Source organism: Ranitomeya imitator, chromosome 3 (genome assembly GCF_032444005.1).
Source record: "Ranitomeya imitator isolate aRanImi1 chromosome 3, aRanImi1.pri, whole genome shotgun sequence".
Lineage (NCBI taxonomy): Eukaryota > Metazoa > Chordata > Amphibia > Anura > Dendrobatidae > Ranitomeya > Ranitomeya imitator.
In genome coordinates, this window is record NC_091284.1 from 73,384,713 (window position 1) to 73,445,660 (window position 60,948).

Genomic DNA, 60,948 nt, shown 5'->3' on the forward strand with positions numbered 1-60,948 from the left:
GGATGGCATTTGGATATGGGAGTGCAGAATTTGCAGGATTTCTTTTTGGGGGTTAGAAACCATAGCACTTTTCCAGAGCCTCTGTTCTAGCAGTAACATCGAAGCCCCCTATATTTTCATTAACAGATGACAAACATGAGTGGAGACTTGCTTTTTTTGTGGATTGAGTTAAAGCTTTTATTGGTAACATTTTACATAATGTTTGGGATCACATTTATCCGGCGCTCTACGCTAAGCACTAATATCAAAGTTTCCATCTTAATCTTCGAATGACATGGTTCAGATGAAACCTCTGAGGGATCCGTTCACTATAATGAGGCAGCAGTTACTCAGCACTCCATCTGGCCTCTGATCAGAGTTGTCCTTTTCAGAGGCGCATAAAACTGCACTTTTATGCTTGCCTAAAAAGACAGAAACCGCTGGATCATATGCCAGACAATGTCCAAAGTGCCTCCCTCTGCGTCATTATAGGGAATCTTCCGCTGGGGTTTCTGTCTGAATCACATATTTTAGAGATTTCCACGGAAACCCTGATGTAAGGGGTCATCGTAGAGCGCAGGGTAAATGTGAGCCGATCCTTAGGCTGGCCTCACACTAGCATAAAATACGGCACAATTATTCTCTATGCCCCTGCTCCTATCTGCCGTAATTTCCTGATCAGTATTATACGGCTTTCTACGGCCGTAGAAAATCGCAGCATGCTGCGTTTGTCACCGTATTGCGCAAATAAAACATCAATGAAAGTCTATGGAAGCCCCAAAAATACGGATTACACACGGACCAGCAGTGTGACTTGCGAGGAATACGCAGCGGTGTTAGAGAGAAAAGCCGGCAATTCAGTGCGGTGTACAGTAAAATCACACTGACAGCTTACAGTAGAATAGGTAGAATAAATGTGTACACATAGAATAGGTATATATATATATATATGTCATTGAGACACATATATGTATATATATTATTACTTCATCCAGCGCGATATAGCAGAAAGCCGGTAATTCAATTACCGGCTTTTGCTTTCTCCTTCCTAAACCCGACATGATATGAGACATGGTTTACATACAGTAAATCATCTCATATCCCCATTTTTTTGCATATTCCACACTACTAATGTTAGTAGTGTGTCTATGCAGAATTTGGCCGTTCTAACTATTAAATTAAAGGGTTAAATGGCGGAAAAAATTGGCGTGGGCTCCCGCACAATTTTCTCAGCCAGAGTAGTAAAGCCAGTGACTGAGGGCAGATATTAATAGCCTGGAGAGGGTCCATGGTTATTGGCCCCCCCTGGCTAAAAACACCTGCCCCCAGCCACCCCAGAAAAGGCACATCTGGAAGATGCGCCTATTCTGGCACTTGGCCACTCTCTTCCCATTCCCATGTAGCGGTGGGATATGGGGCAATGAAGGGTTAATGCCACCTTGCTATTGTAAGGTGACATTAAGCCAGATTAATAATGGAGAGGCGTCAATTATGACACCTATCCATTATTAATCCAATACTAGTAAAGGGTTTAAAAAAAACACACACACATTATTAAAAATTAATTTAATGAAAAAATCACAAAGGTTGTTGTATTAATTTATTCTACTCTCAATCCACTCACTGAAGACCCTCGATCTGTAAAAAAAAAAATAATAATAACCCAACAATATACATACCTTCCGAGGATCTGTCACGTCCAACGATGTAAATCCATCTGAAGGGGTTAAAATATTTTGCAGCCACGAGCTTTGCTAATGCAACGTTGCTCATGACTGCAAAACCACGGAGAATGTAGGTAAAGTAGGTCATTGACCTGTTATATATATAACAGCCTCTGCTGGCTGTTCCTAGATCATATAAATATATGTGTCTACTGACATATACAGTGGGGCAAAAAAGTATTTAGTCAGTCAGCAATAGTGCAAGTTCCACCACTTAAAAAGATGAGAGGCGTCAGTAATTTACATCATAGGTAGACCTCAACTATGGGAGACAAACTGAGAAAAAAAAATCCAGAAAATCACATTGTCTGTTTTTTTAACATTTTATTTGCATATTATGGTGGAAAATAAGTATTTGGTCAGAAACAAAATTTCATCTCAATACTTTGTAATATATCCTTTGTTGGCAATGACAGAGGTCAAACGTTTTCTGTAAGTCTTCACAAGGTTGCCACACACTGTTGTTGGTATGTTGGCCCATTCCTCCATGCAGATCTCCTCTAGAGCAGTGATGTTTTTGGCTTTTCGCTTGGCAACACGGACTTTCAACTCCCTCCAAAGGTTTTCTATAGGGTTGAGATCTGGAGACTGGCTAGGCCACTCCAGGACCTTGAAATGCTTCTTACGAAGCCACTCCTTCGTTGCCCTGGCGGTGTGCTTTGGATCATTGTCATGTTGAAAGACCCAGCCACGTTTCATCTTCAATGCCCTTGTTGATGGAAGGAGGTTTGCACTCAAAATCTCACGATACATAGCCCCATTCATTCTTTCATGTACCCGGATCAGTCGTCCTGGCCCCTTTGCAGAGAAACAGCCCCAAAGCATGATGTTTCCACCACCATGCTTTACAGTAGGTATGGTGTTTGATGGATGCAACTCAGTATTCTTTTTCCTCCAAACACGACAAGTTGTGTTTCTACCAAACAGTTCCAGTTTGGTTTCATCAGACCATAGCACATTCTCCCAAAACTCCTCTGGATCATCCAAATGCTCTCTAGCAAACTTCAGACGGGCCCGGACATGTACTGGCTTAAGCAGTGGGACACGTCTGGCACTGCAGGATCTGAGTCCATGGTGGCGTAGTGTGTTACTTATGGTAGGCCTTGTTACATTGGTCCCAGCTCTCTGCAGTTCATTCACTAGGTCCCCCCGCGTGTTTCTGGGATTTTTGCTCACCGTTCTTGTGATCATTCTGACCCCACGGGGTGGGATTTTGCGTGGAGCCCCAGATCGAGGGAGATTATCAGTGGTCTTGTATGTCTTCCATTTTCTAATTATTGCTCCCACTGTTGATTTCTTCACTCCAAGCTGGTTGGCTATTGCAGATTCAGTCTTCCCAGCCTGGTGCAGGGCTACAATTTTGTTTCTGGTGTCCTTTGACAGCTCTTTGGTCTTCACCATAGTGGAGTTTGGAGTCAGACTGTTTGAGGGTGTGCACAGGTGTCTTTTTATACTGATAACAAGTTGAAACAGGTGCCATTACTACAGGTAATGAGTGGAGAAAAGAGGAGACTCTTAAAGAAGAAGTTACAGGTCTGTGAGAGCCAGAAATCTTGATTGTTTGTTTCTGACCAAATACTTATTTTCCACCATAATATGCAAATAAAATGTTAAAAAAACAGACAATGTGATTTTCTGGATTTTTTTTTCTCAGTTTGTCTCCCATAGTTGAGGTCTACCTATGATGTAAATTACAGACGCCTCTCATCTTTTTAAGTGGTGGAACTTGCACTATTGCTGACTGACTAAATACTTTTTTGCCCCACTGTATATATATATAGACAGTATATATGTTTTTTTTTTTTTTTACACATGGATCCCTTGTATAGCCGTATGTCGGTTTTGCAAGCCTGCGATAAAAACACGCAGTACGGATTACATGCGGATTACATACGGAGGATGCCATGCGCAAAAAACGCTGAAACACCCTGCCTACGGAGGAGCTACGGACCACTATTTTGGGGACTTTTCAGCGTATTACGGCCGTAAAAAAACGGACCGTATTTTCATACGCTGAGTGTGAAGCCGGCCTTACTGTGATCCTCGGGAGACAGAATTAACAAATCAACAGCAGGTCAATAAATGGTTTATTTAATGTTTACGCCATTCTCATGCAGTATAAGGGATTAGATGACTTTATTTTTCAGGTCGTTTGCGATTTCTAATGGATTTTTAGGCTGGAACACACTAAGGAACACCTTTTTTAAAGTTTTTGCATTAACATATTTTGAAAGCTATCATTTCTCTTTATTTCTGCGGACAGAGAATTGCTTTTATTTATCACGCCATTCCTCATGCGGTATAAGTGATTAGATTATTTTATTCTTAGGGTCAGTACGATTACAAAATTTATATTGTTTATGTTTGGCTGCTGTAAAACACTAAAAGACACTTTTTTTAAGAGCTAGAATTTTAATATAATTCTGCCAACAAAGTCATGTGTTGCCCTTGTTTTTTGCAGATCAATTTGACGATTTTACTAGTACCATTTTTGGGCAAATGACATTTTTTGATCGCTTTCTATTCCAATTTTTGGGAGGCAGAATGAACAAAAACCAGCAACTCAAGAATAAGGCGGCTTCATTCTTCGGGTCAGTATGCTTACAATGATACCACATTTATAATATTTTTTATGTACTGTGCATGATTTAACAAGCTTGATAGCCCTGGTGACCTGGATGTTGTCATAACGATGTTGGGTTACCATGGTAACAATTGGCCCCTTGTGATTCGCAGGGGCACTGATCGGAGGGGAGAACGAGCCCTCTTCATGCTTTCTTAATGCTGTGAATGATATAGTTTAAACTATTTAGGGGTAAACTGCTGGGAGAGGTGCGGGTACTGCTCATGGCAGTGAGATCCGGGTGTCAGGTTTGCTGAACACCTTGCAACAATCGCGCATGAACAGATATGGTGCACGCAAAATTGCCATGTCCTATCCATATGTCCAAGGTCGGAAAGTCCTTCCTAACCTGGACGTTACGATATGGATAAGGTCTAAGGTCGTGAAGATGGAAGATCGTGAATGACGCAGTAAAGAACGAGGACACAGGTTTGCAGTCTCTTTACCTGGCTTACTGAAGACTTCAGGCAGCCACAGTCCAGGGTACCACATCACAGGTACAGGCAGGGTCCAGCCGGCTTGGAAGCGAATCCAGAGTCCCCTTTACCGGGTGGAGTTAAAAGCCTTCCTCTAGCGCGGTGGTGTTGTAGTCCCTTACTACCTATCGCTTCTGATAAGGTCCTCACAGTTCTTCTCTCTGTCCCCCTTATAGGATAGGACAATACCTGCATGACAGGTAGTTCGAGCCTTTTTACAGGAACTCTAGCACGCCACGGGCTCTATGTGATACTGTGTCTCAGGTATGTGTGGCGGACAGGTAACTTGCAGGTCAGCTGTCCTGCTGGTTTCTGATGTAAGTCGTAGAGTCCCTTACGATCTCGGTGGTCCGGCTATCGGTTATCTGCGCCTCAGAGGAAGGCAGCCTTCTCTTAGCTGGTCTTCCCCTGATATTACTCTCCTGTGCTTCACTCTCCTTCACGCTCACTGAACAATGTTCATCTTTTTGTATGTCTCTTTCCAGGAGCTGTGGTACTTCAGACCACACAGCCCCTTCAGACCATCTAACCCTCTAGGTCGGTCTGCTCCCTTCTGTCTCTCTGACAATCTCATCTCTCTTTCCCTCCAAACCATAATATATATAGGGAGTCACCTAGTAAATAGGATCAAAAGCTCACCCTTGTGGCCTGGAGTGTGAACATGTTGTGTGTATGGTGGTTACCTGAGAAGAGTTATCCTTCATCGTTTCCAAACACAAAATCACTCTCCCCGTGAGGAAAGCAATGCTACTGTGACGACCAGGACCCTGGGGTGCCACACATGCGCAGATTGAGATCTCAGCACCGAGATCTCAATCTGCACATGCGCCGCCTCCGGCAACCATTTTTCCAGAGGATACCGCATTGCAGCAATGGAAGTGCAGAGGGTCTGAAAAATTGTCGGCGGAGCCCCTGCACCACCGAGCACTGCCGAACCTGCTACATCAGCCTGAGATAGGAGTCAGATCATCGCCCTGCAGTGGCGGACCATCAACACGCCCTCTTCCCAGGCCAGGGCCGGCAGAATCGCCGACTCTTGCTGCCGCCACACTTCTGGTAAATACATTTGGACTATAAGATGCACCCCCATATTCCCCCAAAATTTGTTTGGAAAAAGTGCGTCTGAGAAATATGGTATATACACTGTAAATATACATATAAGTTAAATAAAAAACTGTCAAAAGTTTAGCCAGAAGAATGCCGACCTCATTTGATTTGCAAGGAATTAAAAGTGTCTCAAAATATAGAAAATATAGAAAATAAATGGTGAGGGGCAATAGTATAGATTTTGCACTCTCTGTAGGTTAGTGTTCTAAAGGGCAAAACCTACAAGAAACAAAATGATCATATTCATATATCCTAATGCAACTGAATAAGTAAAGAAGCAAAACTGAATGTAAATAACATAGGGTTCATAGTTAACATTGTTTTTAATAAAAAAAAAAGGATAAAAACCATCCCACCTGTGGTAAGATGACCTTATTTGCGACGGTCCTACACGGTCTAATATTAAAATCTTACCATGTGTCAGAATTGACCTCAGTGTGAATAAGGGCAGACAAAGGACTGGGTTCCAAACGCTGGACACTTCAGCCTTGGGAAGCTATTTAAAGGGACTCTGTCACCTGAATTTGGAGGGAACAATTTTCAGCCATAGAGGCGGGGTTTTCAGGTGTTTGATTCACCCTTTCCTTACCCGCTGGCTGCATGCTGGCTGCAATATTGTTTTGAAGTTCATTCTCTGTCCTCCGTAGTACACGCTTGTGCAAGGCAAGATTGCCTTATGCAGGCGTGTACTACGGAGGACAGAGAATGAACTTCAATCCAACATTGCAGCCAGCATGCAGCCAGCGGGTAAGGAAAGGGTGAATCAAACACCCGAAAACCCCGCCTCTATGGCTGAAAATTGTTCCCTCCAAATTCAGGTGACAGAGTCCCTTTAAATGTACATGCCGCTTGAACACCAAATTACATCCCAGTTCATTGCTTTTGCTTTCTGTTTGTCTATGCACCCAGTGCAGATAGGGGAAAGGCCTGCCTTTTTCTTTCAGATGGACATTACGTTTAGAAAACTCCCCAATGTTGGATATCCATTAGACGGGGCCTCGGTCATTCTAATTAGTCATTAGTGAGCAAGCTCGGCACTGATCGTAACTCGCTCGAGCATCAGCATAATTTTTCAAAATGCTTGTTATTCGGCAAGGATTTTTGAATGCTTGCGTGCAAGCTCGAGTCCCCACCCCGCAAGTGTGATGCTCGTTAGAAAGCCAATAACCATGCGAGGATTGCCTGTAATTCCATAGTCATGTAGGTAGTGGCATTACTGTGATTGGCTGGCCACATCGAACATATAGAACAGGGGTCCCCAACTCCAGTCCTCAAGGCCCACCAACATGTCATGTTTTCAGGATTTCCTTAGTCTTGCCCAGGTAATAATTGCATCACCTGTGCAATGCAAAGGAAATCCTGAAAACATGACCTGTTGGTGGGCCTTGAGGACTGGAGTTTGGGACCCCTGATATAGAAGACCCAGGACGCCATGCTCAACACAGTGTACCAACGGAAACAGGCAGGGCAGGGAGAGGTGCTGCTGAACTAGAGACAGAGTTTTAGTTGGGTAGAGGCATTAGGGATTAGACACAATTAACCCCTACATGTCGCAGCCCTTTTTCATTTTTGCGTTTCTGTTTTTCGCTCCCCTTCTTCCCAAAGCCATAACTTTTTATTTTTCTATCAATATGAAATTGTGAGGGTTGTTTTTTTGCGGGACAAGTTGTATTTTTGAACGTCATCATTTGTTTTACCATATCGTGTACTGGAAATTAGGAAAAAAATTCCAAGGGCAGTGAAATTGCAAAATAAGTGCAATTCCACAATTGTTTTTTGGATTTTTTTTTATCGCGTTCACCAAATGCTAAAACTGACCTGCCATTATGATTCTCCAGGTCATTACGAGTTCATAGACACCAAAAATGTCTAGACTCTTTTATTTAAGTGGTGAAAAAAAATCCAAACTTTGTTAAAAAAAAAATTGCATCATTTTCCGAAACCCATAGCGTCTCCTTTTTTTTGTGATCTGGGGCTCGGTGAGGGCTTATTTTTTGCATGCTGAGCTTGCGTTTTTAATTATGCCATTTTGTTGTGGATACGATCTTTTGATCGCCGTTATTGCACTATAATGCAATGTTGTGGCGACCAAATAAATGTAATTCTGACTTTTTGACTTTTTTTCTCGCTACGCCATTTACAGATCCGATTAATACTTTCTATATATCGTTAGATCAGGCAATTCTGAAGGCGGCAATACCAAATATATGTATTTTTTAATTGTTTTATTTTGAATGGGGCAAAAGGGGGGTGATTTAAACTTTTATATTTTTTACTTTTTTAATATTTTTAAAAACATTTATTTTTTACTTTTCACTTGCTTCAGTAGTCTCCATGGGAGACTAGAAGCTGTGATAATCTGATTGCCTGCATTACACACAGTCGATGATCAGATCGCCTGTGTGTAGCAGAAATACTTGCTGTGAGCACCGACCACCGGGTGGCGCTCATAGCAATCCAGCAATGACAACTATAGATGGAGACCACTGGTTGTCATGCCGACCTATCGGTGACCCACGATCACGTGACAAGGTCACCGATTTGAAGGATTTCTGACGCTCTTCTAATAAGCACAAGTTAAATGCCGCTGTCAGAGATTAACAGCCGCGGGTGGATCGCGATTCCACCCGTGGCTGTACGAGGCACATGTCAGCTGTTCAAAACAGCTGACATGTTCAGAGAAAGATGTGAGCTCACCGCCAGAGCCCACATCAAAGGGAGGGACACGACATGAGCAGTACATGTACAGCGCATGTTGTGAAGGGGTTAATATTTATTTCAATTGCAACAACAGCCCTTATCAGGGCTAATAATAAATATTAATTCTAGTGTTAGCAGCACTTAGGGAGAGATTGCGCTGAAGGTAAAGTGTTGAACAGGATAGGGTTAATTGCACATCCTTTCTGCTGCCACTCAGGCCAAATGCCCTTCTCAGGGATAATATTCCTTTTGCTCTTAATCCTGCAAATTGTTCTGAACAGGGAAATATTATACACCATTTATACCGTGTCTCAAAATCTTACAGCCAGACATGGTTAGTTGCAATAGCATCACTATATATTGCAAGCAGTGAAACAAGTCCATATGAGGTGTGCAAATTTTCCTGCGATACTAATCCTGCAAAGTTTTTTCAGCAGGGAAATATTATATGAAATGTATAGGTGTGCGTCAAAAGCATACAACCAGATTTTGTTGGTTGCAATAGCATCATTATTCTGCCACTGCAGTGTAACAAGTCCATCCGAAGTTGGCACATTTTCCTAACATACTAATTCTGCAAATTTTCTTTAGCAGGGAAATATTATACCCAATTTATACTGCGTTAGTTGTGCATCAAAAGCAGACAGCTAATCTTGGTTGGTTGCAATAGCATCGCTATATCTCTCCTGTACTGTAAGATGTTCATCTGAGGTGTGCAAATTTTCCTGCGATACTAATCCTGCAAAGTTTTTTCAGCAGGGAAATATTATAAGGCTTTTACAACTCAGGCACCTAGTCAGGGATTGTCTTATAAATTATAATCCTTGCTGCTGCAACCTAAAAAAATATATCAAGGTAACAGCTATTCTATTCCCTATTAAAGGGAACTTGTCACCCCCAAAATCAACGAGGAGCTAAGCCCACCAGCATCAGGGGCTTATCTACAGCATTCTGTAATGCTGTAGATAAGCCCCCGATGTGTCCTGAAAGATGAGAAAAAAAGTTTAGATTATACTCACCCAGGGGCGGTCCCGGTGCGGTCGGGTCCGATGGGCGTCGCGATCCGGTCCGGGGCCTGCCATCTTCTTATGATGACGTCCTCTTCTTGTATTTATGCTGCGGCTCCGGTACAGGCATACTTTGTATGCCCTCTTGAGTGCAGAGCAAAGTACTGCTGTGCGCAGGTGCCGGGAAAGGTCAGAGTGGCTTATACTCAAGTCATTGTCCCAGGTGGTCGGCAGGGGAGGGGGAGCGGCAGGAGTGGCGGCTGTCACATCATACTCACCTCCTCCCGGCGCGGTCTCTGCACTTACCTGCTTTTCTGATGGTCTCTGGCGCCTGGAGTTCATCCTGTGTTCAGCGGTCACGTGGTACCGCTCATTAAAGTAATGAATACGGACGTGACCCCACTCCCATAGGCGTGGAGCGTGTATTCATTACTTTAATGAGCGGTACCATGTGACCGCTGAACACAGGAACAAGCTGCCGGTGCACGCCGGAGACCATCGGAGAAGCAGGGACATACAGCGAGACTATGCCATAAGGGGGTGAGTATGACGGGGGAGCGTTAGCCCTGCGATATTCACCTGTCCGCCTTCCATCACTGCACTGTGTCTTCCGCATCCTCTGGCTGTGATGTCCAGGTCAGAGGGAGCGATGATGTGGTTAGTGCGCGCCCTCTGCCTGAACAGTCACTGCAGATACCCGGAAGACACAGCGGTGTGTGGCGGTGGAACGGGGACAGGTGAATATCGCAAGTGCCGGTGTCCTGAGCCAGCGGTGACTCCGGCACCTGACCCCATAGCGCATCGGTGTCCCCGCCTGCTCAGGCCCCCGGCACGCGGTGCCCAGCGATGGGAGGTGAGTATGTCATTTTTTTTAAATGGCAGCAGCAGCATATGGTGCATATTATTCTATGGAGCATCTTATGGGGCCATCAACCTTTATGGTGCAGCATATGGGGCATATTATGCTATGGAGCATCTTATGGGGCCATCAACTTTTGTGCAGCATTATATGGGGCATAATATTCTATGGAGCATCTTATGGGGCCATCAACCTTTATGGTGCAGCATATGGGGCATATTATGCTATGGAGCATCTTATGGGGCCATCAACCTTTATGGTGCAGCATATGGGGCATAAGATTCTATGGAGCATCTTATGGGGCCATCAACCTTTGTGCACATTTTGGGGGGAAAAAAGTGTGTCTTATAATCCGAAAAATACGGTATATATTTTTTTGCCTAAATACAAATTAAATGTGTCATCTTCAACTTTAGGCCTTTTGGAGATTATTTCATTTTCAACTTGCTTAAGGCCAGCGTCACACTTGAGAGTTTTACGGACGTACACTATAAGAGGCACAAAAACAACGCATTGCACACGGACCAATGATTCTCTATGGGGCAGCTCCTATCTGCCGTATATTTCTCGGCCGTATTTTATGGGCTGAGAAAATCGTAGCATGATGCGTTTGTCAGCGTATTGTGCAAAAAATTTGCCAATGAAAGTCTATGGGGTTGAGAAAAATACGGATTACACAACTATCAGTGTGACTTGTGAGAAATACGCAGCGGTGTTCTATAATAAAGCCGGTAATTCAGCGCGGTGTACAGTAAAATCAAGCTTGAGAAAGGTCCACATCCTTGACAGAAACGTCGCACATGGGCCAATAAACCACATTTATTTTTTCTATTGGAGTGTTGCCTTCATTTTTCTGGATAATAGTATGAGGTTTGGTACATACCTAGGAGGATTTTTTGCACCCTTTGTTTTCATTTGGTGCTGCTTTTTGTTTTTTTTTTGTTTTTTTTCTATATAAAGACTGTATATATGTTTTCACTAATATTTGAGCCCATGGATCCATTCTATATCCATTTTGCAAGCCGGCGAGAAAATCTCGCTGTTCGGATGCCATACGGAGGTTTCCATGCTCAAAATACGCAGCCACACCTTGCCTACGGATGACATACGGATCACTGTTCAGGGAATATTTCTGCGTATTTGGTCTGTAAAATACGGACCGTATTTTTATAAGTTGTGCATGACTCCAGCCTAACTGTTCACAATAATGGTAATCTTGACCAGGGGTGCCCAAACTTTTACATGCCACTGTATATACGGGAACATTTATAAGAATGTGAGAAGGAGCAATGACCTACGGCTGAATTACTGTCATTTCATGTATTTGCAGCTGAGTAAACAGGCTCGATGGGACTTCTGCCCTGATTTATGTCTTAGCCAGAAATCACTCCAAACGATACGGAATATTTTGTCTGCTTAAGATTTACATTAATTGGTTTTCTTGTTTTTGTTGTGCAATTTATAAAGCTCACAGGAAGAAAATCCTGCGCATAAAACCTATTGTTCATTGGTGACAAGTAACACGCTGTTTTTATGACATTTCTCTCAAATCACGAGTCTGTCGTATAACATGCATCATCGGCGGGTTTACATTCTTTATTTCATACTCAGAGGCAAAACATTCATTCCTGCATAAATCCAATAAATAAAGAGAGGAGCGATGAATGCTGATTGTACGACATCCAGAGAAACCGAGAGCTCAGTGATAAAGGACCAGTCTATAGAAAATATGAGTAGAATTATATTTCCAGTGTCAATATATTCCGCTGAACTTTACACATAGCGTATGGGTAGAATATTTGGGGCTGGTTTGTGGTCAAGAAAATAATTCTACAAATTTGGATTCCTTCATGTCTCCTTACCTCTATATACCGACAGATGACATGGCTCCCCAAACCATCACTGATTGTGGAAACTTCACACTAGACCTCAAGCAGCTTGGATTGTGGTCTCTCCACTCTTCCTCCAGACTCCGAGACCTTGACTTCCAAGGTCTAGTGTGAAGTATCTGTGACGCCCCAGTGTCCTGGTTGTCACAGTGGCGTTGCTTTCCTCACGGGGAGAGTGATGTCACGCTTGGAAGCGATGAAAGATCTCTTTTATCAGGTAACCACATACGCACAACACGTTCATTCTCCAGGTCAGAAGGGGGAGCTCTGAACCCGGACTAAGGGGAACTTCCCTATATTCTGGCTGGAGGGGAAGTGAGTGAGCAGTCTGTCAGAGGACAGAGGAGAGTGCAGTCGGACAGTGAGTGTCAGAAAGACTGAAGGGGCGGTGAAGCCAGAGTCGCTACAGCTCCTGTAGAAGGGAAACAGAGAAGGAAAGGACAGCTTGTGGAAAGTGTGCAGGAGAGATAAGGTACAGGAGAGTGACACCAGGGGAGCAGAGCAGTGATTTGGCTACCTCCCTGGCTAGCACAGACTCTGGTAGCCAGAAGACCGAGGCCGTGTCGAAATCTAAGAGGCATAGCTGAAACCGGCAGGACAGCTGGATTATAAATCACCTCTCCGTCTTAATACCCAGGAGGCACATAGAGCCCGGGTCATGATAGAGACCCTATAAAAAGGCTCCAGCCACCTGTCATACGGGTTTGTGTCCCACTTTTATGGAGAACAGAGAGAGGCACTGTGAGGACTTTATCAGAAGCCATAGGCAGTTAGGGACTACAACACCACCACGCTTTGAGGAAGGCTTTCATCTCCACCTGGTAAAAGGGGACTCTGGATTTGTTTCCAAGTCGGCCAGACCCTGCCTGTACCTGCAATCTGGTACCCTGGACTGCGGTTGCCTGAAGCTACAGTAAACTAGTTAAAGAGACTGCAAACCTGTGTCCTTGTTCTTTACTACACCACTCACTATCTTCATCTATAGACGGGAGCCCTGGGGACCTACTTCACCTGTGGGAAGTTATACCATCTAGCTAGCATACTATCACCCCAGAGGACCCCCTTAAGCAGCGTCGGTCCCTACTGACTGAATACCACAGGTGGCGTCACGAACAAACTTTATTCTCTAACCCCCTTTGAAGACCGTTCCTTTAACATGGGCGCTCAGGGCCGCGGACCGGGTCGCCGCCACCATGACATCCCCCTGTGAGACCGGACCCGGTACTGAGTACCCCACAGCCCAGGCGGGTGACACATATCCACAATCAGTGATGGTTTGGGGAGCCATGTCATCTGCTGTGTAGGTCCAGTCTGTTTTATCAAGACCAAAGTCAGCGCAGCCGTCTACCAGGAAATTCTAGAGCACTTCATGCTTCCCCCTCCCAGCAAGCTTTTTGGAGATGGAAATTTCAATCTCCAGCAGGACTTGGCACCTGTCCACACTGCCAAAAGTACCAATACCTGGTTTACCAACAACAGTATCACTGTGCTTGATTGGCCAGCAAATTCACCTGACCTTAACCCCATAATCTATGGAGTATTGTGAAGAGTAAGATGAGAGACACCAGACCCAACAATGCAGATGAGCTGAAGGCTGCTATCAAAGCAACCTGGGCTTCCATAACACCTCAGCAGTGCCACAGGCTGTTCGCCTCCATGCCATGACACATTGATGCAGTAATTGATTCAAAAGGAGCCCCAACCAAGTATTCAGCGCATTTACTGAACATACATTTCAGTAGGCCAATCATTTTTTCAAGCTGGTGTTATAAAGTATTCTAATTTACTGAGATAATGACTTTTGGCTTTTCATTGGCTGCAAGCCATAATCATCAACGTTAACAGAAATAAACACTTGAAATAGATCACTCTGTTTGCAATGACTCTATTTAATGTATGAGTTTCACTTTTTGTATTGAAGAACTGCAATATATTAACTTTTTGATGATATTCTAATTTTGTGGGATGCACCTACATATATACAGTGGGGCAAAAAAGTATTTAGTCAGTCAGCAATAGTGCAAGTTCCACCACTTAAAAAGATGAGAGGCGTCTGTAATTTACATCATAGGTAGACCTCAACTATGGGAGACAAACTGAGAAAAAAAAATCCAGAAAATCACATTGTCTGTTTTTTTATCATTTTTTTTTGCATTTTATGGTGGAAAATAAGTATTTGGTCAGAAACAAACTATCAAGATTTCTGGCTCTCACAGACCTGTAACTTCTTCTTTAAGAGTCTCCTCTTTCCTCCACTCATTACCTGTAGTAATGGCACCTGTTTCAACTTGTTATCAGTATAAAAAGACACCTGTGCACACCCTCAAACAGTCTGACTCCAAACTCCACTATGGTGAAGACCAAAGAGCTGTCAAAGGACACCAGAAACAAAATTGTAGCCCAGCACCAGGCTGGGAAGACTGAATCTGCAATAGCCAACCAGCTTGGAGTGAAGAAATCAATAGTGGGAGCAATAATTAGAAAATGGAAGACATACAAGACCACTGATAATCTCCCTCGATCTGGGGCTCCACGCAAAATCCCACCCCGTGGGGTCAGAATGATCACAAGAACGGTGAGCAAAAATCCCAGAACCACGCGGGGGGACCTAGTGAATGAACTGCAGAGAGCTGGGACCAATGTAACAAGGCCTACCATAAGTAACACACTACACCACCATGGACTCAGATCCTGCAGTGCCAGACGTGTCCCACTGCTTAAGCCAGTACATGTCCGGGCCCGTCTGAAGTTTGCTAGAGAGCATTTGGATGATCCAGAGGAGTTTTGGGAGAATGTCCTATGGTCTGATGAAACCAAACTGGAACTGTTTGGTAGAAACACAACTTGTCGTGTTTGGAGGAAAAAGAATACTGAGTTGCATCCATCAAACACCATACCTACTGTAAAGCATGGTGGTGGAAACATCATGCTTTGGGGCTGTTTCTCTGCAAAGGGGCCAGGACGACTGATCCGGGTACATGAAAGAATGAATGGGGCCATGTATCGTGAGATTTTGAGTGCAAACCTCCTTCCATCAGCAAGGGCATTGAAGATGAAACGTGGCTGGGTCTTTCAACATGACAATGATCCAAAGCACACCGCCAGGGCAACGAAGGAGTGGCTTCGTAAGAAGCATTTCAAGGTCCTGGAGTGGCCTAGCCAGTCTCCAGATCTCAACCCTATAGAAAACCTTTGGAGGGAGTTGGAAGTCCGTGTTGCCAAGCGAAAAGCCAAAAACATCACTGCTCTAGAGGAGATCTGCATGGAGGAATGGGCCAACATACCAACAACAGTGTGTGGCAACCTTGTGAAGACTTACAGAAAACGTTTGACCTCCTTCATTGCCAACAAAGGATATATTACAAAGTATTGAGATGAAATTTTGTTTCTGACCAAATACTTATTTTCCACCATAATATGCAAATAAAATGTTAAAAAAACAGACAATGTGATTTTCTGGATTTTATTTTCTCAGTTTGTCTCCCATAGTTGAGGTCTACCTATGATGTAAATTACAGACGCCTCTCATCTTTTTAAGTGGTGGAACTTGCACTATTGCTGACTGACTAAATACTTTTTTGCCCCACTGTATATGTATATATATATATATATATATATATATATATATATATATATATATATATATATATATATATACAGCTCTGGCAAAAATTAAGAGACAACCACAAAAAGTTTGTCTGATTTTTCTCTTTATAGATATATTTTTGAGTAAAATGTAAATTGTTCTTTTATTCTATAAACTACTGACAACATGTCTTCGAAGTTCCAAGCAATAAATTTTGTATTTATTTTCTGAAAATGAGAAATGGTCAAAATAACAAAAAATGTATTGCTTGCAGACCTCAAATAATGCAAAAAACAAGTTCATAATCATTTAGAAACAACAATACTAATGTTTTAACTCAGGAAAAGTTCAGAAATCAATATTTTGTGGAATAACCCTGATGTTTAATCACAGCTTTCATGCGTCTTGGCATGTTTTCCACCAGTTTTTCACACTGCTTTTGCGTGACCTTTCGACACTCCTGGTACAAAAATTTAAGCAGTTCTTTGTTTGATGGCTTGTGACTATCCATCTTCCTCTTGATTACATTCCAGAGGTTTTCAATGGGGTTCAGGTCTGGAGATTGGGCTGCCCATGACAGGAATTTGATGTGGTGGTCCTTCATCCACACCTTTATTGACCTGGCTGTGTGGCATGGCGCATTGTCCTGCTGTAAAACCAGTCCTTAGAGTTGGGGAACACTGCCTTTCAACTGTTTTTCCAGGATAACCTAATATGCGGCTTGATTCATAAGTCCTTTGCTAAGAACAACCTGCCCAATTCCAGTCTTGCTGAAGCATGCCCAGATCATCACCGATCCTCCACCAAATTTCACAGTGGGTGCAAGACACTGTGGCTTGTACGCCTCTCCAGGTCTCCGTCTAACCATTAGACGACCAGGTGTTGATCTGGGGATGCTTCAGCAAGGCTGGAATTGGCCAGGTTAATCTTTGCGAAGGACGTATGAATCAAGCCACATACAAGGTTATCCTGGAAAAACGTTGATTCCTTCTGCTCAGGCTATGTTCCCCAACTCTGAGGACTGGTTTTTCCAGCGATGAGCTTCTTTATTCTCAGGATGGTTGAGGATCTTGGAGATCGGACACATACTGATCATAAACCATATCCTAGAAATGCAAGGTGGAAATACCTCTTTTTGCAGCAAATGTTTATCAGAGAAAATTACTTGACCTGTGTGCAAAGGATCAGATGTAGAAGTGACAGATTAATGAGCAGTGTCATGAAAAACAAATGATGTCCCCTCACCCAAATGTTAATGGTCCCTCAGTCCAATCAGGCGACTCAAGTCCAAAGGATGCCATTAATTAGTCAAACTGGAGAGGGTATAACGGAGCTAAAAGCAGGCGTTCATCTCCATCATAAACCAGGATGGATTCCACTTTCTTTGTGAAAAGTATTAATGAAATACATTATTCAGCACTTGTAAACCTTCCATTTTACGTCTCTACAGGATCATCACGACATTAGCCAAAGCTTGGCCCTTATGACAAATCCATTAATCTCCAGATCTCCTGCAGAGACGTGTAGACCACCCAGCAGCAGCCATTCATTTACCTTCAACTTTGTTCAAGATTTTACGCCAAGGTTTTTACAAATTAATGAACCCAGTAATCAGCGTGTCACATGGAGATATACGGTATATGGAAAGTGAGAAATGCCAGAGAAAAGACTGAGCAGGAGCAGAATGGAAACCGGTGCAAGAAAATACAACTTCCCATATCACAAATTACCAGTGCGCTGCAGATAAATTGTCACATCTGTCATTAGTCGGTATTGGCCTCAGCGTTATGTTTCCTGTAGTTTTTGTAAGTGACATTGCCACATGCTCATTGGCAGAAACACCAACTTCATTTGCACAAATAATATGCCAAATAATGGTACAAAACTTAAACCTCCTCTTACTACAAACTTCTGACCGACTTTTGTTTTTCTTGAGATAAGCAACTAAATATGTGTCTGGCAACTCCTTATCTCCACCACCATCACAGTGAAGAACATTCTGCCGAATGTCCATGTTAATAGGATAGTTGTGGCAAATATCGGTCATCCATGGACAGCTGTGAGACTTGGGCTGTGCGCGACATTGAGATCTTATGTGATATAGTCACATCACAACCCACATTCACTATTATTGTCTGCCATTAACATAGCGAGATATTGTGAACTCATGTCAGGCAACCACAGGTCATCATGTAAACCTGGCCTTATCGCAAGGTGTTGTACATCACACCAACTTTGTAAAAGAAGTTGCAAGCACGGTGGTCACTACCATTGATGAATCCTGTACAGACACATAGCTAGGTCGGTTCTGCCGGGCATAGTTCACCACTACTTTTTTGTGTCTAAAAGTTGCAGAAAAGTTTTGTACGATGTCCCAAGGTATGCAACCAGATGGTCAATGGTCCTTCTTTTAACAAAACTGTTGTAGGTGACAGAAAAAGTGACAGGAGGCCACATCACTTTTTTGCAATACAATACATACTTTTAAAACAGGAGTAATTGCCTTACGAAGCAGGAAATTGTAGGATAAAGGGAACTTGTCAGGTCCTCAATGTCGCTTAAGCCACCATGATAACACTACATCAGCCTATTCCTAACTACAGCAAAGTGCTCGATGTTGTACACAAATGTTTCCATCTGTCAAATATGAATTTTAATGCATTGTTGGAATATGCTAATTAGCCAGGACTGGTCCTTGGTAGCATCATTTTCCCCAGTCATACCTCAGATCCTGGAAACATGCCTCCACCACAAGCCACATCATCTTCAGACCATTGGAAATCACATGCATGTGCCTACACAATGAAGCAAAGGACATTCTTCCTGGCTTCATCTGGACATTGTGCATGAGCAGACGGCCATGGTGTGAAGTGCAAACAGAACTTTTCTGATTCACCAAAGATGACATACAGTAGTTTATGGTGAAAAACTCAAATTCCACTGGATGACACGAGCTAAGACCAGACTAGTCTGGGTGAGGCAATGTCCCATTGGATTTTTCCTGGCTAATTAGCCTATTTCCAGCAGAACATTAAAAGATTTTTTTAGAAGATGGGAAAAATTTGTGTAGGACATTTGTGTTTACATCATGCACTTTGCTTATTTAGCACTGTGGTGGCGGGTTGGCAGGTGTAGGTTTTCCTTGGGAGGTTGCGTGTAGGATCTGATAGGTTCTGCTTCAATGGGGAAAGTTACAAAAACATGACAGTCTGTAAGTGTCATCATGTCTCCTGTATAGCCTCTAACAGTAATCATAGAGGGACTTTTCCTCATGTTATCACCCCGCTTGGCATATTTTTTTCTACTTGTTTGGGAATTATCCCCTATTCATTGGATAGGGGATAACTTTCCGATCACAGGGGGATAGCTGCTGGAACCCCACAGATCCACAGAACCCACTCCCTGAAAGCCACATATGGTTGGAGTATATGTGCACATACTCAACCGCAGCTCTATTCATGCAGGCTGTTCAGAGCCACATTTCTTGGAATTAGTGGAAGTCCCAGGGGTCGGACATCAAGCGATCAGGAAGTTGTCCCCTATGATATGGATAGTGGATAACGTGTAAACTTTAGATAACCCATTTAAATAGGTTGTCTAGTATTCATTTTCACTTGATTACAGATATAGAAAATAACACACCAATACCTACACAGATCAGAGAAGGTACTGTGCAGGACATATTAAGACTACTGAATACATTACACAGGATGCACTGAGGCTGTAGTATACCACATATGATACACTGAGACTACTGTATACATCACATACGATACACTGAGACTACTGTATACATCACATATGATACACTGAGACTACTGAAAACATCACATAGGATACACTCAGACTACTGTATACATCACATATGATACAGTGAGACAACTGTATACATCACATACGATACACTGAGACTACTGTATACATCACATACGATACACTAAGACTACTGTATATATCACATAGGACACACTCAGACTACTGAAAACATCACATAGGATACACTCAGACTACCGTATACATCCCATAGGATACACTAAGACTATTGCATACATCACATACGATACACTGAGACTACTGTATACATCACATATGATACACTGAGACTACTGAATAGATCACATAGGATACAGTCAGACTACTGAATACATCAAATATGATACACTGAGACTACTGTATACATCACATATGATACACTGAGACTACTGTATACATCACATACGATACAAAGACTACTGTATACATCACATATGATACACTGAGACTACTGTATACATCACATACGATACACTGAGACTACTGTATACATCAAATATGATACACTGAGACTACTGAATAGATCACATAGGATACACTTAGACTACTGAATATATCACATAAGATACACTGAGACTACTGTATACATCACGTACGATACACTGAGACTACTGTATACATCACATATGATACACTGAAACTACTTAAAACATCACATAGGATACAATCAGACTACTGTATACATCCCATAGGATACACTAAGACTATTGTATACATCTCATATGATACAGTGAGACAACTGTATACATCACATATGATACACTGAGACTACTGTATACATCACATATGATACACTGAGACTACTGTATACATCACATATGGTACACTGAGACTACTGAAAACATCCCATAGGATACACTCAGACTACCGTATACATCCCATAGGATACACTAAGACTATTGCATACATCACATAAGATACACTGAGACTACTGTATACATCACATATGATACACTGAGACTACTGAATAGATCACATAGGATACAGTCAGACTACTGAATACATCACATATGATACACTGAGACTACTGTATACATCACATACGATACACTGAGACTACTGTATACATCACATATGATACACTGAGACTACTGTATACATCACATACGATACACTGAGACTACTGTATACATCACATGATACACTGAGACTACTGAATAGATCAAATAGGATACACTTAGACTACTGAATATATAACATATGATACACTGAGACTACTGTATACATCACATACGATACACTGAGACTACTGTATACATCACATATGATACACTAAGACTATTGTATACATCACATATGATAGTGAGACAACTGTATACATCACATGTGATACACTGAGACTACTGTATACATCACATATGATACACTGAGACTACTGTATACATCACATGATACACTGAGACTACTGAAAACATCACATAGGATACACTCAGACTACTGTATACATCTCATAGGATACACTAAGACTATTGTATACATCACATATGATACAGTGAGACAACTGTATACATCACATACGATACACTGAGACTACTGTATACATCACATACGATATACACTAAGACTACTCTATATATCACATAGGACACACTCAGACTACTGAAAACATCACATAGGATACACTCAGACTACCGTATGCATTCCATAAGATACACTAAGACTATTGCATTCATCACATACGATACAGAGACTACTGTATACATCACATATGATACACTGAGACTACTGAATAGATCACATAGGATATAGTCAGACTACTGAATACATCACATATGATACACTGAGACTACTGTATACATCACATACGATACACTGAGACTACTCAGTTAGGGCAGTGAGAATCTGGAATTGCTTGCCTGAGGAGGTGGTGATGGCGAACTCAGTCGACTGGTTCAAGAGAGGCCTGGATGTCTTCCTGGAGCAGAACAATATTGTATCATACAATTATTAGGTTCTGTAGAAGGACGTAGATCTGGGGATTTATTATGATGGAATATAGGCTGAACTGAATGGACAAATGTCTTTTTTCGGCCTTACTAACTATGTTACTATGTTACTATGTTACTATGTTACTGTATACATCACATATGATACACTGAGACTACTGAATAGATCACATAGGATACAGTCAGACTACTGAATACATCAAATATGATACACTGAGACTACTGTATACATCACATATGATACACTGAGACTACTGTATACATCACATACGATACAGAGACTACTGTATACATCACATATGATACACTGAGACTACTGTATACATCACATACGATACACTGAGACTACTGTATACATCAAATATGATACACTGAGACTACTGAATAGATCACATAGGATACACTTAGACTACTGAATATATCACATAAGATACACTGAGACTACTGTATACATCACGTACGATACACTGAGACTACTGTATACATCACATATGATACACTGAGACTACTTAAAACATCACATAGGATACAATCAGACTACTGTATACATCCCATAGGATACACTAAGACTATTGTATACATCTCATATGATACAGTGAGACAACTGTATACATCACATATGATACACTGAGACTACTGTATACATCACATATGATACACTGAGACTACTGTATACATCACATATGGTACACTGAGACTACTGAAAACATCCCATAGGATACACTCAGACTACCGTATACATCCCATAGGATACACTAAGACTATTGCATACATCACATATGATACACTGAGACTACTGAATAGATCACATAGGATACAGTCAGACTACTGAATACATCACATATGATACACTGAGACTACTGTATACATCACATACGATACACTGAGACTACTGTATACATCACATATGATACACTGAGACTACTGTATTCATCACATACGATACACTGAGACTACTGTATACATCACATGATACACTGAGACTACTGAATAGATCAAATAGGATACACTTAGACTACTGAATATATAACATATGATACACTGAGACTACTGTATACATCACATACGATACACTGAGACTACTGTATACATCACATATGATACACTAAGACTATTGTATACATCACATATGATAGTGAGACAACTGTATACATCACATGTGATACACTGAGACTACTGTATACATCACATATGATACACTGAGACTACTGTATACATCACATGATACACTGAGACTACTGAAAACATCACATAGGATACACTCAGACTACTGTATACATCTCATAGGATACACTAAGACTATTGTATACATCACATATGATACAGTGAGACAACTGTATACATCACATACGATACACTGAGACTACTGTATACATCACATACGATATACACTAAGACTACTCTATATATCACATAGGACACACTCAGACTACTGAAAACATCACATAGGATACACTCAGACTACCGTATGCATTCCATAAGATACACTAAGACTATTGCATTCATCACATACGATACAGAGACTACTGTATACATCACATATGATACACTGAGACTACTGAATAGATCACATAGGATATAGTCAGACTACTGAATACATCACATATGATACACTGAGACTACTGTATACATCACATACGATACACTGAGACTACTCAGTTAGGGCAGTGAGAATCTGGAATTGCTTGCCTGAGGAGGTGGTGATGGCGAACTCAGTCGACTGGTTCAAGAGAGGCCTGGATGTCTTCCTGGAGCAGAACAATATTGTATCATACAATTATTAGGTTCTGTAGAAGGACGTAGATCTGGGGATTTATTATGATGGAATATAGGCTGAACTGAATGGACAAATGTCTTTTTTCGGCCTTACTAACTATGTTACTATGTTACTATGTTACTGTATACATCACATATGATACACTGAGATTACTGTATACATCACATACGATACACTGAGACTACTGTATACATCACATATGATACACTGAGACTGCTGAATAGATCACATAAGATACACTCAGACTACTGAATATATCACATATGATACACTGAGACTACTGTATACATCACATACGATACACTGAGACTACTGTATACATCACATATGATACACTGAGACTACTGTATACATTACATACGATACACTGAGACTACTGTATACATCACATATGATACACTGAGACTACCGTATACATCACATACGATACACTGAGACTACTGTATACATCACATGATACAGAGACTACTGTACATCACATATAATACACTGAGACTACTGAAAACATCACATAGGATACACTCAGACTACTGTATACATCCCATAGGATACACTAAGACTATTGTATACATCACATATGATACAGTGAGACAACTGTATACATCACATACGATACACTGAGACTACTGTATACATCACATACGATACACTAAGACTACTGTTGTGAATTCAGCTTTTGGGCTCCCTCCGGTGGTTGTAGAGGGTAATGCAGTTGTGCCTGGATTGCAGGAGTGGACATGTGTATCTACTAATTGCAGGACTGACTGGGGTATATAGCTTTGCAGGATCCTTTAGTCAGTGCCAGTTGTCCATTGTTCTGGAAGGATTCACTTCCCTGCTGGTCTCTCCTGTTTGCTGTGCTTTTCTACAAAGATAAGTCCTGCTTGGTTTTTGCTGTCCACCTGCAGTGGACTTTATAGTTCTGTGCATTTTCATGTTTTTGTTTTGTCCAGCTTAGTCTGTGAAGGATTTTTTGCAGCCTAGATATTTCTCTGGAGATGCAGATATACCCCCCATGTCTTTAGTCAGATGTGGTGATCCGTATTTTCTGCAGTGGATATTTTCTAGTGTTTTTGTACTGACCGCATAGTACTCTGTTCTATTCTTTCTTTTTAGCTAGTATGGCCTCCTATGCTAAAATCTGATTTCATATCTGCGCATGTTATTTCCCTCTCCTCTCACAGTCAATATTTGTGGGGGGCTATCTATCCTTTGGGGATTTTCTCTGAGGCAAGATAGGTTTCCTGTTTCTGTCTTTAGGGTAGTTAGATCTTAGGCTGTGCCAAGGGGTCTAGGGAGTGTTAGGTACCCCCCACGGCTACTTTTAGTTGCGCTGCTAGTTCAGGGTTTGCGGTCAGTACAGGGACCACCTTCTCCAGAGTTCGTCTCATGCTGCTCCTAGGCCACCAGATCATAACAGACTACTGTATATATCACATAGGATAGACTCAGACTACTGAAAACATCCCATAGGATACACTCAGATTACTGTATACATCCCATAGGCTACAATGAGGCTGTTTACATAACATAGGATATACTGAGACTACTGTATACATCCCATAGGATACACTGAGGCTGTTTACATAACATAGGTTACACTGAGACTGTTGTGTACATGACATGGGATACACTGAGACGGCTGTATATACAGTACATCACGAGAAACATCAAGACTGCTGTACACAATACATAGGAGACGCTGAAACTGATGTATATACATCACATAAGACACACTGAGACTGCTGTATATGCACCTAGGATACACCGATAGAAAATAAGAGGTTTTCTTTGTATTAACAGCGCTGCCAAAAACAGAGAGGAATAAACTTGAATAAAACTTCTTTGAGATAAGCGTTACGGAGCCGATCGAGCTCGTTCCTCAGGCTCATCTGATGATGAGCCTTTTCTATTATTTTGACCGTATTCTCGTCCTCTGGGATCCAGAAGAGGTAGCTGCAGGCATTAGAGAGCGTTTCACTGCAATCATCAGTGTTGTTCACTCACTACTGTAGTATTGTTTTACCTCATTGATCCACAGAACGAGCGCTCTCTATTGTCCTTCACATAGGATACAATGAGACTGCTATATATCACATGAGACACACTGAGACTAGTGTATATTTATCACTTGGGATACACTGAGACTGCTGTAATGTTTTCTACGGTCGTACTCGTGCATCAATGTTTTCTATGGTCATACTCGTGCATCAATGTTTTCTACGGTCATACTTGTGCCTCAATGTTATGTATGGTCGTACTCACGCACCAATGTTTTCTTTAGTTGTACTCGTGCACCAATGTTTTCTAGTCTTACTCGTGCACCAATGTTTTCTACGGTCGTACTCGTGCATCAATGTTTTCTATGGTTGTACTCGTGCACCAATGTTTTCTATGGTCGTACTCGTGCATCAATGTTTTCTATGGTTGTACTCGTGCACCAATGTTTTCCACGGTCGTACTCGTGCACCAATGTTTTTTACGGTCGTACTTGTGCATCAATGTTTTCTACGGTTATACTCATGCATCAATGTTTTCTATGGTTGTACTCGTGCACCAATGTTTTTTACGGTCGTACTCGTGCATCAATGTTTTCTACGGTTGTACTCGTGCACCAATGTTTTCTGTGGTCGTACTCGTGCACCAATGTTTTCTACAGTCGTACTCGTGCATCAATGTTTTTTACGGTTGCACTCGTGCATCAATGTTTTCTATGGTTGTACTCGTGCACCAATATTTTCTATGGTCGTACTCGTGCACTAATGGTTTCTATGGTTGTACTCGTGCACCAATGTTTTCTAGTCGTACTCGTGCACCAATGTTTTCTATGGTTGTACTCGTGCACCAATGTCTTTTACGGTCGTACTCATGCACCAATGTTTTTTACGGTCGTACTCGTGCATCAATGTTTTCTACGGTTGTAAGAGCAACAAGAAAAAGAAGCCACTATATAAACTGCACACCACCAATCAATAGCGTGAAAAAAGGAACAACATTATTGGTAACAACATATTAAAAACAATTAAAACCATCATAAGAAAAACCTCCCCCATAGGCCGTGTTCATGATCCATACAATATAAATGACACAAATAGCACATATGGCACTGCGTGTAGATACTATCAAAGGTACAGTACACTGTCATGCAATATAAAGCACACATGCAGTATGCAAAAAGTATATTGAGCCTAAGGATAGAAAGAGGACAAAGGCAAAACCCTTAATAGGGTGCTAGTGCATAAAAAATAATGCCATCTGCAAAAATACCATCCTGAATATAGTGAGGCAACAACCACAATACTGAAGATACAACCTGGCACAAGTGGCCAAAAGTGCTCCACAAACAGAGTACCTGAAATAAACCCAATAGTTACCTATAATAGGAAAGGTAACACACGCTGCCAAAATAGAGAGCAGGACCAGATGGTGGGAGAACCCAACGCGTATCGCGGTCTAAGAACAGTGTACTGTACCTTTTGATACTATCTACACGCAGTGCCATATGTGCTATTTGTGTCATTTATATTGTATGGATCATGAACAGGGCCTATGGGGGAGGTTTTTCTTATGATGGTTTTAATTGTTTTTAATATGTTGTTACCAATAAAGTTGTTCCTTTTTTCACGCTATTGATTGGTGGTGTGCAGTTTATATAGTGGCTTCTTTTTCTTGTTGCTCTTACCATTGTTGTTAGCCACTTTCTTGCACCCCCCCCCCTTTTTGGACCAGTGAGCTTATACATTGTGGTGCGCCAGCAATACTGTTCAGTTCTACGGTTGTACTCGTGCACCAATGTTTTTTACGGTCGTACTCGTGCACCAATGTTTTCTATGGTTGTACTCGTGCATCAATGTTTTCTATGGTTGTACTCGTGCACCAATGTTTTTTATGGTCGTACTCGTGCACCAATGTTTTCTACAGTCGTACTCGTGCACCAATGTTTTCTACAGTCGTACTCGTGCATCAATGTTTTCTACGGTTGTACTCGTGCACCAATGTTTTCTACAGTCGTACTCGTGCACCAATGTTTTCTACAGTCGTACTCGTGCATCAATGTTTTCTACGGTTGTACTCGTGCACCAATGTTTTCTACAGTCGTACTCGTGCACCAATGTTTTCTACAGTCGTACTCGTGCACCAATGTTTTCTACAGTCGTACTCGTGCACCAATGTTTTCTACAGTCGTACTCGTGCACCAATGTTTTCTACGGTTGTACTCGTGCACCAATGTTTTTTACGTTCGTACTCGTGCACCAATGTTTTCTATGGTCGTATTCACACATCAATGTTTTCTTCGGTCATATTCGGGCACCAATGTTTTCTATGGTCGTATTCACACATCAATGTTTTTTACGGTCGTACTCGTGCATCAAATTTTTCTACGGTAGTACTCGTGCATCAATGTTTTTTACGGTCGTACTCGTGCATCAATGTTTTTTACGGTCGTACTCGTGCACCAATGTTTTTTACGGTCATACTCGTGCATCAATGTTTTCTATGGTCGTACTCGTGCATCAATGTTTTCTATGGTCGTATTCACACACCAATGTTTTTTACGGTCGTACTCGTGCACCAATGTTTTTTTACGGTCGTACTCGTGCACCCATGTTTTTTACGGTCGTACTCGTGCACCAATGTTTTTTACGGTCATACTCGTGCACCAATGTTTTTTACGGTCGTACTCGTGCATCAATGTTTTCTATGGTCGTATTCACACACCAATGTTTTCTATGGTCGTATTCGTGCACCCATGTTTTTTACGGTCATACTCGTGCATTAATGGTTTCTATGGTCGTACTCGTGCATCAATGGTTTCTATGGTCGTACTCGGGCACCAATGTTTTTTTACGGTCGTACTCGTGCACCAATGTTTTCTATGGTTGTACTCGTGCACCAATGTTTTTTACGGTCGTACTCGTGCATCAATGTTTTCTACGGTTGTACTCGTGCACCAATGTTTTCTATGGTTGTACTCATGCATCAATGTTTTCTACGGTTGTACTCGTGCATCAATGTTTTCTATGGTTGTACTCGTGCACCAATGATTTCTATGATCGTACTCGTGCAGCAATGGTTTCTATGGTCGTACTCGTGCACCAATGTTTTCTACAGTCGTACTCGTGCACCAATGTTTTCTACAGTCGTACTCGTGCACTAATGTTTTCTACAGTCGTACTCGTGCACCAATGTTTTCTACAGTAGTACTCGTGCACCAATGTTTTCTACGGTCGTACTTGTGCACCAATGTTTTCTACGGTCGTACTCGGGCACCAAAGTTTTCTATGGTCGTATTCACACATCAATGTTTTCTTCGGTTGTACTCGTGCATCAAAGTTTTCTACGGTCGTACTCGTGCACCAATGTTTTTTACGGTCGTACTCGTGCATCAATGTTTTTTACGGTCGTACTCGTGCACCAATGTTTTTTACGGTCGTACTCGTGCACCAATGTTTTTTACAGTCGTACTCGTGCACCAATGTTTTTTACGGTCATACTCGTGCATCAATGTTTTCTATGGTCGTACTCGTGCATCAATGTTTTCTATGGTCGTATTCACACACCAATGCTTTTTACGGTCGTACTCGTGCATCAATGTTTTCTACGGTCATACTCGTGCACCAATTTTTTTTTTTTACGGTCGTACTCGTGCACCAATGTTTTTTACGGTCATACTCGTGCACCAATGTTTTTTACGGTCGTACTCGTGCATCAATGTTTTCTATGGTCGTATTCACACACCAATGTTTTCTATGGTCGTACTCGTGCACCGTTTTTTATGGTCTTACTCGTGCATCAATGGTTTCTATGGTCGTACTCGTGCATCAATGGTTTCTATGGTCGTACTCGGGCACCAATGTTTTTTTACGGTCGTACTCGTGCACCAATGTTTTCTATGGTCGTATTTGTGCACCACTGCATTCTACGGTCGTACTTGCGCACCAGTATTTTCTATGGCCGTGACCAGCACATAACCCGTTCTGGCCGTAGACTGGTGTCACTATTGGGAATGATCCTCGCTCAGCCTTTGTCTCGGTGCCGGTCAGTATATTTCATATTGGTTTACTTTTAATAGTAACCAATAAAATGGCTGATACGTGGTTTGGTTGTTCTTACGATACACAAAAGACGCTTTAGGAGAAAAGCCCTGTGAAGAGTCTGCTGCATGAACACCTCGGCGGTACCGCACGTCTGTGTGTCAGTGTGCACAGGGCCTCAGAGAGGAGCCACTGGGCGGTACCGCACGTCTGTGTGTCAGTGTGCACAGCGCCTCAGAGAGGAGCCACTTGGCGGTACCGCACGTCTGTGTGTCAGTGTGCACAGCGCCTGAGTGGAGCCACTGGACGGTACCGCACGTCTATGTGTCAGTGTGCACGGCGCCTGAGAGGAGCCACTGGACGGTACCGCACGTCTGTTTGTCAGTGTGCACGCCGCCTGAGAGGAGCCCCTGGGCGGTACCGTACGTCTGTGTGTCAGTGTGCACAGCGCCTGAGAGGAGCCACTGGACGGTACCGCACGTCTGTGTGTCAGTGTGCACAGCGCCTGAGGAGCCACTGGACAGTACCGCACGTCTGTGTGTAAGTGTGCACAGCGCCTCAGAGAGGAGCCACTGGGCGGTACCGCACGTCTATGTGTCAGTGTGCACGCCGCCTGAGAGGAGCCACTGGGCGGTACCGCACGTCTGTGTGTCAGTGTGCACGGCGCCTGAGAGGAGCCACTGGGCGGTACCGCACGTCTATGTGTCAGTGTGCACAGGGCCTGAGAAGAGCCACTGGACGATACCGCACGTCTATGTGTCAGTGTGCACAGCGCCTGAGAGGAGCCACTGGACGGTACCGCACGTTTGTGTGTCAGTGTGCACAGCGCCTCAGCGAGGAGCCACTGGACGGTACCGCACGTCTGTGTGTAAGTGTGCACAGCGCCTCAGAGAGGAGCCACTGGGCGGTACCGCACGTCTGTGTGTCAGTGTGCACGGCGCCTGAGAGGAGCCACTGGACGGTACCGCACGTCTATGTGTCAGTGTGCACGGCGCCTCAGAGAGGAGCCACTGGACGGTACTGCACGTCTATGTGTCAGTGTGCACGCGCCTGGGGGGAGCCACTGGGCGGTACCGCACGTCTATGTGTCAGTGTGCACGGCGCCTGAGAGGAGCCACTGGACGGTACCGCACGTCTATGTGTCAGTGTGCACGGCGCCTGAGAGGAGCCACTGGACGGTACCGCACGTCTATGTGTCAGTGTGCACAGCGTCTCAGAGAGGAGCCACTGGACGGTACCGCACGTCTATGTGTCAGTGTGCACAGCGCCTCAGAGAGGAGCCACTGGACGGTACCGCACGTCTATGTGTCAGTGTGCACGGCCCCTGAGAGGAGCCACTGGGCGGTACCGCACGTCTATGTGTCAGTGTGCACAGCGCCTGAGAGGAGCCACTGGGCGGTACCGCACGTCTATGTGTCAGTGTGCACAGCGCCTGAGAGGAGCCACTGGACGGTACCGCACGTTTATGTGTCAGTGTGCACAGCGCCTGAGAGGAGCCACTGGACGGTACCGCACGTCTGTGTGTCAGTGTGCACAGCGCCTGAGAGGAGCCACTGGACGGTACAGCACGTCTATGTGTCAGTGTGCACAGCGCCTGAGAGGAGCCACTGGGCGGTACCGCACGTCTATGTGTCAGTGTGCACAGCGCCTGAGAGGAGCCACTGTGCGGTACCGCATGTCTATGTGTCAGTGTGCACAGGGCCTGAGAGGAGCCACTGGGCGGTACCGCACGTCTATGTGTCAGTGTGCACAGCGCCTGAGAGGAGCCACTGGGCGGTACCGCATGTCTGTGTCAGTGTGCACAGCGCCTGAGAGGAGCCACTGGGCGGTACCGCACGTCTATGTGTCAGTGTGCACAGCGCCTGAGAGGAGCCACTGGGCGGTACCGCACGTCTGTGTGTCAGTGTGCACAGCGCCTGAGAGGAGCCACTGGGCGGTACCGCACGTCTGTGTCTCAGTGTGCACTGCGCCTGAGAGGAGCCACTGGACGGTACCGCACGTCTGTGTGTCAGTGTGCACAGCGCCTGAGAGGAGCCACTGGGTGGTACCACACGTCTGTGTGTCAGTGTGCACGGCGCCTGAGAGGAGCCACTGGACGGTACAACACGTCTGTGTGTCAGTGTGCACAGCGCCTGAGAGGAGCCACTGGGCGGTACCGCACGTCTATGTGTCAGCGTGCACAGCGCCTGAGAGGAGCCACTGGGCGGTACCGCACGTCTATGTGTCAGTGTGCACAGCGCCTGAGAGGAGCCACTGGGCGGTACCGCATGTCTATGTGTCAGTGTGCACAGCGCCTGAGAGGAGCCACTGGGCGGTACCGCATGTCTATGTGTCAGTGTGCACAGCGCCTGAGAGGAGCCACTGGGCGGTACCGCACGTCTATGTGTCAGTGTGCACAGCGCCTGAGAGGAGCCACTGGGCGGTACCGCACGTCTGTGTCAGTGTGCACAGCGCCTGAGAGGAGCCACTGGGCGGTACCGCACGTCTGTGTGTCAGTGTGCACAGCGCCTGAGAGGAGCCACTGGGCGGTACCGCATGTCTATGTGTCAGTGTGCACAGCGCCTGAGAGGAGCCACTGGGCGGTACCGCACGTCTATGTGTCAGTGTGCACAGCGCCTGAGAGGAGCCACTGGGCGGTACCGCACGTCTGTGTGTCAGTGTGCACAGCGCCTGAGAGGAGCCACTGGGCGGTACCGCACGTCTGTGTGTCAGTGTGCACTGCGCCTGAGAGGAGCCACTGGACGGTACCGCACGTCTGTGTGTCAGTGTGCACAGCGCCTGAGAGGAGCCACTGGGTGGTACCACACGTCTGTGTGTCAGTGTGCACGGCGCCTGAGAGGAGCCACTGGACGGTACAACACGTCTGTGTGTCAGTGTGCACAGCGCCTGAGAGGAGCCACTGGGCGGTACCGCACGTCTATGTGTCAGTGTGCACAGCGACTGAGAGGAGCCACTGGGCGGTACCGCATGTCTATGTGTCAGTGTGCACAGCGCCTGAGAGGAGCCACTGGGCGGTACCGCACGTCTATGTGTCAGTGTGCACAGCGACTGAGAGGAGCCACTGGGCGGTACCGCATGTCTATGTGTCAGTGTGCACAGCGCCTGAGAGGAGCCACTGGGCGGTACCGCACGTCTATGTGTCAGTGTGCACAGCGCCTGAGAGGAGCCACTGGGCGGTACCGCACGTCTATGTGTCAGTGTGCACAGCGCCTGAGAGGAGCCACTGGGCGGTACCGCACGTCTGTGTCAGTGTGCACAGCGCCTGAGAGGAGCCACTGGGCGGTACCGCACGTCTGTGTGTCAGTGTGCACAGCGCCTGAGAGGAGCCACTGGGCGGTACCGCACGTCTGTGTCAGTGTGCACAGCGCCTGAGAGGAGCCACTGGACGGTATCGCACGTCTGTGTGTCAGTGTGCACAGCGCCTGAGAGGAGCCACTGGGTGGTACCACACGTCTGTGTGTCAGTGTGCACGGCGCCTGAGAGGAGCCACTGGACGGTACCGCACGTCTGTGTGTCAGTGTGCACGGCGCCTGAGAGGAGCCACTGGGCGGTACCGCACGTCTATGTGTCAGTGTGCACAGGGCCTGAGAAGAGCCACTGGACGATACCGCACGTCTATGTGTCAGTGTGCACAGCGCCTGAGAGGAGCCACTGGACGGTACCGCACGTTTGTGTGTCAGTGTGCACAGCGCCTCAGCGAGGAGCCACTGGACGGTACCGCACGTCTGTGTGTAAGTGTGCACAGCGCCTCAGAGAGGAGCCACTGGGCGGTACCGCACGTCTGTGTGTCAGTGTGCACGGCGCCTGAGAGGAGCCACTGGACGGTACCGCACGTCTATGTGTCAGTGTGCACGGCGCCTCAGAGAGGAGCCACTGGACGGTACTGCACGTCTATGTGTCAGTGTGCACAGCGCCTGAGAGGAGCCACTGGGCGGTACCGCACGTCTATGTGTCAGTGTGCACGGCGCCTGAGAGGAGCCACTGGACGGTACCGCACGTCTATGTGTCAGTGTGCACGGCGCCTGAGAGGAGCCACTGGACGGTACCGCACGTCTATGTGTCAGTGTGCACAGCGTCTCAGAGAGGAGCCACTGGACGGTACCGCACGTCTATGTGTCAGTGTGCACAGCGCCTCAGAGAGGAGCCACTGGACGGTACCGCACGTCTATGTGTCAGTGTGCACGGCCCCTGAGAGGAGCCACTGGGCGGTACCGCACGTCTATGTGTCAGTGTGCACAGCGCCTGAGAGGAGCCACTGGGCGGTACCGCACGTCTATGTGTCAGTGTGCACAGCGCCTGAGAGGAGCCACTGGACGGTACCGCACGTTTATGTGTCAGTGTGCACAGCGCCTGAGAGGAGCCACTGGACGGTACCGCACGTCTGTGTGTCAGTGTGCACAGCGCCTGAGAGGAGCCACTGGACGGTACAGCACGTCTATGTGTCAGTGTGCACAGCGCCTGAGAGGAGCCACTGGGCGGTACCGCACGTCTATGTGTCAGTGTGCACAGCGCCTGAGAGGAGCCACTCTGCGGTACCGCATGTCTATGTGTCAGTGTGCACAGGGCCTGAGAGGAGCCACTGGGCGGTACCGCACGTCTATGTGTCAGTGTGCACAGCGCCTGAGAGGAGCCACTGGGCGGTACCGCATGTCTGTGTCAGTGTGCACAGCGCCTGAGAGGAGCCACTGGGCGGTACCGCACGTCTATGTGTCAGTGTGCACAGCGCCTGAGAGGAGCCACTGGGCGGTACCGCACGTCTGTGTGTCAGTGTGCACAGCGCCTGAGAGGAACCACTGGGCGGTACCGCACGTCTGTGTGTCAGTGTGCACTGCGCCTGAGAGGAGCCACTGGACGGTACCGCACGTCTGTGTGTCAGTGTGCACAGCGCCTGAGAGGAGCCACTGGGTGGTACCACACGTCTGTGTGTCAGTGTGCACGGCGCCTGAGAGGAGCCACTGGACGGTACAACACGTCTGTGTGTCAGTGTGCACAGCGCCTGAGAGGAGCCACTGGGCGGTACCGCACGTCTATGTGTCAGTGTGCACAGCGCCTGAGAGGAGCCACTGGGCGGTACCGCATGTCTATGTGTCAGTGTGCACAGCGCCTGAGAGGAGCCACTGGGCGGTACCGCACGTCTATGTGTCAGTGTGCACAGCGCCTGAGAGGAGCCACTGGGCGGTACCGCACGTCTGTGTGTCAGTGTGCACTGCGCCTGAGAGGAGCCACTGGACGGTACCGCACGTCTGTGTGTCAGTGTGCACAGCGCCTGAGAGGAGCCACTGGGTGGTACCACACGTCTGTGTGTCAGTGTGCACGGCGCATGAGAGGAGCCACTGGACGGTACAACACGTCTGTGTGTCAGTGTGCACAGCGCCTGAGAGGAGCCACTGGGCGGTACCGCACGTCTATGTGTCAGTGTGCACAGCGCCTGAGAGGAGCCACTGGGCGGTACCGCATGTCTATGTGTCAGTGTGCACAGCGCCTGAGAGGAGCCACTGGGCGGTACCGCACGTCTATGTGTCAGTATGCACAGCGACTGAGAGGAGCCACTGGGCGGTACCGCATGTCTATGTGTCAGTGTGCACAGCGCCTGAGAGGAGCCACTGGGCGGTACCGCACGTCTATGTGTCAGTGTGCACAGCGCCTGAGAGGAGCCACTGGGCGGTACCGCACATCTATGTGTCAGTGTGCACAGCGGCTGAGAGGAGCCACTGGGCGGTACCGCACGTCTGTGTCAGTGTGCACAGCGCCTGAGAGGAGCCACTGGGCGGTACCGCACGTCTGTGTGTCAGTGTGCACAGCGCCTGAGAGGAGCCACTGGGCGGTACCGCACGTCTGTGTCAGTGTGCACAGCGCCTGAGAGGAGCCACTGGACGGTATCGCACGTCTGTGTGTCAGTGTGCACAGCGCCTGAGAGGAGCCACTGGGTGGTACCACACGTCTGTGTGTCAGTGTGCACGGCGCCTGAGAGGAGCCACTGGACGGTACCGCACGTCTGTGTGTCAGTGTGCACGGCGCCTGAGAGGAGCCACTGGGCGGTACCGCACGTCTATGTGTCAGTGTGCACAGGGCCTGAGAAGAGCCACTGGACGATACCGCACGTCTATGTGTCAGTGTGCACAGCGCCTGAGAGGAGCCACTGGACGGTACCGCACGTCTATGTGTCAGTGTGCACAGCGCCTGAGAGGAGCCACTGGGCGGTACCGCACGTCTGTGTGTCAGTGTGCACAGCGCCTGAGAGGAGCCACTGGGCGGTACCGCACGTCTGTGTCAGTGTGCACAGCGCCTGAGAGGAGCCACTGGACGGTATCGCACGTCTGTGTGTCAGTGTGCACAGCGCCTGAGAGGAGCCACTGGGTGGTACCACACGTCTGTGTGTCAGTGTGCACGGCGCCTGAGAGGAGCCACTGGACGGTACCGCACGTCTGTGTGTCAGTGTGCACGGCGCCTGAGAGGAGCCACTGGGCGGTACCGCACGTCTATGTGTCAGTGTGCACAGGGCCTGAGAAGAGCCACTGGACGATACCGCACGTCTATGTGTCAGTGTGCACAGCGCCTGAGAGGAGCCACTGGACGGTACCGCACGTTTGTGTGTCAGTGTGCACAGCGCCTCAGCGAGGAGCCACTGGACGGTACCGCACGTCTGTGTGTAAGTGTGCACAGCGCCTCAGAGAGGAGCCACTGGGCGGTACCGCACGTCTGTGTGTCAGTGTGCACGGCGCCTGAGAGGAGCCACTGGACGGTACCGCACGTCTATGTGTCAGTGTGCACGGCGCCTCAGAGAGGAGCCACTGGACGGTACTGCACGTCTATGTGTCAGTGTGCACAGCGCCTGAGAGGAGCCACTGGGCGGTACCGCACGTCTATGTGTCAGTGTGCACGGCGCCTGAGAGGAGCCACTGGACGGTACCGCACGTCTATGTGTCAGTGTGCACGGCGCCTGAGAGGAGCCACTGGACGGTACCGCACGTCTATGTGTCAGTGTGCACAGCGTCTCAGAGAGGAGCCACTGGACGGTACCGCACGTCTATGTGTCAGTGTGCACAGCGCCTCAGAGAGGAGCCACTGGACGGTACCGCACGTCTATGTGTCAGTGTGCACGGCCCCTGAGAGGAGCCACTGGGCGGTACCGCACGTCTATGTGTCAGTGTGCACAGCGCCTGAGAGGAGCCACTGGGCGGTACCGCACGTCTATGTGTCAGTGTGCACAGCGCCTGAGAGGAGCCACTGGACGGTACCGCACGTTTATGTGTCAGTGTGCACAGCGCCTGAGAGGAGCCACTGGACGGTACCGCACGTCTGTGTGTCAGTGTGCACAGCGCCTGAGAGGAGCCACTGGACGGTACAGCACGTCTATGTGTCAGTGTGCACAGCGCCTGAGAGGAGCCACTGGGCGGTACCGCACGTCTATGTGTCAGTGTGCACAGCGCCTGAGAGGAGCCACTGTGCGGTACCGCATGTCTATGTGTCAGTGTGCACAGGGCCTGAGAGGAGCCACTGGGCGGTACTGCACGTCTATGTGTCAGTGTGCACAGCGCCTGAGAGGAGCCACTGGGCGGTACCGCATGTCTGTGTCAGTGTGCACAGCGCCTGAGAGGAGCCACTGGGCGGTACCGCACGTCTATGTGTCAGTGTGCACAGCGCCTGAGAGGAGCCACTGGACGGTACCGCACGTCTGTGTGTCAGTGTGCACAGCGCCTGAGAGGAGCCACTGGGTGGTACCGCACGTCTGTGTGTCAGTGTGCACAGCGCCTGAGAGGAACCACTGGGCGGTACCGCACGTCTGTGTGTCAGTGTGCACGGCGCCTGAGAGGAGCCACTGGACGGTACAACACGTCTGTGTGTCAGTGTGCACAGCGCCTGAGAGGAGCCACTGGGCGGTACCGCACGTCTATGTGTCAGTGTGCACAGCGCCTGAGAGGAGCCACTGGGCGGTACCGCATGTCTATGTGTCAGTGTGCACAGCGCCTGAGAGGAGCCACTGGGCGGTACCGCACGTCTATGTGTCAGTGTGCACAGCGCCTGAGAGGAGCCACTGGGCGGTACCGCACGTCTGTGTCAGTGTGCACAGCGCCTGAGAGGAGCCACTGGGCGGTACCGCACGTCTGTGTGTCAGTGTGCACAGCGCCTGAGAGGAGCCACTGGGCGGTACCGCACGTCTGTGTGTCAGTGTGCACAGCGCCTGAGAGGAGCCACTGGGCGGTACCGCACGTCTATGTGTCAGTGTGCACAGCGCCTGAGAGGAGCCACTGGACGATACCGCACGTTTGTGTGTCAGTGTGCACAGCGCCTGAGAGGAGCCACTGGACGGTACCGCACGTCTATGTGTCAGTGTGCACAGCGCCTGAGAGGAGCCACTGGGCGGTACCGCACGTCTGTGTGTCAGTGTGCACAGCGCCTGAGAGGAGCCACTGGGCGGTACCGCACGTCTGTGTCAGTGTGCACAGCGCCTGAGAGGAGCCACTGGACGGTATCGCACGTCTGTGTGTCAGTGTGCACAGCGCCTGAGAGGAGCCACTGGGTGGTACCACACGTCTGTGTGTCAGTGTGCACGGCGCCTGAGAGGAGCCACTGGACGGTACCGCACGTCTGTGTGTCAGTGTGCACGGCGCCTGAGAGGAGCCACTGGGCGGTACCGCACGTCTATGTGTCAGTGTGCACAGGGCCTGAGAAGAGCCACTGGACGATACCGCACGTCTATGTGTCAGTGTGCACAGCGCCTGAGAGGAGCCACTGGACGGTACCGCACGTTTGTGTGTCAGTGTGCACAGCGCCTCAGCGAGGAGCCACTGGGCGGTACCGCACGTCTGTGTGTCAGTGTGCACAGCGCCTGAGAGGAGCCACTGGACGGTACAGCACGTCTATGTGTCAGTGTGCACAGCGCCTGAGAGGAGCCACTGGGCGGTACCGCACGTCTATGTGTCAGTGTGCACAGCGCCTGAGAGGAGCCACTGTGCGGTACCGCATGTCTATGTGTCAGTGTGCACAGGGCCTGAGAGGAGCCACTGGGCGGTACTGCACGTCTATGTGTCAGTGTGCACAGCGCCTGAGAGGAGCCACTGGGCGGTACCGCATGTCTGTGTCAGTGTGCACAGCGCCTGAGAGGAGCCACTGGGCGGTACCGCACGTCTATGTGTCAGTGTGCACAGCGCCTGAGAGGAGCCACTGGACGGTACCGCACGTCTGTGTGTCAGTGTGCACAGCGCCTGAGAGGAGCCACTGGGTGGTACCGCACGTCTGTGTGTCAGTGTGCACAGCGCCTGAGAGGAACCACTGGGCGGTACCGCACGTCTGTGTGTCAGTGTGCACGGCGCCTGAGAGGAGCCACTGGACGGTACAACACGTCTGTGTGTCAGTGTGCACAGCGCCTGAGAGGAGCCACTGGGCGGTACCGCACGTCTATGTGTCAGTGTGCACAGCGCCTGAGAGGAGCCACTGGGCGGTACCGCATGTCTATGTGTCAGTGTGCACAGCGCCTGAGAGGAGCCACTGGGCGGTACCGCACGTCTATGTGTCAGTGTGCACAGCGCCTGAGAGGAGCCACTGGGCGGTACCGCACGTCTGTGTCAGTGTGCACAGCGCCTGAGAGGAGCCACTGGGCGGTACCGCACGTCTGTGTGTCAGTGTGCACAGCGCCTGAGAGGAGCCACTGGGCGGTACCGCACGTCTGTGTGTCAGTGTGCACAGCGCCTGAGAGGAGCCACTGGGCGGTACCGCACGTCTATGTGTCAGTGTGCACAGCGCCTGAGAGGAGCCACTGGACGATACCGCACGTTTGTGTGTCAGTGTGCACAGCGCCTGAGAGGAGCCACTGGACGGTACCGCACGTCTATGTGTCAGTGTGCACAGCGCCTGAGAGGAGCCACTGGGCGGTACCGCACGTCTGTGTGTCAGTGTGCACAGCGCCTGAGAGGAGCCACTGGGCGGTACCGCACGTCTGTGTCAGTGTGCACAGCGCCTGAGAGGAGCCACTGGACGGTATCGCACGTCTGTGTGTCAGTGTGCACAGCGCCTGAGAGGAGCCACTGGGTGGTACCACACGTCTGTGTGTCAGTGTGCACGGCGCCTGAGAGGAGCCACTGGACGGTACCGCACGTCTGTGTGTCAGTGTGCACGGCGCCTGAGAGGAGCCACTGGGCGGTACCGCACGTCTATGTGTCAGTGTGCACAGGGCCTGAGAAGAGCCACTGGACGATACCGCACGTCTATGTGTCAGTGTGCACAGCGCCTGAGAGGAGCCACTGGACGGTACCGCACGTTTGTGTGTCAGTGTGCACAGCGCCTCAGCGAGGAGCCACTGGGCGGTACCGCACGTCTGTGTGTCAGTGTGCACAGCGCCTCAGAGAGGAGCCACTGGGCGGTACCGCACGTCTGTGTCAGTGTGCACAGCGCCTGAGAGGAGCCACTGGGCGGTACCGCACGTCTATGTGTCAGTGTGCACAGCGCCTGAGAGGAGCCACTGGACGGTACCGCACGTCTGTGTGTCAGTGTGCACAGCGCCTGAGAGGAGCCACTGGGTGGTACCGCACGTCTGTGTGTCAGTGTGCACAGCGCCTGAGAGGAACCACTGGGCGGTACCGCACGTCTGTGTGTCAGTGTGCACGGCGCCTGAGAGGAGCCACTGGGCGGTACCGCACGTCTATGTGTCAGTGTGCACAGGGCCTGAGAAGAGCCACTGGACGATACCGCACGTCTATGTGTCAGTGTGCACAGCGCCTGAGAGGAGCCACTGGACGGTACCGCACGTTTGTGTGTCAGTGTGCACAGCGCCTCAGCGAGGAGCCACTGGACGGTACCGCACGTCTGTGTGTAAGTGTGCACAGCGCCTCAGAGAGGAGCCACTGGGCGGTACCGCACGTCTGTGTGTCAGTGTGCACGGCGCCTGAGAGGAGCCACTGGACGGTACCGCACGTCTATGTGTCAGTGTGCACGGCGCCTCAGAGAGGAGCCACTGGACGGTACTGCACGTCTATGTGTCAGTGTGCACAGCGCCTGAGAGGAGCCACTGGGCGGTACCGCACGTCTATGTGTCAGTGTGCACGGCGCCTGAGAGGAGCCACTGGACGGTACCGCACGTCTATGTGTCAGTGTGCACGGCGCCTGAGAGGAGCCACTGGACGGTACCGCACGTCTATGTGTCAGTGTGCACAGCGTCTCAGAGAGGAGCCACTGGACGGTACCGCACGTCTATGTGTCAGTGTGCACAGCGCCTCAGAGAGGAGCCACTGGACGGTACCGCACGTCTATGTGTCAGTGTGCACGGCCCCTGAGAGGAGCCACTGGGCGGTACCGCACGTCTATGTGTCAGTGTGCACAGCGCCTGAGAGGAGCCACTGGGCGGTACCGCACGTCTATGTGTCAGTGTGCACAGCGCCTGAGAGGAGCCACTGGACGGTACCGCACGTTTATGTGTCAGTGTGCACAGCGCCTGAGAGGAGCCACTGGACGGTACCGCACGTCTGTGTGTCAGTGTGCACAGCGCCTGAGAGGAGCCACTGGACGGTACAGCACGTCTATGTGTCAGTGTGCACAGCGCCTGAGAGGAGCCACTGGGCGGTACCGCACGTCTATGTGTCAGTGTGCACAGCGCCTGAGAGGAGCCACTGTGCGGTACCGCATGTCTATGTGTCAGTGTGCACAGGGCCTGAGAGGAGCCACTGGGCGGTACTGCACGTCTATGTGTCAGTGTGCACAGCGCCTGAGAGGAGCCACTGGGCGGTACCGCATGTCTGTGTCAGTGTGCACAGCGCCTGAGAGGAGCCACTGGGCGGTACCGCACGTCTATGTGTCAGTGTGCACAGCGCCTGAGAGGAGCCACTGGACGGTACCGCACGTCTGTGTGTCAGTGTGCACAGCGCCTGAGAGGAGCCACTGGGTGGTACCGCACGTCTGTGTGTCAGTGTGCACAGCGCCTGAGAGGAACCACTGGGCGGTACCGCACGTCTGTGTGTCAGTGTGCACGGCGCCTGAGAGGAGCCACTGGACGGTACAACACGTCTGTGTGTCAGTGTGCACAGCGCCTGAGAGGAGCCACTGGGCGGTACCGCACGTCTATGTGTCAGTGTGCACAGCGCCTGAGAGGAGCCACTGGGCGGTACCGCATGTCTATGTGTCAGTGTGCACAGCGCCTGAGAGGAGCCACTGGGCGGTACCGCACGTCTATGTGTCAGTGTGCACAGCGCCTGAGAGGAGCCACTGGGCGGTACCGCACGTCTGTGTCAGTGTGCACAGCGCCTGAGAGGAGCCACTGGGCGGTACCGCACGTCTGTGTGTCAGTGTGCACAGCGCCTGAGAGGAGCCACTGGGCGGTACCGCACGTCTGTGTGTCAGTGTGCACAGCGCCTGAGAGGAGCCACTGGGCGGTACCGCACGTCTATGTGTCAGTGTGCACAGCGCCTGAGAGGAGCCACTGGACGATACCGCACGTTTGTGTGTCAGTGTGCACAGCGCCTGAGAGGAGCCACTGGACGGTACCGCACGTCTATGTGTCAGTGTGCACAGCGCCTGAGAGGAGCCACTGGGCGGTACCGCACGTCTGTGTGTCAGTGTGCACAGCGCCTGAGAGGAGCCACTGGGCGGTACCGCACGTCTGTGTCAGTGTGCACAGCGCCTGAGAGGAGCCACTGGACGGTATCGCACGTCTGTGTGTCAGTGTGCACAGCGCCTGAGAGGAGCCACTGGGTGGTACCACACGTCTGTGTGTCAGTGTGCACGGCGCCTGAGAGGAGCCACTGGACGGTACCGCACGTCTGTGTGTCAGTGTGCACGGCGCCTGAGAGGAGCCACTGGGCGGTACCGCACGTCTATGTGTCAGTGTGCACAGGGCCTGAGAAGAGCCACTGGACGATACCGCACGTCTATGTGTCAGTGTGCACAGCGCCTGAGAGGAGCCACTGGACGGTACCGCACGTTTGTGTGTCAGTGTGCACAGCGCCTCAGCGAGGAGCCACTGGACGGTACCGCACGTCTGTGTGTAAGTGTGCACAGCGCCTCAGAGAGGAGCCACTGGGCGGTACCGCACGTCTGTGTGTCAGTGTGCACGGCGCCTGAGAGGAGCCACTGGACGGTACCGCACGTCTATGTGTCAGTGTGCACGGCGCCTCAGAGAGGAGCCACTGGACGGTACCGCACGTCTATGTGTCAGTGTGCACGGCGCCTCAGAGAGGAGCCACTGGACGGTACTGCACGTCTATGTGTCAGTGTGCACAGCGCCTGAGAGGAGCCACTGGGCGGTACCGCACGTCTATGTGTCAGTGTGCACGGCGCCTGAGAGGAGCCACTGGACGGTATCGCACGTCTATGTGTCAGTGTGCACTGCGCCTGAGAGGAGCCACTGGGCGGTACCGCACGTCTGTGTGTCAGTGTGCACAGCACCTCAGAGAGGAGCCACTGGGCCCTCAGGAACCTCCGTGTGCACCGGGCGAGCTCCCGCTAGGCCTCTGCCTCACAGACCATCATCTGCCGCAGAAGGAGCGCACACGGCGGATGGTCGGCCGATATCAGCCACTGTTGTCTGTGCAATCCTCATAGTGACAGCCTGTCTCCATGACGACAGCACACCGCGGTCACATGACCCCACACACAGACCCCAGGATGTGTCTGCAGTGACCGCAATACACAGTCCTGGCAGCAGGAATCACGGGGAGCGGAGCCGCCCTCACCACCGTCACCACCGTCATGTGACCAAAACTCGACGGGATTCCCCCAGAGTGACGCGAACGTGACGGAAAGGGGCGGGGCTGTGTGCGGTAATGTGGCGCACGTGGTGCGACTGTGGGCGGGGCTTTGTGAATCACGTGAGATGAGGGGGAGAGAAGCTGAGCAACCGGTTCCTGGTTGCAGAGTGAACGAGGAAGTGGAGAGCGAGCGGCAGACATGGCCTCCCTGTTCAAGAAGAAGACGGTGGACGGTGAGTGGCGTCACCATCCCTCCCCGGCGCGATCCTGCTGTGCGCCCCCTCACTTACTGTGTGGCCCTATGACAGTTCTGCCTGCTCACCGCCCGCGTACCTGTGGCCACACTTGTCCCGCACTCCATAGGTGTCAGCCTTCCTGGGGGATGTATGAGAGCATTGTCCTGTGCACACAGTCCGCCATGTATGGTGTCACACCGCGGGGGCTGGCCGGTCCCTGCCCTCCTGTGTCATCTCCAGCCCCTGGCCATCCCCGCCCTGCTGTGACCGTGCGTCGTCCCATGGCCGGGCGTGTACCCTCCACCTGTGCCCCCTATAGGTGACCCCCCATCCTGCCAGGCAGATATCATTGTGTCTGACTGTCTGCCCGGCGGTGCTGCAGTGCCTGTGTGTGCTGCAGTCAGTGTCAGTGTCTGTGTGCGGTGCTGTCAGTGTCTGTGTGCGGTGCTGTCAGTGTCTGTGTGCGGTGCTGTCAGTGTCTGTGTGCGGTGCTGTCAGTGCCTGTGTGTGGTGCTGCTGTCAGTGTCTGTGTGCGGTGCTGCGGTCAGTGTCTGTGTGCGGTGCTGCGGTCAGTGTCTGTGTGCGGTGCTGTCAGTGTCTGTGTGTGGTGCTGCTGTCAGTGTCTGTGTGCGGGGCTGCGGTCAGTGTCTGTGTGCGGTGCTGCTGTCAGTGTCTGTGTGCGGTGCTGCGGTCAGTGTCTGTGTGCGGGGCTGTCAGTGTCTGTGTGCGGTGCTGTCAGTGTCTGTGTGCGGTGCTGTCAGTGTCTGTGTGCGGTGCTGTCAGTGTCTGTGTGCGGTGCTGTCAGTGTCTGTGTGCGGTGCTGTCAGTGTCTGTGTGTGCTGCAGTGTCTGTGTGCGGTGCTGCGGTCAGTGTCTGTGTGTGCTGCAGTGTCTGTGTGGTGGTGCTGCTGTCAGTGTCTGTGTGCGGTGCTGCAGTGTCTGTGTGGTGGTGCTGCTGTCAGTGTCTGTGTGCGGTGCTGCAGTGTCTGTGTGTGCTGCAGTGTCTGTGTGCGGTGCTGTCAGTGTCTGTGTGTGCTGCAGTGTCTGTGTGCGGTGCTGCGGTCAGTGTCTGTGTGCGGGGCTGTCAGTGTCTGTGTGCGGTGCTGCGGTCAGTGTCTGTGTGCGGTGCTGTCAGTGTCTGTGTGCTGCAGTGTCTGTGTGCGGTGCTGCGGTCAGTGTCTGTGTGTGCTGCAGTGTCTGTGTGGTGGTGCTGCTGTCAGTGTCTGTGTGCGGTGCTGCAGTGTCTGTGTGCGGTGCTGTCAGTGTCTGTGTGCGGTGCTGCGGTCAGTGTCTGTGTGTGCTGCAGTGTCTGTGTGGTGGTGCTGCTGTCAGTGTCTGTGTGCGGTGCTGCAGTGTCTGTGTGCGGTGCTGTCTGTGTGCGGTGCTGCGGTCAGTGTCTGTGTGCGGTGCTGCGGTCAGTGTCTGTGTGCGGTGCTGCGGTCAGTGTCTGTGTGCGGTGCTGCGGTCAGTGTCTGTGTGCGGTGCTGCGGTCAGTGTCTGTGTGCGGTGCTGCGGTCAGTGTCTGTGTGTGCTGCAGTGTCTGTGTGGTGGTGCTGCTGTCAGTGTCTGTGTGCGGTGCTGCAGTGTCTGTGTGCGGTGCTGTCTGTGTGCGGTGCTGCGGTCAGTGTCTGTGTGCGGTGCTGCGGTCAGTGTCTGTGTGCGGTGCTGCGGTCAGTGTCTGTGTGTGCTGCAGTGTCTGTGTGGTGGTGCTGCTGTCAGTGTCAGTGTCTGTGTGCGGTGCTGCAGTGTCTGTGTGCGGTGCTGTCAGTGTCTGTGTGCTGTCAGTGTCTGTGTGCTGTCAGTGTCTGTGTGTGCTGTCAGTGTCTGTGTGCGGGGCTGCGGTCAGTGTCTGTGTGCGGGGCTGCGGTCAGTGTCTGTGTGCGGGGCTGCGGTCAGTGTCTGTGTGCGGGGCTGCGGTCAGTGTCTGTGTGCGGGGCTGCGGTCAGTGTCTGTGTGCGGGGCTGCGGTCAGTGTCTGTGTGCGGGGCTGCGGTCAGTGTCTGTGTGTGCTGTCAGTGTCTGTGTGTGCTGTCAGTGTCTGTGTGTGCTGTCAGTGTCTGTGTGTGCTGTCAGTGTCTGTGTGCGGTGCTGCGGTCAGTGTCTGTGTGCGGGGCTGCGGTCAGTGTCTGTGTGCGGGGCTGCGGTCAGTGTCTGTGTGCGGGGCTGCGGTCAGTGTCTGTGTGCGGGGCTGCGGTCAGTGTCTGTGTGCGGGGCTGCGGTCAGTGTCTGTGTGCGGGGCTGCGGTCAGTGTCTGTGTGTGCGGGGCTGCGGTCAGTGTCTGTGTGTGCGGGGCTGCGGTCAGTGTCTGTGTGTGCGGGGCTGCGGTCAGTGTCTGTGTGTGCGGTGCTGTCAGTGTCTGTGTGCGGGGCTGCGGTCAGTGTCTGTGTGCGGGGCTGCGGTCAGTGTCTGTGTGCGGGGCTGCGGTCAGTGTCTGTGTGCGGGGCTGCGGTCAGTGTCTGTGTGGTGCTGCTGTCAGTGTCTGTGTGCGGGGCTGCGGTCAGTGTCTGTGTGCGGGGCTGCGGTCAGTGTCTGTGTGCGGGGCTGCGGTCAGTGTCTGTGTGTGCGGGGCTGCGGTCAGTGTCTGTGTGTGCGGGGCTGCGGTCAGTGTCTGTGTGTGCGGGGCTGCGGTCAGTGTCTGTGTGTGCGGTGCTGTCAGTGTCTGTGTGCGGGGCTGCGGTCAGTGTCTGTGTGCGGGGCTGCGGTCAGTGTCTGTGTGCGGGGCTGCGGTCAGTGTCTGTGTGCGGGGCTGCGGTCAGTGTCTGTGTGCCACACAGCCCTCCCTCTGTATAATCTTGTTAGGAATTTTGAAGGGGACACAGAATTACTGTATAAAAAACTTTTTTTCCCCCTACAATATTTGCTGTGTTCTGCTGCTTCCCTCCCTGTAGCTCCTGTCACTGACACTTCCGGGTGGTCAGAGAGCTCATGTCTGGGGTCCGGAGGGTTTATATCCGGATTGTGTATATATTGGGGGCGTCTTCGTCCTACATTGTGCTCTGTACACACACAGTGTTGTATTGCAGTGGTTGTATCATTGTGATAACTTCCTAGAGATGGAGCAGAGCTGACACTCCTGTTGTTACATGGGGCTGCAGGCAGTGATGTTACATGGAAATTTAGGGTTAACTGCGGTGATGTTACATGGGACTGCAGAACTACCTTCAGTGGTGTGACATAGGACTGCAGACCTCGCTGTGTTATCTCATTGCATCGATGGCCTCAGTGTGCTCTTCAGCTCTGCTACATCTGCCTGTGTCATGTTAGGAGCTGATGAGCTTTGCACCCTTTGTTGCCTGCAGTGTTTCTCTGATTTGGTTGAGGCATGTCCCTATATATAGATTCTTCTTTTTCTTCTTTCCGGAAGTTCTTGTAACTATTATTTACCCACGTGATTCGGCGTATGATTCCGAGCTAACGTCACCAACTCATCAGGTGACGAAAAGGGGCAGAGACGAAAAAGTGACTCCGGAGCCGAGTCACAGGCGAGATATAGCGAAAACGAATGAGCGACAAAGAATTATCAGAGGGAAGAACAATCTACAGATACGTAGACCTATTACTGCGTGAGGCAGGATTGGAATCCGGTTACTCATAGTTGTAACCTGCTCTATTAAATCTGGTTCTATATTTTATGACGTGCTCATTTATATGCACATCATAAAAGAAAAAAAAAAATATATATATATATATATATCTCTCTTACCAGATCGATGTATAACCTGCAAGAATTGTAAAGAAATATTGTGCTCTGTAATGAGAAGACAAGGAGGGAAATGGTCAAAGGATCATGAACAAAATCTAATTCATGGATGAAGCCGGAGCCATCAATCACCAGAATAGTAGTTGTAGAATATCGTGGCTGCTCTTGTATCACCACTATTCTGTATAGATGATGATGATGAAGGTAATTAAGCCTTTTTTTTCTGCAATCCCTTCTGCCTCTGGTCGGTTACCAGGATGAGTTCACAGGTAGAGGATTTATTCTCCCTCCATAGGAGAAAACTGCCGGACTTAACATTCAAGGGGACGAAAGAGACGAATCTGCTGAGTATGAACATAACTCTATCGTCCTGGATATGCGGCAGGAGATCCCTCTGGGACGTGCGGCAGGAGATCCCTCTGGGACGTGCGGCAGGAGATCCCTCTGGGACGTGCGGCAGGAGATCCCTCTGGGACGTGCGGCAGGAGATCCCTCTGGGACGTGCGGCAGGAGATCCCTCTGGGACGTGCGGCAGGAGATCCCTCTGGGACGTGCGGCAGGAGATCCCTCTGGGACGTGCGGCAGGAGATCCCTCTGGGACGTGCGGCAGGAGATCCCTCTGGGACGTGCGGCAGGAGATCCCTCTGGGACGTGCGGCAGGAGATCCCTCTGGGACGTGCGGCAGGAGATCCCTCTGGGACGTGTCTCCGCACAGGAGCCCTGTGCTCCTGACACATTTACTAACCATCAGAAGGTGACAGATCGCCGCAGAAACAATGTCTCCAGGAGGATGTTGTGTGTTTACTTTTTTCTCATTGTTTTCATACTATCCCTTCATTTAATTGTAAATATTTGTGTTTACCCTTTGTATGCTGGAAACAAATGACCTTCTGCGTACATGTGCTGCACATACAGTCTATATTCATATTATTTTTTTTATTACTGTATATCAGACCCAGTTGAATCTCTATAACTGTCCCTAGACTCTACCTAGGTAGACTTTTTTTTGTGTGAATTTATTAAAGACCAAGAAAACCGTGCATAGTTGACATATTTATAACTCAACTACTGTGTGCTTGGTTCTGTATAATTGGTGTCCTATTATATAGGAGTGGAGTGATCTCATGATGAGCTTTTTTTTCCCCCGTTGTCAGCTATGTACATGTATGAATAATGTCAGCAGCCGTAGTAACACAGTGCTGTAATCTGCAGATTACTTTGTGCCTCCTGCACTGTGGTGATCACCTCCTGACAGGTATATACTGTATCTCTATGTATAATGTGCTATCTGACTGCTCCCTCTGGTGGAAAGTCTTCATATTGCAGTGAAATATAAGTAGAGAATGGGCTCCTGTATTCCTAACTCACACTGCTGTTCTCCTCATTATGTGTGTATGTTCCTTTCCTCTAAAACACCTCTGGATTTATTACATTGCCTCTAGTGTTGTTCTACCTTTCAGTGATCTATAAACCAGTGATGAATTCCCCTCCCCCCCCATGGTGATACAATGGGAGAATAACTCCGTCTGACCTGTAGTGCCGGTGACATGGTGGCAGACTCACTTAGTGTAGAGTTGTGTGTCCCATGTAACGTTTCCAAAGACATGTGATGGATGGTGTCTCTGTGGTACCATACTATACAGAAGCTTGAAGCCCCCCGGGGCCAGGGACACATACTAGAAGTTATTATGGTACTTTTATAGTTAAATCTCATTTAAGAGAAAAAAATAGTAAATAACATATTGCACTTTGCATTGAAATACATATTATTTTAATAAAATAATATACAGACAAAACAGGTAAACGATTAAGAGAACTTTCATGTACTTAACTTGGTGTTCTATCCAATACTGTCCTCAGACAAGCAGCTAGGTGCAAACCTGTGCCCATTAAAATCTGCTGTGCTGGCTCCATATTGTATATCTTCTCTTTTTATTTCTTTCTTAAATAAGCCCCTCCGTTAAAAAAAAAAAAAAAAAATCTGGTATATTAAGCATGGTCTCGTCTGGCGTCGCTAGATGCGTATCTCTATGTCCTGCCCTCCCATTTAGCTGCGTTCACCCAATTAGGATTGGCTGCCATTTTTTGCTTATAACTTGGGCACTGCCACCCAGTCCACATTCACAGATCATTTGGCATCACTGAAGGCAGAACCATCACCGACCTCCTATTACAACATGGCCATGGGTATACGGAGGCGAGATGCCAGATCTATTCCATATAATGGAGGATGAACTGCAAAGTGTAGCCTCATGGGTACCCAGGAATGGGGATGCCTGGGGTCCTGGCCGTGCACAGGAAGACCAGCTCAAGTCGCCTTTTTTTGGAGACCTTACCATTGTCCCTTTATTACAGTGTGATGGATCCAACGTCCTTTCTTCACTCCGGTCGGTATTGTGGGCAATGTACATCATTCAGTAAGGGTATTAATCCTTTAAAAACACTGAAAATTCCAAAATCTTGAAGCTTTGATCCCCAGGAATTGGCATTAAGTAAGGGAACAGGTTGTGATTTATGTTCTGGTGGGTGTGAAGACTTATCAAGAAGCAGAAAGTATATTGCATTTTTATTAATAAACTTTTTTTACGTTGACAGGGACTCAAAACAAACTTATATCTTCTTTTTTTATTCTCTGCTTTGCATTTTTACGCTTTGTACCTGTAGCATTAGAGCAAGCTGGGTATAGCAGGTGTAACAGGCTGGAGACCACGGCTATAGCAAATCCTCTGCAAATGTTACTCCGAGTGCAGTGGCGGATTGTGAAGAAGCTTTCCATTACAGCTGTAATTATTTCCCGCTTCCCTGGCCCTTTAATGCTCTAAACGCCCCAATTAGAGGTAATGCGCCCCCTGAGCCATGCTTATCCTCTCCCCTATCCGATCGTCGGCGCTCTCAGTACCAGAAGGCAGCGGCTGCTTTTTATGCTGTTGGAGCTGAGACTCCATGTCCCTAAATCTTCCCCCATTAAATATTCATACATGCGCGTCGTCCTGTAGCTTCGGCAGATTATTACAACTCTCACTAGGCATCGCCCATCTGACCCCGGCATGTCTAATGCAAACATTCATAAAGTCCTATTGTCTGCCACGGTCACGGCAGAAGAATTAGGGGGTCACCCGGAAAGTCACCAGACACTTCTATAGACCCTTTTATTTATGTGCAATGTCTTTTCTGTGTCTTGCAGACATAATAAAGGAGCAGAATAAGGAGCTAAGAGGCACTCAGAGGGCTATAACCAGAGACCGGGCAGCCTTGGAAAAGCAGGAGAAACAGCTGGTAAGTGAGCGCCGCTCGTGTCCGGACGCACGGCGTCCTCTATAACTGAATGTCTTATTGCCAAGGTTGATGATTAGAGAGCGGCTGTGTAGTATGTCTGCTAATAATAAGGTGGATAGGGCTGTGTCTGAGTGCGGGCAGAACATCAGTATATTGTTTTCTTATTGAATGTGTTCATTAATCCACATGCAACATCGGACAACTCTGTATATGATTTTCATTGCTTTTTGTAAAAGCGGTTGTCCCACAAAGTTCACTTTAATCAATAGATCTTGGAATAATAATAATTTCCACAATCGGATGTGTTAAATATAATGTTCCTGTGCTGAGATAATCGTATAAATGTGCCCCTGCTGTGTACTGTGTAATGGCTGTGTCTTACCGTGCAGGAACATGGTCTGATCATACCACCTCTCCTGGGCAGAGGAGGAAGCAATAGAAAGTATACAGACAGGACAGCAGGGATCACAAATGATTCTTTTTGTAAGGTAAAACGTTGCTTTGAAACAGGCAGTGAAATGTTTTACCTCGCTAAACGAATCCTCTGCGATCCCCGGCTGTCCTGTCTGTATACTCTTTCTCCTCCTCTGGCCGGGAGATGTGGTATGATCAGGCCATGTTCCTGCCAGGGCTGTGGAGTCGGTAAGCCAAAGCTCTGACTCCTCAGTTTCGCTGACCACGACTCCGACTCCTCAGCACTGGTCACTACTGAGCATGTACATAAAGTGCAGCACAGATTCATCTCGGCTAAAAGCCCAGATCCTTAGATCAGGAACAGTACAGACATTTATAGGACATTTCATAACTATACAAAATTATTAGGACGACATCCTGCACTGAAATACTGTACCCAATATTATATATTTTAGCAGTCGGTCCTTTTGATACCGACTCAGAAGACTCCGACTCTACAGCCCTGGTTCCTGCACGGTCAGACACGGCCATTACACAGTACACAGCAGGGGCACATCTATAAGATTATCTCAGCACAGGAACATTTTATTTAACACATCCAGTTGTGGAAATTACTATTTAAAGATCTATTGATTAAAATGTTTTGTACAGTGTTTATCATTTTCTAGAGCAGTGTTCAGTTCTGCTGGTTGTTTGTGGACAATGGTGTTGGCAGGCACAACCTTGAATGGGGTTGACTGCTTTGGACAACCATTGTCCTATTGAGCGTATCGATATAATTAAAGGGTATTCCTATCACATCAGCTGATGGCGTATCATCGGAATATTCCATCGCTGTAGGATCATCGCAGATCTGACCGCGGGGTCACATGAAGCTGGAGAACAAAGAGGCGACAGAGCTGATTCATTACCACGTGCCCTTCACTGTTTTTTGCCTGCACAACGTCACTATGTCCCCCCAGCTGTGCAGGGAACTACACCCATCCTCCTTCACGTGAAGTTATTTTTTATTTCCCAGGAAATGGAAATCAAGAAGATGGCCAAGACGGGTAACAAGGATGCCTGCAGAGTTCTGGCAAAGCAGCTGGTACAGCTCCGTAAGCAGAAAACCAGGACTTACGCCGTTAGTTCCAAAGTCACCTCCATGTCTACGCAGACCAAAGTGATGAGCTCACAGATGAAGATGGCAGGAGCAATGTCCACTACAGCAAAAGTAAGGAGGGTTATATAATGGCCTGGAAGGAAACACTGCTGCTCCATGTTGGTTCACCTCCACAGGGTTTGCAGAACACGGTTAGTAAATTTGTATTTTATTCTAGACAATGCAAGCCGTGAACAAGAAAATGGATCCACAGAAAACTCTGCAGACTATGCAAAATTTCCAAAAGGAAAATATGAAGATGGAAATGACGGAAGAAATGAGTAAGTGTCCAGGTTTCCATTCCAGCTCATTAATAAATAAGCAAGTTCCCAGTAGACTGCACCAATTATTACAGCATTTATCATAAATGGCAGCATCAAGGGCTGGAGGAGCAATCGCCGATCAATTCCATGTAAGTCCAGAACGCTGGACTCTTGGGTTTCTGCTTAAGAGGTTCTGTAAAACGCCTGGTGGAGGAAAAATAAAGGATATGTCAATCCTTTGGGTATGTTCACACTGGGTGTTTTTTGCTGCATTTTTTTCTGCAGCAAAACCTGATTTTTTTTGGGGGGGGGGCAGGAAAGAAGCTGCAACAAAAACCCATGTTTTTGTTTGCGGTTTTGGTGCGTTATTTTCATTCCTTATTAGGACTAACTTGCATCTCTTTGTGCATAGTAATAAAGTTGAGCACCCCCAGAGAGAAAAAAAACTACTTCCTGTATAACTGTACCTCCTTTGAAAAGCCGGCAATTCAAGTGCCGCTACAGTAAAATCAAACTAACAGGTTAGAATAGAGTGGATAGAATGGGTATATACTCATAAATACAGTGATAGATAGATATATACCATATATACTCGAGTATAAGCCAAGACCCCTAATTTTGCCACAAAAAAACTGGGAAAACTTAATGACTCGAGTATAAGCCTAGGGTGGGAAATGCAGCAGCTACCGGTAAATGTAAAAAATAAAAATAGATACCAATAAAAGTAAAATTAATTGAGACATCAGTAGGTTAAGTGTTTTTGGATATCCATATTGAATCAGGAGCCCCATATAATGCTCCATACAGTTCATGATGGGCCCCATAAGATGCTCCATACAAAATACGCCCCATATAATGCTGCACAAAGGTTAATAATGGCTCCATAGATTATGCCCCATATGCTGCGATTAAAATAAAAAATCACATACTCCCCTCTCGTCGCTGAGGCCCTCGGCACTTGCAATATTCACCTGTTCTCCTCGTTCCACCGCGCACGGTAAACACGTCATCGTGCCCTCTGACCTGAACAGGCAGCGGCGCCCGGCGATGGAACGCGGTCAGGTGAATATCGTGCAATGCTCACTCACCCTTTATACTCACCTGCCTGTGCGGTCCCTGGCAGCGTCTCACTGTCGGATGGTCTCCGGGAGCCGACAGCCTCTTCCTGTGTGCATCCATATTCATTACTTTAATGAGCAGTACAACGTGACCGCTGAACACAGGAAGAGCTGACCGGAGACCATTGGACATGCAGGGACCGCGCGGGGAGCAGGTGAGTATGTGACAGCCGCTATATATGTATGTGTGATACAGGAGCCGACAGGATAGCAGACAGAGGTGGATTACATGCAGTAAATACATATAGAATAGGTAGATATACATATGTCATTGACATATACAATTAGTACAATGTGTGCAAATTACTGGACATGTAGTTAATTAATTAAAAATTGTTTTTGGAAAAAAATGTGGGTTCCCATGCAATTTTCAAAATCAGTAGAGGGAAAGCCAGCGACTGGGTGACAGATGCTTATAGCCTGGGAAGGGGGGAATACCCATAGAGCTTCCCCTGCTATGATGGGCCCCATAAGATGCTTCATACAAAAATATGCCCCATATAATGCTGCACACAGGTTAGTAATGGCCCCATAAGATGTTCCATATAAACATTTGCTCCATACAATGCTGCATAAAGATGCTCCATAGAAACATTTGCCCAATATGCTGTTGCTGCGATTAAAAAAAAAAAAAAAAAATCACATACTCTACTCTCGTTGCTCAGGCCCCCGGCACTTGTGATATTCACTTTCCCCGTTCCACCGCTGCGCGACGCTCTGTATTCCGGGTCCTCTGACACTGACTGTTCAGGCAGAGGGCGCACACCAAACGCGACATCGCACACTAAACACATCATTGATAGCTGAGCCCCAACTCTCTCAGCCACCGCCCCCATCTATTTAACCCCCTAAATGCCACAACGTCATCGTTGGTATATACAGGTGCTTCTCACAAAATTAGAATATCATCAGAAAGTTAATTTAAGTTCTTCAATGGAAAAAGTGAAACTCATATATTATATAGTCATTACAAACAGAGTGATCTAATTCAAGTGTTTATTTCTGTTAATGTTGATGATTATGGCTTACAGTCAATGAAAACCCAAATGAGATGTACCTGTATGTAAAGCAATGCATTATACCAGCAATCAGATGAATAAGTTAAAGTTCCATAGAGGAAATAAAGTAAAAAAAAATAAATAAAAAAAATAAACATTATATAACTAAATATGCATATTTATGTAAACAAAATAAACCAAGTACACATATCGGGTATCTCTACTTCCAGAACAACCTGATTTATAAAACTGCCGCATTGCTTCAGTGAAAGAAAAAACATTGTGGCAAAAATGATGCTTTTTCATCATACTGCTGAACAAAGAGTCGAATAAAATGCAATCAAAAAGTTGAAGTTAAATAAAAATGGCATCACTGAAAACGTTATCTTGTTCCCCCAAAAAACAGCTCTGTCAGCAGAGAAATAAAAAAAAGTTATAGCTTTCAGAATGAAACAATGCAAGAACCAGTGCTGTGGAGTCCGTAAGACAAACCTCCAACTCATCAATTTCCCCGACTCCACAGCACTGGTCACTGCTGAGCATGTGCATAAAGTGCAGCACAGATTCATCTCCACTACGACTCCACAGCACTGGTCACTGCTGAGCATGTACATAAAGTGCAGCACAGATTCATCTCCACTACGACTCCACAGCACTGGTCACTGCTGAGCATGTGTATAAAGTGCAGCACAGATTCATCTCCACTACGACTCCACAGCACTGGTCACTGCTGAGCATGTGTATAAAGTGCAGCACAGATTCATCTCCACTACGACTCCACAGCACTGGTCACTGCTGAGCATGTGTATAAAGTGCAGCACAGATTCATCTCCACTACGACTCCACAGCACTGGTCACTGCTGAGCATGTGCATAAAATGCAGCACAGATTCATCTCCACTACGACTCCACAGCACTGGTCACTGCTGAGCATGTACATAAAGTGCAGTACAGATTCATCTCCACTACGACTCCACAGCACTGGTCACTGCTGAGCATGTACATAAAGTGCAGTACAGATTCATCTCCACTACGACTCCACAGCACTGGTCACTGCTGAGCATGTACATAAAGTGCAGTACAGATTCATCTCCACTACGACTCCACAGCACTGGTCACTGCTGAGCATGTGCATAAAGTGCAGCACAGATTCATCTCCACTACGACTCCACAGCACTGGTCACTGCTGAGCATGTACATAAAGTGCAGTACAGATTCATCTCCACTACGACTCCACAGCACTGGTCACTGCTGAGCATGTACATAAAGTGCAGTACAGATTCATCTCCACTACGACTCCACAGCACTGGTCACTGCTGAGCATGTACATAAAGTGCAGTACAGATTCATCTCCACTACGACTCCACAGCACTGGTCACTGCTGAGCATGTGCATAAAGTGCAGTACAGATTCATCTCCACTAGATCAGGAACAGAACAGACATTTATTGGACATTTCATAACTTTCCCAAATTCTTTTGACAAAATATGCAGCACATCCTGCACTGTACTACTGTACCCAATTTATTATAATTTAGGAGTCAGTCCATTTTATTCCGACTCCACCAAAATCGACACAGAATCCACAGCCCTGGAAAAAACTATTTTTTTTTTTGTTTTCCTATAAAATAGTTTTTATTGTATAAGATGCAAAACATAAAAAAGATATAAATGAGGTATCGCTGTAATTACGGTATACTGACCCGAAAAATATAAATCTGCCGTATCACGTTTACAATCTGGTGAGCAGCATAAACCTGAAACAAAAACAAAAAAAAATAAAAATTCCAGAATTGCTGGATTTGGTTAATTTTGCCTCCCAAAAATCGAAATAGAAGGTGACCAGAAAATGTCATGTGCCCGAAAAGGGTACCAATTAAAATGTTAACTCGTCCCGCAAAGAATAAGCCCTCATATGACTATTGACCAAAATATGGAAAAATTATAGCTGTCTAAATATGGTGATGCAAAAACTAGTTTTTGAGGGGAAAAAACACATCTTGTAGTGTGTGTGACAGCAGCCAAATATAAAAACCCGATATATAAATCTAGTATCGCAGTAATCGCAATGACCCGAAGAATAAAGTCGCCTAATCACTTATACCGCACGAGGAAAAGAGTACAAAATAAATTAGACCAATTCTTCACCTGCTGTTCATTCTGCCTTCCAAAGATCCCATTAAGGCTCGGCTCATATTTATCCTGCACTCTATGCTGGGCACTTACAGCGTGTAAATCTCTGAAATATGTGATTCAGATGGAACCTCCAGCGGACGATTCCCTATAATGAGGCAGATGGAGGCACTGTGGACGCCATGTGTCCTGTGATTCAGTGGTGTCCATCTTTTTAGGCGATTATAAAAGTGTGGTCTGCCACCATTTTGTGCACTTCTGAAAATTACACCGCTGAACAGAGGGCAGAGTAAGTCTGCTGCTTCATTATAGTGAATAGATCTCTTGGGAACTTCATTTGAATCACATCATTTGGAGTTTTAGAATGAAATATCGTAGAGTGCCGGATAAAAGTGATCCCAAACATTATGTAAAATGTTTCCAATAAAAGCTTCAACTCAATCCTCATAAAAGCAAGTCCCATTCAGGTCTGTCATCTGTTATCGGAAATATAGGGTGCTTCCACGTTACTGTTAGTGCAAAGGCTCTGGAAAAGAGAAATGACTCCTCACCCTCTAAAAGAAATCAATCAAATTTTGCACTCCTACATTCAAATGCCCCTTAGCGCTATAAAATGAAAACCTAAAATGTATGATTAATCGCTGCTGGTGGGCGTTAGCATTTTCATGTTTGCGTGCTATAGCGCCACAGAGTGCAACTTTTTGTTGGTTCTGTATGGAGATGACTGCTCTTAGAGAGCACCTGTACACACCTGATTTCTGTTTCAAAGTGACGGTCAGTCTGTTGATATTTGTATACTTCGGTTCTCTGACTGAGCATTCCAGCCCTCTGCCTCTGACGGTTTTATCACAGCAGGATCCGACCTTCCCATATAAGTGCAGGCTTCAGCCTAGGATCCGATGTGAATTAAGATAGGTCCCAGCAAAGAGAATCGCCTTATCGTAGCTCACGGGTATACACTTGAAATACACATGAATTGGCCAATTTATGCGCTAAGTATTCAAAAAATGTTCAATTTTCTAGAGAAGTAATGCAATACAAATTTCATATATTTCATGTCTACATGCTTTAGTGCTACAGAGTGCTACTTTATTTGTTGGTTATATATGGAGATGGCTACTTTCAGTAAGCACCTGTACACACCTGTCTTCTGTTTGGAAGTGATGGTCAGTCTTTTGTTATTTCTAAAGTACAATATGTCACGAGAAAAGGTCTCCGAATGACCGGGTTTGACACTTTGTATCCCTTCCAGTTAACGACACTCTGGATGACATCTTTGATGCCTCTGAAGATGAGGAGGAAAGCCAGGATATTGTGAACCAGGTGTTGGATGAGATTGGAATTGAAATCTCAGGAAAGGTAATGTACTAAGCGCAATAACTGTGAGAGAAGTGACACACTGCTGAAAGTTCCTGCGCGGAGATTGACATGAGGTGTGGATCTTTAAAATCTGCAGCCTTTCAATCCTCTGTGCGGAATTCAGCACGATTTTCACTGTTTGCAATTAGAAGGAAACCTGCCGTAAATTTGAACCCAAATCTGTGTGTAATACATGTGGATTTTGTGTCGGATACTGTACGGGAAAAATCTGCACAGCATAAGCAAAGTGTGGACTTGCGCTCAGAACTTTTTAGAGTCTTCGGGGTGAAATCCGTACTTAAGCTGAGACTGAAGAACTATAGCAGATGGGATTATTCTGTGAATAATTATTTGTATTCCCAATGTAATCGCATGCTACAGTAACTGTTCTATATACACTGCGTCATGCCGTTTCTCTGTTACTCTTCCTAGAAATATATGAATGACCGCCATTCTTCTATGCCAGCGTGGTGTGTGTGCCAACATACTGACACTGTCCTACCAGCGTCTGCTCGGCTTGTTTTGGGCAAAGAATATATTCATATAACTCTGTAACAGGAATATAGTAGGAGAGCAGATGAGCGTAATTAGGGTCTAATTTGACACTTGTTTTATAATAAATCAAGATATGCTAACCTACCGTAGTTGAAAACACCCATTTTGTAGGTAGTCAGATGCAGATGATCCTCAGGTCACCAGATCAATGGCAGAACAAGAAGGAAAAATTGGTAGAGTGTTCCGCGCTGCTGAAGAAACGGAGAAAATCCAGTGCCAAGTGATGTATAAATGTGGTATTTATTTGGCTCGTTTCAAAGTAGTCCTTCTCCTCCTTCTCCTTCTCCTTCTCCTTCATTTGAATTCCGTTCATTTAAACCGGTCTTCTGTCGATGTGTCCACATGTGGTTGTTTCCTGAGGATGAAGCGACGTATACTTCGAAACGTGTCGAATAAAATCCACATTTATACCTCTTGGCACTGGATTTTAGCGTGGAAAACCCCACCAATCTTTCAGTCTTGTTCTGCGATTTTCATAGGCCCGACATTTCAATACTGTTCTATCGCCAATGATGTGGTGTACCGCGAGCTTCCCTGGGCATCCCTTTATTGTAAATCTGGGAGGATCACAGTCCTTCTATTTGCTCTGATTATGGAAATATTTTGCGGTATTGCTTGTAGGTAAGAATATGCAATGCCTGGACCCTGTATACATTAAATGTAATGATGATCCAAGAAGCCGCCGCGTAGAAGGAACATTCTGCTCCTAGTTGGCTCTCGGAAACATTTCTTATCCTTTAACCTCCTCATTATTATCTCTTTAGATGGCGAAAGCACCATCAGCGGCCAAGGGCCTGCCCTCCGCGTCCTCCGCTAAATCCACCACCATCTCGGATGAAGAGATTGAGCGGCAGCTGAAGGCTCTGGGCGTAGATTAACGGGCCGATCATAGGAAGTTTCCTCGCTACGTGTGGACTTGTATCTTGTTTCTGATGGATCAGGCTAAACAGGGATTTATTTTTGAGGACTGAAGAACAAGAGTGTCTTTCATTTGCTAACAGACTCTAAATGGCCTTGTATAATACTAGTACCTGTACATAGACATTAACCCTTACATTCTGTACAGATTCCCCTCTGTCAGGAGAAGCTGACGTCCTGAAGCTGCAGTGTACGATTTTGTAAAGTCGCCCCTACTTTTATTATAATAGATCTGTTTCTTTCCATCATAACTTAAGCTCAGCACTTGCAATCTTCCCGCCACGTGCATGGTACCAGATTCCTCCCCTGCATGCTTACAGTCCAGTGGTCACATCGGGGGTCTTCTATTACGTATCCATTGTTCCTGTAATGTTACCTGTACCATAATGAGGACTGACCGTACAGAAGGCTTCAGAGTTACACTACATACCAGCTACCTGGCACCTGAGGCTCCACAATGTCCCCATACTGACCCAATGGTTGCGTATTGGGATTGTCCTAACCCAGAGGTTTATCATCCTGCAAATGATCGGATGCGAGGTCAGTAGTCGCAGGTTTTTATATCAGTACATTACGGTATATGCAGATAAAGGCCAATCACTGGCTGTTTTACATTGAACAGTCTCCCTTGTGAGCAGCAGGCGTCACACAACGCCTTGAAGGGTTGTCCAGTGAAATAGGTGGGTACTTGGATGGGTGATAACTTGCTGACTGGTCGGGGATTCGATCACTGGGACCTGCATCAATTTTCCGTATGGGGAGTTTTCATCAACGATTGGACACTTTCGTCACCAGTACAATGCCCCACAGCCACTTTCATTCATTATGGGGTTGCCAGAAAAAGTCTAGCGTAGTGCTCTGTAGCCCCATAGGGAAAGGATGGAGCACAGTTTGCCCATGCGCTGTGCCACTCCATATGAACAGGGATAAGAGTCTTGCTCTACCAGTCGGCACTGGTCGCAGTGGTTTGACCCTCACTGATCAGCATGATATAACTGGATAGGTGGCAATTTGTCACCGGACCATGCAGCTCCGCACTATGGCACTGTAGGTATTCGGTGCGCTGCTATATGGTATCTGTGAATATGCTGTATTATGGAGGTTTTCTCCTCTAGGAGCAATGCTTGTTGAGGTGATTATCTCCGTAGGAGAAGTATATGGAGAGGTCATAGATAGAAGCCTATAGATGCCGTATTTCACCTCCGTACAATACGAGCTGTGATAATCAAACTATTTTTCCTTCCTATATATTTTTATGATTTGCTCTTTTACTTGCAACCCTCTCTTAGGTTTTGGAAAGTTGGAATCTATGCTTTTATTGCATTTTCATGTACCTTCCACCTCTGATTTTGGTGCCTTTGTAAATTAAAGCCTTTTCATAACCATCAATTTCTCTCTTCAATGTGATTGTGAGGAAGAACTGTGTGCAGCCCTGGTATATACAGCGATGAAAACGTATACGTAAGCTTTACAAGTGGTTACATGAGTAAGCAGCTCCATGCAAAGTACAGGGGCTTGTGAAAGTATTCACCCCCTTAGCCTTTTACCTATTTTATTACATTACAACATTGTTTAAATATTTTTGTAATCGATTTGTTTGTGATGCATCAGCACTAAATAGTCTAAGTTGATGAAGTGAGAAAG

General features: G+C 47.7%; 1 protein-coding gene across 1 annotated transcript; it reads left to right on the forward strand.

Moving 5' to 3' along the window:
- The first annotated feature begins 42,796 nt into the window (after positions 1-42,796).
- On the forward strand, positions 42,797-60,693 carry CHMP2B (charged multivesicular body protein 2B). Its single transcript, XM_069760976.1, has 6 exons — positions 42,797-43,430; positions 50,316-50,407; positions 51,840-52,034; positions 52,141-52,243; positions 57,725-57,831; positions 59,151-60,693. The coding sequence occupies exons 1-6, from the start codon at positions 43,397-43,399 to the stop codon at positions 59,262-59,264; spliced, it is 645 nt and encodes a 214-aa protein (XP_069617077.1). The 5' UTR covers positions 42,797-43,396; the 3' UTR covers positions 59,265-60,693.
- The last annotated feature ends 255 nt before the right edge of the window (positions 60,694-60,948 follow it).

Excerpts from the sequence above, each read along its gene's own strand:
- CHMP2B (XM_069760976.1), top strand. The coding sequence starts at position 43,397 with ATGGCCTCCCTGTTCAAGAAGAAGACGGTGGACG. Across the intron at positions 50,408-51,839 it reads AAAAGCAGGAGAAACAGCTG|GAAATGGAAATCAAGAAGAT; the intron begins GTAAGTGAGCGC and ends TTTATTTCCCAG. Across the intron at positions 52,244-57,724 it reads GGAAATGACGGAAGAAATGA|TTAACGACACTCTGGATGAC; the intron begins GTAAGTGTCCAG and ends TATCCCTTCCAG.